This window comes from Vigna unguiculata, chromosome 10, assembly GCF_004118075.2.
Source record: "Vigna unguiculata cultivar IT97K-499-35 chromosome 10, ASM411807v1, whole genome shotgun sequence".
NCBI lineage: Eukaryota > Viridiplantae > Streptophyta > Magnoliopsida > Fabales > Fabaceae > Vigna > Vigna unguiculata.
Window position 1 is genome coordinate 32121941 of NC_040288.1, and position 72089 is coordinate 32194029.

General features: G+C 30.4%; 7 protein-coding genes and 1 pseudogene across 8 annotated transcripts in view; 5 read left to right on the forward strand and 3 right to left on the reverse strand.

The window, feature by feature from the left end:
• The first annotated feature begins 850 nt into the window (after window positions 1-850).
• LOC114167414 (probable carboxylesterase 8) lies at window positions 851-2104 on the forward strand. The gene has a single exon (XM_028052501.1). The coding sequence runs from the start codon at window positions 952-954 to the stop codon at window positions 1951-1953; it is 1002 nt and encodes a 333-aa protein (XP_027908302.1). The 5' UTR covers window positions 851-951; the 3' UTR covers window positions 1954-2104.
• Window positions 2105-8219: 6115 nt separating this feature from the next.
• Window positions 8220-9372, reverse strand: LOC114165842 (probable carboxylesterase 9). The gene is made up of 2 exons (XM_028050440.1): window positions 8842-9372; window positions 8220-8728 (listed from the first exon to the last, which is right to left on the reverse strand). The coding sequence occupies exons 1-2, from the start codon at window positions 9370-9372 to the stop codon at window positions 8300-8302; spliced, it is 960 nt and encodes a 319-aa protein (XP_027906241.1). The 3' UTR covers window positions 8220-8299.
• Window positions 9373-22521: 13149 nt separating this feature from the next.
• LOC114166793 (UTP:RNA uridylyltransferase 1) lies at window positions 22522-28255 on the forward strand. Its single transcript, XM_028051627.1, has 6 exons — window positions 22522-23712; window positions 24003-24374; window positions 26491-26714; window positions 26900-26963; window positions 27422-27618; window positions 27773-28255. Exons 1-6 carry the CDS (start codon window positions 22624-22626, stop codon window positions 27981-27983), a joined length of 2157 nt encoding a protein of 718 aa, XP_027907428.1. The 5' UTR covers window positions 22522-22623; the 3' UTR covers window positions 27984-28255.
• A 5081-nt stretch (window positions 28256-33336) lies between these two features.
• Window positions 33337-38856, forward strand: LOC114166512 (UTP:RNA uridylyltransferase 1-like). Its single transcript, XM_028051254.1, has 5 exons — window positions 33337-35404; window positions 37371-37594; window positions 37725-37788; window positions 38240-38436; window positions 38627-38856. Exons 1-5 carry the CDS (start codon window positions 34040-34042, stop codon window positions 38835-38837), a joined length of 2061 nt encoding a protein of 686 aa, XP_027907055.1. The 5' UTR covers window positions 33337-34039; the 3' UTR covers window positions 38838-38856.
• A 108-nt stretch (window positions 38857-38964) lies between these two features.
• On the reverse strand, window positions 38965-44897 carry LOC114166513 (glyoxylate/hydroxypyruvate reductase HPR3-like). Its single transcript, XM_028051255.1, has 2 exons — window positions 44265-44897; window positions 38965-39607 (listed from the first exon to the last, which is right to left on the reverse strand). Exons 1-2 carry the CDS (start codon window positions 44784-44786, stop codon window positions 39089-39091), a joined length of 1041 nt encoding a protein of 346 aa, XP_027907056.1. The 5' UTR covers window positions 44787-44897; the 3' UTR covers window positions 38965-39088.
• A 5907-nt stretch (window positions 44898-50804) lies between these two features.
• Window positions 50805-54465, forward strand: LOC114167510 (glyoxylate/hydroxypyruvate reductase HPR3-like). 2 transcript variants are annotated; one of them, XR_003600247.1, is made up of 3 exons: window positions 50805-51388; window positions 53369-54058; window positions 54281-54465. XR_003600247.1 is itself a non-coding variant. In XM_028052609.1 (2 exons), the coding sequence occupies exons 1-2, from the start codon at window positions 50909-50911 to the stop codon at window positions 53894-53896; spliced, it is 1008 nt and encodes a 335-aa protein (XP_027908410.1). In that variant the 5' UTR covers window positions 50805-50908; the 3' UTR covers window positions 53897-54241. The 2 variants fall into 2 exon arrangements, 1 of the variants encoding a protein (XP_027908410.1); XM_028052609.1 differs by lacking the exon at window positions 54281-54465 and having other exon boundaries at window positions 53369-54241.
• A 6394-nt stretch (window positions 54466-60859) lies between these two features.
• Window positions 60860-63210, forward strand: LOC114167511 (annotated as a pseudogene).
• Window positions 63211-70711: 7501 nt separating this feature from the next.
• LOC114166040 (gibberellin 20 oxidase 2-like) overlaps window positions 70712-72089 on the reverse strand; it is a 1952-nt gene continuing 574 nt past the window's right edge. Inside the window, exons 1-3 of the mRNA XM_028050694.1 lie at window positions 72033-72089; window positions 71424-71745; window positions 70712-71278 (exon numbers count right to left, since the gene is read on the reverse strand). The exon at window positions 72033-72089 is cut by the window's right edge and continues 574 nt beyond it. Of these exons, the coding sequence (XP_027906495.1) occupies window positions 71015-71278; window positions 71424-71745; window positions 72033-72089 (643 nt within the window). The 3' untranslated portion in view covers window positions 70712-71014. The remainder of the gene's footprint in view (window positions 71279-71423; window positions 71746-72032) is intronic.

A 72089-nucleotide genomic window follows, 5' to 3' on the forward strand; every position in this document is an offset into this window, starting at 1 on the left:
AAAGTTTTAGACAATAACTTATCGATATAGGAGAATGACTTTGAAATTTTTAAAGTCTCTATTAAAATATTTTATTTTTGTTTCTTTTTTATAAATTTTGTATATATTTAACACTATTTTTTTTATGGTTGTACTGTTAATTTAAACTTCTTTATATTTAATTATATTTAATTTTTAAAAATAATAAAACATAATTATTTTATTATTTAATTATTTTTTAACTTTTATTGATGAACGTTAGATAAAATATGAAACATACATGTATAACAATTATGGACATTTCTATCTTTTAAATAAAATAAAATTACATTTATGATGATTAGATCAGATTTAATTTAATATTATATTTATCTATATATTTTTTTATAGAATTCAATTCATATTAATTACTTTAATCAGGCGCCGATTAACGAGACCCAATAAATAAATATCATTTACAAGCCATTAAGAAAAACTGAATTGAGTGGTGGTAAGTGTTTAATTTTTCTCCTTTTATGATATGTGAACAGAACAAACAATGTAGAATGAGTAGGTGGATTTGATCTCTGGTGCCAAAACCTCGTAAAAATTGTTTGTTTTGGTTTCTTTGTGGCAATGGCATGTATGAGATGAATGATATGTTTAGATTTTGGAGTATGTTTGTTGTGTGAAATAAATGAGCGAGAGTGGTCCATGTAGGTGCAGGTGAGATGGTAGAATTTGTAACCATTTGTTAGGTTGCACCGCATGATCATTAATGCAAAACCATATAAAGTGTAGGATAAATAAATGTAAAAATATTACGTTTTATTCATATTTTTTAATTATTTATTATCATGAAGAATGCAATGAATTTACGTGCTAAAAAATATGTACATAACTTTCACTTCACTTCACACTGTCAACACTTAAACTCTTCTTCTTCATCTTCTTTTTCTTTCTCATAGCTTATAAACACATTGTTGGTAAACAATGTCAGAAGCAGCAGCACCTTCAATTTCTTCATCCGCCATGGATCCTTTCGAATTCCTCAAAATCAAACTCAACCCTGACGGTTCTCTCACCAGAAACTACGTCGTTCCCACGGTTCCTCCTTCCCTGACACCCCCCACTTCCGAACCCTCTCTTTCCGTCGACATCCCTCTCAATGCCGCCACCAACACCTCCCTCCGCCTCTTCCTCCCGCACCCTCCGCCCGCCCAAAAACTCCCCCTCATCCTCTACTTCCACGGCGGCGGATTCATCCTCTACCACCCCTCCTCCTTCATCTTCCACCACTCCTGCACCCCTCTCGCCGCCTCCCTCCCAGCCGTCATCGCCTCCGTGGACTACCGCCTCAGCCCCGAACACCGCCTCCCGGCCGCCTACGACGACGCCCTCGACGCCCTCCTCTGGGCCCAGGATCAGGCCCGTGACCCAGCCCAGGCCCATCCCTGGCTCAGCGACCACGTGGACTTCTCCAAGTGCTTCCTTATGGGAAGCAGTGCCGGGGGAAACATCGCCTACTTTGCAGCGCTCCGTGCACTCGACCACGATCTCTCCCCTCTCAAAATCCTCGGAATCGTGATGAACGCTCCCTATTTCAGTGGGTCCCAGCGCTCTGACTCTGAACTCCGTCTCGTTAACGACCGTATCTTGCCGTTACCCGCTAACGACCTCATGTGGTCCCTCTCGCTCCCCGAGGGCGCGGATCGCGACCACGTGTACTGCAATCCGACGGCGGCGGATGCAGCTCACGGCGACAAGATCGGACGGCTGCCCGCGTGTTTCATCAACGGCTACGGTGGAGATCCCTTGGTGGACAAGCAGAAGGAGTTGGCGAGGATTTTGGAGGCGCGTGGCGTGCGCGTGGAGAAACGGTTCGTGGAGGACGGGTACCATGCTGTGGAGATCTTTGATGAAACTAAGGCTATCGCTTTGGCCCAAAATATTAAGAACTTCGTCCTCTCTCTTACTTCTCAATCTTCTATTTGACTCTTTCACCGTTTCTTCTTCTGATTTGTTCTTTTAATGTTTACAGCTTTTTTGAATGTTATGGAGGGGAATGTCAAATTTAGGGTTTGGTGCATGAAAAAAAAGTTTGTAATAAACGGGATGAATCTAATTGAGTAAGTGTGTTTGTACATGTTTAAAAATTAATTTAATAGAAATTTTCTTTTCATTGGTTAAAATATATTTTTAGTCTTAATTTTCGTCAAATTTTGTCAAATAAGTCTTAATTTTGTTGGTGTGCTCAAATATATTCAAATTTCGTCAATTTTGTTCAATTTAATCTTTTTTTGCTAACACCGTTTAAATCATTAAGGATTATGAATAGTGACGGTCACATGTCGTGTTTTTTTTTTAAATGTACACATGTAAATCCGACAACGTGTTAAAGTCAATGTTTTATATTTAATTTCGTCCTTATATTTGTTCAATTTAATCCCAATTTTGTTTAAAATTGACCGATTTTATCCTTGTGGATGATGAGACCAAATTTATTTTTTATATAAAAGTTATAATAATGTGAATTTTAATATATTATATAAAAACATTTAATAAAAAATGTGAATTTTAATATAAAAATTAAATTTGATTTCAATTTGAAAATGAACAAAATTAGTTTATGTTAAAAGAAATTAGAACTAAATTGAACAAAACTAACAAATATAGGGACCAAATTGAATGTTAAACATGGACTCCGATACATGACATACTGGTGGATTGACAGGTGTATATTAAAAATAAATTAAAAATTTAAAAATGTGAGTCACTCTTAATAACGGTTAATGATTTAAACAATGTTAACAAAAAATACCAAATTAAACAAAATTGACAAAAAATATAACCTATTTGAAAAAAATAATTAGGACTTTTTGACAAAATTTGACTAAAATTAGGAAAAAAACGTATTTTAACCTTTTTTATTTGATGAAATTTTGGTAGGTAGGATTGTAAAAAGAAAGAAATGTGACATTGTGTTTGTGAAAACAGGGGATTAGGTTATTTGTAGCTTTAAAGGACAACTTTTCCCTACACAAATTAATGTGAATTAATAGAGACAAGAGAGTAGACAATGTTAGTTGTTTTAATAATTAAGATGGTTGAGAGCATAAGGCTAAATTTAATGCATTTTTTTTCATTTGTCTAGAATCATGAGTTGTATAAAGTATTCTTCACTTATTTAATTGATGAAATAATTTTTACTTTTATCAAGCCTAGTTATAAACTCTTTCGCTAAGCATTTAGAGAAATAAAGATGGTATGATATAATTTAGAATAAAAACGAGAGAAATTATAAATTCAACTCTCGTACTAATAAAAATTTAATAATTAATAATTGTCGATAAAAAATAAAAAACAACAAAATTTAAAAATTGCGCTCGACCGGTTATGCATGCGATCATATGTGTGTACAATTTCTTTTTGTATGCTATCAAAATTTTCCCTACACCCTATTGTTTTGGATTTTTTTCTCTGAAGTTCACTAAATTAATTTTGAAAATATTTTTTTGGAAGACGCTTACTAAACACACACCACTCTTTTTTTGAAAAAATGTTTTTTATTGAATTCTGAAAAATAAAATTCGAAATAATGAAGTACAAGAAGAAATTTGATAGGAGCTAAGAAGAAACTGTCGGGGCTTTAGTTTGTGTACTCCTCAATTTTTGTGAAATAGGGTTTTTGAAATAAAATTTTCAAATTTTTTTTGGAAAAATATGAAATACATTGTAAAAGCTTTGCATAATAAAATTTTAAAAAGAAAATTTCCAAAATCTATACAATGTCTTTTGAAACAAAATTTCTGGAATACCACACATTGAATGCATTCTGATCCGGATCAGAAAATACATTTTGGAAAACGTTTTTCGGAACGAGTTAATGTTTTTCTTTCTATGCAGTATTCTTCCTCTCTTCTTCTTCCTCTGTAACAGTGACAGTGATGGAAGTAAGGACAGTGGTGACAATGTGAAAGATAGTTTAGTTTTTTACTATTAGTGCAGAGATGCAGTTAGTAACTGTGGGGTTGCAGGAAGCAATAGGTCAAACAAGTTGCCTGAGGCCCGAGGTTTGATTTGGTATGCTCTATATTTCATGACCCAAATCTACATTTGTGTTCAGTTTTTGTTTCCGGCACCTGCAAATTACTGTCAGCACTCCCTTAAATTTAAAAACTAGACTTGTATCCTTGATGGTGTATTTCAATTGCGATTTCCGGGGTACCTACTATTCCAAAAGAGAGCAAATATGAGAATTAATAACAAAACATTGAAGATTTGGAGTTGCAATCCAATAACATCTAGAACGATGATTTGTCCAATCTTAAATTATTTTATTTCAATGTTAGTTCAACATTAGGTTAAATTCTAAATTATACATTTGAGTAATGAAAATGAGTAAAAGGACATTCTCCATCATTCCTCATCATTATCCCTTGGACCCATAATCATCACATAGCAAATTGGCAACAATTAGAAAGGAATATCAAATTCCAAACATATTAGAACTTAGAATATTTATAACATAATTGGAAAGGCTTAAATATATATTTGTCTCTATTTTTGTTGTTTTTATTTAATTTGATTTCTATTTTTGTTTTGTATTAAATTAAATCCTCATTTTTGTCAAATTATGGTCAATTTGGACCTTTTCACTAACGGTGTTTAAATAGTTAACGTTTTGAACGGTACATGCCACATGTCAGCTCTTGGTTTTTTTATTTTTTTTTTATTTTTTTAATTTTTTAATTTCAGAAAATTTGTCCACGTGGCAAGTCACAATTGTGTCACATGTCATTTTATAGTAGTATTATTTTTTTTATTAAAATTTAGTCCCTATATTCGTTATTTTTATTCAATTTAGTCCCAATTTTTGTTAAAATAAATCAATTTTGGTCCTTTTAAATTGACACTAAATTTAATATTTTTTATACAAATTATATTAATATTTTTCAAAACTGACATTTAAATTTATTATTTTTTAAATTTAATTATAAATTATTAAATTTAATTAAAAATCGAATAAAATTCTTATATTTAATTGCTAAATAGAATATAATTATTTAAAATATTATAAGAATATAGTTATTAATTTTTTTAATATTTATATTCTAAAATACTTTTAAAATTGATATATACAAATATTTTAAATATTCAAAACATTTTAGAAAAGTAAACTAATATTTGTAAAATTAACATTTAAATATAAAATATTTTAGATTTTAATATCTAAAATGCAATAGAAATATTAAATATTTTTAATTTAAATGTGAATTTTACAAATGTTAATATATATTTTTAAAATTTTAATAATTATATTTTAATAATATTTAAATAATTATATTCTATTTAACAATTGAATCTAAAAATTATATTCAATTTATAATTAAATATTATAATTTATAATAGAATTTAAAAAATAACTAATAGTAATGTCAATTTTGAAAATTAAATGGTTTTATTTTAACAAAATTTGGGACTAAATTAAACAAGAATAACGAATATTGGGACTGAATTGAACAAAAATAACGAATATCGGATCTAAATTGAACAAAAAGAAATAATACAACAACAAACTGACACGTGACACAATTGTGATTTAACATGTGGACATATTTTTTGAAATTAAAAAAAAATTAAAAAATTAAAAAAAAAAATTGGAGCTGACACGTGATATGTACTATTCAAAAATGTTAACTATTTAAACATCATTAGTGAAAAGGACCAAATTGACAACAATTTGACGAAAATGAAGACCTAATTAAACATAAAACAAAAATAAAGACTAAATTGAATAAAAACAATAAAAATAGGGACCAAATGTATATTTAAGCCTAATGAAAACTCTATCATCCATCATCACTACCCATTATCATCACAGCAATTGGCAACAGTTAGAAAGGGACTAGAGTATATATATATATATATATATATATATATATATATATATATATATATATATATATATATATATATATATAAAAGAGTTAATCAATCAACCTGGTAGTGCAAAATCAGTCCTTTATTCCGAAATGTAGAGTAGATTTTCAGATTAAAACTTTTATAAAATTCAAACATTTTCAAAAGTTAAGAAAATTAATTCTAAATTAGTCAATTTTAAAGTTTTCAATTCAAAATATTGAACAATACTAAAAATAAATAATTCAAAAAAATAAAATAGAAATTATGAGAATGCATGAAAAACCCACACATGACTAGTGGGTGCCGATGGCCCAAGTTGCTGGAGGTTTGAACTCCTTTCCTTGTCTTCTTTATAAAGTTAAATGGAAAATATAACCACTAAGATATGATTAGTTGATACTTGCATGAATAATATGAAATTGGTAATTATTTCATATATAAAGTATTTTATAATAACATACCTCAAATGTAAAACATTTATCAATAAAATTAAAAGAATAATTCTTTTAATTTCTTTTTTCCATGTATATATTGAGTCAATAGGGTATTAGTTGATTTCAAAGTAGATTCTCTTAGGTATCATTATGAATTTTCACATCTCAAGATATATGTTAACATCTCAAAACCTATCAGTCATTTGTGATCACATGAAAATTTATTAAAAAAAAAAAGATAAAGTAAAATAATATAGAGCATGGAAGGACCAAACCAAATCCATCATAAAAACTATAATTTACGAAATATAGGCATGTTATACATATTATGAAATAAATATAAATAAACAAATGTAGGTAAAACATTAAACAACTTTATTGCTTTCTTATGAATGAAAGCTAAATTAGTTAACTTATTAACACAACAATGATTTTCTTTAAAAAAAAACATGAGAAATTTTGAACTGCATATGCATACAAAAATGCAAGCATAAACGTTATCTCCCTTTAAAACACTAAGAAATCACTTGTTGATCCAAAAAATACATAACATGATAAAGAAGAATCACTTTCCAACCAAAACCTCAAAAAGCTTTCCCTCCCAGTATTCTCCAAAGTATAAATGTCCCCTATAGACTCATCATAAATATAACTTTGCACCCCTAAAAAAACTGAAAAAGTATTCACATATTCACCCCGACTTCCTTTAAAAATACCATCATATGAAGTCAAACCAGGAACCTTTAGTTAACCATCAATATTTATTTTAAGTCAATTAGCAAATACAATTTGCCATATAGTCAATTCAACTATTAACTCATTAATATAATAAGTTAGCTTTCATAAAATTATTAAAACAAAAAATCAAAGTTGGGGTCTTTGTTAGTTTTAGGCTAAATGAAATTTTTTTTTTCAAAACATTCTACAAGTAAACCACGGCAAATATGATAACATAATAACTAGGCTGAATTAGTCGGATGATCCTCACTTTGGTGGGGATGGTCTCCACTTTTAAAAACATTTCAATTGTATCCCAACTTTTGAAAAGTGTCAATTAAATCATTTAAAAAAAATTATTAATAGCATTAACGACGTGCCACATGTAAATATGTGATTTTTTTAATTTTTTAATTTTTTAATATTTAAATTTAAATTCTTAAGTTTTTATTTTTTAAAAAGGAAAATTGTCACCTATTATGTTTGTGGTGTGACATGTGGCACTATCAGTGCCACGTGACAAGATAATGACACGTGGAAGTGTCACTCTCAAGTGTTATTATCTTAATTTCAATTTAGTTCCTGCATACGTGTCTTTGTTTTAATTTAGTTTTCACATATGTTTTTTTAATTCAATTTAGTTTCAATTTTCTTTTTCAAAATAGAGCAACATATTCTCTTTTAATTTTGAGACCAATTTAACGATCAATTATAATTTTTTATTCATAATAGTAACAGTTTAATAACCAATAATTTTTTATTTTGTAAATTGGTATCTAAATTTGTCGATATAACAACTTTTGATTATTAAAATTGATTATTAATAAGATATTTTATTTTAGTGATATATAAGTAGTTTTATTATTATGCCTAAAGGGAGCGAAAGAGAGGCAAAGACTTAATTTTAGTTTTACTCTTCAACTTTCATATAGTCCATCTATTGAGTTACTTGATTCTGGAAATGATTTTGCAAAGTACCAATATTCATAGAAGTTAGAAATTTGGTAATTAAATTCTAGTGTTTTTTTAAGCCAATTATTCAACGTCTTTATAAACATCTACTCGTAAGTTTTAGACCATTTAATGGACAGTAAAAAGAACAATTCACGAATGATGTTAAAAGAAAAGTCCAATGTAACTCATAACGTTAACTTATAACCATACACACGATGACATAGTTACAGAACCTCAGAATTACCACAAAACCTTTCTTAAAGTTTTCAGAATCATGAAACTTAACCCAAAGAAGCTACAAAAGGGGTAACTCAACCAAGAATAAAGTCCTTGGCAATATTTACAACAGCACTAGCCCTAGCAGGATCCACCATGTCAATATCATGGAACCCCACTTGGTCAAAACGTGCTTCCACTTGCACCCCACATTTGACCAACATGGTCACAAAATCTTGTTGTCGGTCCACCATGATGTCCCCATTGAACCCTATAACAAGACACTTCACCACCTTCCTAACGTTATCAAGGTGCGGTCCCTTCACCATAGGGTTGCAATACCTATGGTCACGATCTGTGCCTTTGGGCAAAGCCATACTCCACATCAAGTCCAACACCGGCAAAGGTAATACTTGGTCTGCTGCAAACTTCAGCTCTGATCCTGTTCTCTTCTCCCCTCCAAACATGGGTTGGTTCAGAACCAAACCACGAATCCTTAATGGCTTCAAATCTGTGTCAGCAGTCTACACGAAAACATTTCATGAATATTACACGAAAAGCAGAATTTGTTTATTGAAATGAAAAAGAAAGATTTGTGAAACTACATTATGAGAAGTGGATATGCATAGAAAAAAACCTGCATGGAAACGTTGAAAGCTATATTGGCACCACAGTCAGAGCCATAAAGGTAGCATCTAGAAGGGTCCCCATAATCTTTTAACCATTTCTCTCCATTGGGGTTGTTTAATTGGTTCTTCACCCACAAAACGGCGTCGAATGCGTCCTGGTACTGTGTCGGGAGACGATGCTCCGGCGCGAGGCGGAAAGAGGCGGAGACAACGATGGAGGGGACGTCATCGGCGATGAGCGAGCACTTCTTATGGCTGTCGATGCTGCTAGGGGTGAAGAGCACAAAGCCACCGTTGTGGAGGTAAATGACGATGGGCAAACGCGCCACCGTGTTGTCGTTGGAAGGGAGCTTGGTGGGTCGAAAGATTCGGACCCACGTTTTCTTTTCGGCGTCGATGGTTACATCTTTTGAAACGACGGTGATTCCGGGTGAAGGGTCAGGGTTGGCCTCCACGGTTGGGGACTTGGATAAACGTGTGATGGTGCCGTCGGGGTTCTTGATGAAGCCAAGGTGAGCGTAAGGGTCGAATGCAGACATTTTTGTTGTCTTTTGGTTTGTTTAAGGAGATGATGATGCAGTATTTAATCGTAGGTTGTTGGATGAGTGCATGCACGTAACCTCGTAAGGGAGTGAGAATTTTTCTTACTAGATATGATAGCTTGGCCTAACATGTGTAAGGTTTTGCACCGAGTGAATTGGTAAAATGCAGTGTGTTTTTGGAAACTTCAGAATTTGAGGTTGAGGTCTACATTTTAGGTTACTATATTAATATTATTATTTTTTAATTCAAATATATTCAATTACGATAAGAAGATATGGAGTTTGTTTGGAGAGAAAAGGTAGATAATGAGAACAAGAAAAAGGAGGAACTGAAAAAAAAAGGTGAAAAAATATGAATTAAGTAGTTTTCAACATAATATGGTAGCATGAGAAGCTAAAATTTGTTTCCCGTCCGACAAAATGTATCTATAACTATATATATATATAATCAGTGACGGATCTTGACCAAAAGTTTTGGAGTGACCAAAATAATATAATTTTTTGATCATTTGATTGGACCATTAGTATAACACTTTAAAAAATGATTCTTTCTATAAAATAATTGGATCCTTAGATTGGATTATTAGTATAATGCTTTAAATATTTTAAAAGATGTGAAGAAATATAATTTAACTTGTTTTTATCTTCATGTGTAGCTTCTTCCCTTCTACTACTTCTACAAAATAAATTTATTATTCTATTCTTCTTCAATATGTTTTTTTTTTAAATATATTAAAAAATAATTTATCATAATCTAATAAAATATTGAGAGACATAAGTATTAGAAGAAAAATATATTATAATCAAGTCACAATTAAAAATCGGTTATAAAAAAACACATAATACATTATTTTTTTTCTTCTATAATCATAAAAAGTAAGTATACAAAAGGCTCATGAGATAAAAAATAATTTTAATAACTATTAAAGTAATATTTCATCATCAAGTAAGACAAGAGAGAGTTACATTTTTTTTTCTTCGAGAAATGAAGGAAACATATGAGAAATGACAGCAAACATAATGATAGTGAGAGATGAGTACAATTTTGTCAAAATTTAAAAAGGCAATGACAGAAGAAAATAAAAAATATTTTAATAAATATTTGGTTTAATTACTCTTTTGGTTATTGTTTCCAAATATGTAAGTTGATCTTCCAGTTCTTTTAGTTTCAATTTAGTGGCAATTTGATATTTTTAGATGAAAACAGATACTAGAAGACTAATTAAACCTAAATATTTTTTTATTTTTTATTATTTTGGATTTTATGTTTTATTATTTATTAACATTAAATGTTGTATTTTATAAAAGAAATAAAGAGACACAATTTAATTATCATCAATTTCTAAAATATACTATTTAAAATTTTCAAAATTTTTAAAAATTAAAAAAATGGATATATAATTTTGAAAAAAATCAAAAATATTGGGGGGGCCTAGGCCCCTCCCTGCTCCTATGATGCTCCGTCCCTGTATTTAATATATGTATTAATATCAGGTTTAATAATGTCTTTGGTCCCATTTTCGTAGCAAAATCTCAATTTGGTCTCTCTATTTTTTTTTCATCTCAATTTGGTTCCTATTTTGGGAAATTTGATCTCAATTTAGTCATTTCCGTGAGTGGTATAGTAACATCGTTAAATGTGGTGTCCCGTGTCAGTTCTTGGATTTTTTGATTCTTTTTTATTTTTGTTTTTTTATTTTCTTAAAAAAATAAAAAATTTGTCACGTGTCAAGCTGTGTTGTCGTGTCACGTGGCAGTGACAATGCCACGTGTCAGTATTATGCCAGGTGTCATTTTCTCATTCCCAATTTGGTTCTTGTATTCTAATTTTTGTCTCAATTTAGTCCATATTTTTGTAAAAATATTGCAATTTCGTCTCTCTCCAAATTGAAACAAAAAATAATTTTTATATAAATGTTATACAAATATTTTTATTAAATTTAATATATTTATTCAAACTGATATTTTTATTATATATTTTTAACATGACTAAGTTTATTTAAATTTGTGTTTCACATTCAACTTTACTTGAAATTGTTTTCAAATTTCAAATTTATATGTTTTTTATTGTTACATGAACTAGTTAAAATTATTTTAAAATTTTTTATAATTGTTACTTTTACACCAATTCAAACATTTGTGTACAAATGATTGAACTTTACACATTTTAAAAATATACAATTATTTAAATATAAATTCAAATAAAAAACAATATTAAAGTACGATGTAATAAAATATCAATATAATTTATGATTTTTTTCTATTAACATTATTTTCTATTAACAACTTTAAAACAATTTTAAATAAAGTTCAATGTAAAATATTAATTAAATAAACTTAATTTTGTTAAAAATGTTTACTTGAAATATCAATTTTATTATAAATATTTGTGTACATTTATATAGAAATTAAATTTGATTTCAATTTGGAGAGGGATAAGATTACTCAATTTTTACAAAAATTGGGACTAAATTGAGACAAAAATTAAAATAAATGGACTAAATTAAGTAAGTGAAAATGACACCTGACATATAAGTGACACATGTCATTGTCACTGCCACATCACTCTATCACTACCACGTGACACGATGACAACTTGACACGTGACATTTTTTTTAAAATTCAAAAATAAAAAATAAAGTCAAAAATTTCAGGAACTAACATGCGACACCCCATTAATGGTTTATTGTACCACCAAGAGAAGGGACCAAATTGAAACGAAAAAAAATAGAGGGACCAAATTGAGATTTTGCTATGAAAATGGAGACCATGAACATGATTAGATCTTAATATTAGTATTATTTTTTGAATTAATATTATTATTTGTGTTTGTAGTATTTGTAGTAGATGTATAAGTATTAGTATTGTTATTACTATTATTACTAGTGAAACATACGTGCTATTTGTGTTTATTTTTTTTTAATTTTAAAAATAACAATGAAGAATTTTTTAAATTTTGATATAAATATTTTTTTATTTAGTTTCATTTATTCAATTTTTTTAAATTAATCATTTGTTAAAATATTTAATTCATTTGTAAAAACTACTTATTTTAGTTTAAAAATATTAATTTAAAAAGAAAAATTAAGTGAATGAAACAGTTAAATATAACAAAGTAGTTATTTGAAATGTAAAAATGATAAATTAGTTATTTTAATTTAAAAAAAAATATTTATTGAAGGGTAAAATAGAATAAAAGTGTAGATACTAAAATGGGTATACTTATATATAGGTGTATATTATTATTATTATTATTATTATTATTATTATTATTATTATTATTATTATTATTATTATCAAAAACATGTGTGTTCGCATTTTTTAATTTTTATAAGAATTTGAGTTAAGATCAATAAAAAAATATAATTAATTTTTTAAATAGTTGTTTAATATAAAAATAAAATAATAAAATGTGGAATTTTAAAAATTAAAGACAAAAAACGTTTTAGAAGAACTCGTAAAGGTAGGGGTGACAAAATGGGTTGGGCCCAACGAGCCAGCCCGTCAGCCTGTGCTAAAAGGAACGACCTGAGTTGAAGATTTCAACCCGTCAACCCGTTCTGGCCCGTCCCGTCCAGCCCGTCAACTTGACGGGCCAAAGTACGGGCTGGCCTGTTCTGGCCCGTTCTGGCCCGTTGGCCCGTTTTAAAAAAATAAAATACAATAAAAATAATTAAAAAAATTAATTTTTTAGATTATATATTTTAAATGTAGAAATATATAATAGTATTGTAATTTAAATCATTAACACCTACAAATTAAGTTTGAATTATTAGTTATAATTGAATAATTTAATATGTAAATTTAATAATTATTTTAACTTATCTAATTAAAAACATTAACTAATCAATTAAAAGTTAAAATAATATTTTATTTGATTAAATATGACTTTAATAATAATTTATATGTATATATAAACAAATTAAAAAAATAAAACAAATTAAAAAATTTGAAAACTAATTAAAAAAATTAAAAAAAACTAGACGGGCCAGCCCGGCCCGGCCCGTTAGCCCGTCCTATACGGGACGAGTTGTGAATATTGGCCCGTTTCTGTTTGACGGGTCAGCCCGTCCCGGCCCGTTTTTTGACGGGCCACATACGGGCCGGGCCAAAACGGGTCGGGCTGGCCCGTTTGCCACCCCTACGTAAAGGTAAACTATATTTATAAAATAATTAATTTTTAAAATAATATTATGGGTAAAACTGGAATAACGAAATATAGACACAAAAAGGGTATCTCTTTATATATTATTATTATTATTATTATTATTATTATTATTATTATTATTATTAGCAAAAACACAAACGTGAGGTTATCATGTCTGTGTGTTCGCATTTTTTAATTTATATAAAAAATTGAGTTAAGATCAATAAAAAAATGTAACTAATTTTTTAAATAATTGTTCAATATAAAATTAAAAGAGTAAAATCTGAGAAGTTTTTAAAATTAAAGACAAAAAAAGTTTTAGAAGGACAGTTAAAGGTAAATTATATTTATAAAATAATTAATTTTTAAAATAATATTAAGGGTAAAATTGGAATAAAGAAATATGAACAAAAAGAAGGTATCATATTTATATATTGTTATAGATATATTATTATAGATTATTGTTATTACTCGTTATTCATAATAATTCTACAATAGAGGAAAATTGTAACACCTCATTTAGTTAATAAAGCTAAATAAAGGATATGTCACACAATATAATATAAGAAGCGAGGATAAAAGAGTATAATGTCACTCCTACAGATATTTCAATTGCTTACAGGACGAATAAAAGAGATACACCACGATGCCAGGTACAAAGTAAAGTAATAGAGTGAAAAAGACTTAAACAAATTTTCGGAGAAAACAATACATGGGTCTTAGCCCTAAATGAAGAGCCCAAAGGTAGAAGTCAACCCAAAGGCTAAGCAGCAGAACTATCACCTCCCTGTTGACCACGGGTGTTCCTCGCATCTGCTCACATCAACAAGTTGATGATCATCGCAAAAGAGAGTACCACACAGCAGGACACACAACAAAAACAAAAAGGGTAAGCTAGAGCCAAAAGTGGTTTTATCATGCAATCTGATATGCTTTCACAGTCAATTATACATACATTACCCAAGCATGTTATGACATTCCAAAACAATACACTAAGACTCGACTCATCCGGATACATATAACCGAGTCGGATTCAGCAGATGCTTGCACTTGTGGTGGATACCTCTGCTCACCCCCGAGCTATGTGTTACAAGTGTTACAATGAATCAATTTCCCTCACACACAAGGTTAGCCCTTAATGAGTTTCAGGCCTTATGCTACTCTCACCACAAGAGCCAGTCCGCTCTAAGTGAGACTAACTGACTCCTTAGAGTGTCAAGATGCGATCCTTACATTGAATCCTTACCAAGTTATATAGATGTGACACCACCATGGACACCCACTAACAGGGGCCATGGAATTACGTTCTGACCACTGAAGCACGACCCTGAAGTCCCACCTAGAGACTTCAAGGAATTACGTACTGACCACACGACAAACATACACAAATAGCCAAGTAACAGATACATATATCATACATAGGAACCTCATCCCCTCATTCGTAACCAATCCTTATTTATCATACGTTGAATCAATACCAATTCGTCATTCCCAACCATGAGTAAAGAGTTTCTCCTCATACCAAAGCCATGCCACTGGATTACCAACCATCATGTCCATTGTTGCTCATGTCAAACTCATGACCACATATATACATATATTCAACCTCTCGAGTATAATTCATATAAAGATTATGTCAAACTCATGATTTACACATAAAACCCTCTCCCAATCATGCATAAATATTCCCATTAAGCCATCATACAATAACTCATACAAGTACCAACTAAACATTCAAGCACAGAGGTAACCCAATTCAGTATGCATTCTCACCCAGCTCGTCGCTCAGGTTGGAGGATCTCGCTCAAGCGAGAAGGACTCTCGCTCAGACGAGCTCCCTCCGCCTAGGCGAGAGCTCGACACACACACCACAACAGCCTCTGCGCATTCTTGCTTAGGCGAGACTCCTCTCGCCTGAGCGAGACACTCACTCGCTTAAAACTGAGTTGGTCGCCTAAGCGACCCCTCGCATAAAAAGTCTGGGCGAGCCTCTGCTCATCTCGTCTGGGCGAGATTATCAGGTCTCGCCACTGTTTTCCTGCGACAGCCATTCATACCAAGCCAAGAATAACACACTAAAGCATGTCACGCATCCAGGACGTCATATCAACCACAGAATTGTAGTACAACAACCAAACAGTGAAAAGGACGAATACAAGATTAGGTTCTAGCTTCCCTTACCTGGAATGAGCTAGTGCAAGGCCTCAACACCAACAGCGGAGCACCATAGCTCAAGGAACAAACTTAGAAGGTGGGGTCGAAAGAGCTTGAGCATCCTTGACGAAGGCTAAGGATCAAACCCTAGTAGAGCTTTCGTTGAGAACGAAGGGGTTTGAGGACAAATATTTTCTGAAAGTGAGATGGGAGTGAGAGTGTTAGGCTGGTTTAATGTCTTTGGCTCCTCATGGGCCAGCCCTTAGGCCCAATTAGATCTGAGACAACTCTTAAACATAAGAGCAGAAATATTGGGTCTTACAAAAATATAAATTAAAATAGTAAAAGAAATTTTGTCTATAATTATGTAGTCTATGTATGAAATCTGAAATGAGATATTTATTAATTGAAACAATATTAAAACTATTGTTGAATTTACTTAAAAATAATATATATATATATATATATATATAATATCTCATAAATTTCACATTAAACAACTTGATAAAAAAATTTTTATATCCATTTAAAATTCTATCCATAACGTTAAAAAAGTTCTAGACGAAGTCATTGATTACTTCTAATCATCTTTTTTGGAAGATAAATGTTTGCTCGTAGTTACAAATGAGATCATAGATGAAATGAAAAGGAAAAAAATGTGTTATCCTTAAGGTAGACTACAAGAAAGCTTATGATTCTATTAGATGGCAGTTCCTATTAGGGCTGAGCAACGGTCGGGTTGGACCGAATTCAGGTTCAATATGCCCAATCCGACACAACCCAAATTTATTTTTTCAAATCCAAACCTGACCATTTAACAATTCGAATTAGACGGTTTCGGATAAATTCGGATCGGTTTATTACGGATGGATCTACGGGTTACCCGAATTACTAATCAAAGAGAAGAAAGTATCTTCGTCACATCAACGCAACACACACCAGAAGCTCGTCAACGGCATTCCATAAACATCACCACCACCGTCAACGCTTTGGTCCTTCCCCCTTCTTTAAACGCCCTCACGGCCTATAAACTAGCTGCTGTCGCCGCCACTTATGAACTTAGTTGCTGCTGCCGCCACTTATGAACTTAGTTGCTGCTGCTGCCGCTTATGAACTTAGTTGTTGTTGCCGCGACCTCTTCCTCTTCCTCTCTCCCAGTCAAAGACAAGCAACAAGTTATGAATGACGTCACAACGGACTTCAAAAGCAACACGGTGAGAACTACAAATGGAAGATGAACAACAAAGGAGAAATCTCGACACAACCACTGTGAGTACACAGATCTGCATCGCGAACGCAAGCCAGTCCACCTCGCTAGAAAAAGTGTGACTACGCAGATCTGCATCGCGAACGCAAGCCAGTTCACCTCGCCGGAAAAAGACAGTAGCTTTATATGAAAGGAAAGTTCAGTATCTTCCAATGAGCACGAAGTGTGAGTGAATTCAAAGAAAAAAGGGAAGTTGCAAAAGAAAGGTCGTGAATTCAAAAAAAAAAGGAAAGTTGCAGAAGAAAGGGTAAGAGATTGCAGGAGAAGGAGGAGAGGAAAGGGGCTGCGGCTAGGGTTTAGATGATAAAAAATTATACTGATAAAACTTTAACAGGTCGGGTCGGGTATTTGGGGATTTTATTTTTCTGCTCCATATCCGACCGTATATATCCGTTTTACCCGAAAATTTTTATCCATTCAAATCCGAATTCGTATAAAACCGACCCGCATTTTATTTTTTGATTCGGATGAATCGGTTTCGGTCGGTCTCGCTTTTTTTGCTCACGCCTAGTTCCTATATTATATGATGCAAAGGATGAGGTTTAGTAACATTTGGATTAATTGGATAAAAAGAATGTTTGGAGTCTTCCATGATCTTAGAGCTTGTAAATGGTAGCCCAACAAAATAATTCAACCCATCAAAAGGTGTTGGGCAAAGAGACCCTTTAGCTCCTTTTTTGCTCCTAATAGTGGCAGAAGGGTTTGTTGGAATGGTTAGGATGACAACAAGAAAACAATTGCTACAAGGGGTTAAGGTAGGAGAGAGAGATATTCTAGTGAATATGCTGCAATTTGTAGATGACACTTTATTTCTAAGTCAAGCAAACACACAAAATATTATGATTATTAAGAGCTTTTTGAAATGTTTTGAGCTTGGTTTAGGATTAAAGGTGGACTTTTCGAAAACAAAATTAGGTGGTGTGAGAATAGAAGTAAATATGGTTTTGAGATATGTAGAAATATTGAATTGTAAGATTATGAATTTACCCTTTACATACTTTGGAATGAGGATATGAGGTAATCCTATAAGTTATAGCATATGAAAAAGAATGGTTGAGAATGTTAAGAAACAATTGGTTAGATGGAAAGAAAAATATCTTTCGTTTGCAGGAAGAACATGCCTATTAAAATCGATGTTAATAACATTAACTTTATTTTACATATCTTTCTTTAAAATTCTCACACAAGTGGAAAGGAACATTAAGAAAATCCAGAGACAATTTCTTTAAGGTTGGGTAGTAAAGGTAAAAAGTTAGCATGGGTAAAATGGGATAACAATTGTAAGCCAAAAGAAGAGGGTGGATTAGGTACTATAGATATAAAGATGTTCAACGTTGCATTACTAGGGAAATGGAATTGGAGGTTAGCAATGGGAGAGGAAAGACTATGAAAAGAAATTATGGAATCAAAGTATGGAAAATGGAAAAACTCCTCCAACAATAAATGCCAGAAGAGCCAGAAATCTGTGTGGTGGAGGGATATTAAGAAAGTTGTAAATGAACGAGAATGAGAGAATTGGTTTGTAAATAATGTTGAGTGAAAAGTGGGAAAGGGGAATGAGATTAAATTTTGGGAAGATAGCTAGATTCCAGAACAACCTTTAAGCGTATAGCTTATCCAAGATTATACGCCAATTCTTTAAACAAGACTAGAGTAATAAAAGAGTTTAAAGTATGGATGAACCATGGTTGAGTATGGGATTTTAAATGGAGAAGACATTTGTTTGAATGGTAAGTTCCTCTAGTATCAAAATCTATGGAAGAACTCACACATATACCATTATCCAAGGATAGGGATGATACATTACAGTTGAAAGACGAAGAGGGTGACAACTATATAGTCAAATCTGCCTATAAAAAGTTACTTGGCACAAACCAAGGGGAGCAAAACGAAATATTTAAAATATTTTGGAAGGCTAGAGCTCTCCCCACAACACAACACTTTGCATGGAAAGTTATACTCAATAGAGTGGGGACTAAGCTTAATTTGAGGAGGAAGGGCATAATTACAGGTTCTACACTATGTGTAATGTACGGTAATGCAGAGGAAAGCAATAGTCACTTGTTCTTTACATGTAAAATAGCAAAGTGTGTGTGGAAGCAATGCCATATATGGGTAGGAAATACTAGTGTGAGTCACAATGACCCACAATACCACTTTTGTCAGTTTGAACTTTTAAAATTGAGCAACAAATATAACATAATTTGGGGTAGCATATGGATGGCTATTTTGTGGCTTCTATGGGGTCAAAGAAATAAAACCATTTTTAGGAATGGGTTAACATATGCTTCAAAGGTATTTACTCTAGCCTATAACATATTTAGATTGGTGTTTAAACCCTATAACATGCTTAAATTTTTTATGATAAATGGACAAATGATTGGGTTATTGGGTAGTAATTAGATAAGGGTAATAAGTAATTTCCAGACTGGGAGCAAAGGAAAAGGTTTTTATTGTAAGGATGGACTGATTCTCATAGCTTTTTCATGTTGTTAGCCAGGATACATACAAAATGTTCTTTTGCAGATTTGAACTTATACCTAACTAAAGTGAAGGATGATAACATAGTACGATCAACAAAAATTTACAATGAGATTGAACTAGTGTAATGAAGATGATGGTGCTATCACATAATGCTAAACAAAATAATGAAGAAATGACAATGATAACAATTAAATGGCAATGAAGACCTCTTATTAGAGGCAAAGATGCAATACTTAAACAAGTTGATTTACTATGTTAGTAAAATATATACCTAGATGGTGGACACTTAATGACAAAGATTGATAAGTATAAATAAGATTAAATTGATACATGCATCACATGGGGCTCCCCACTACTAAGTGTTACCACATAGTAGTGAAAAATATATTCTAGTTTGTAATTTTAGATTTTAAGGAATATCTTTTGGATTGGTAAGGAAAAGTAACATTGGAAATATTTTTTTGTAAAAGAGTTAGACTATTCCAAGTGTTCTACTATTAATATCTTTTTTGTCGATAAAAAATGTCCACTGAAAATATTTGATGTCCACTATGTTATCTTGGGTAAATTTTTACCTATGCCATATAGGTTTATGGTTTTAATTATAGGCAAAACCATTTCAAATTCATCAACCAACAACATGTAATAGTCATAAATTGATAACAATCTCAAACCTCACATCAAACAAATGCAAGGAAAACAACACGAACACATGAGTAAATGGTAACAACACAAGGCCTTACAATTTTGTAACTTAGCATTACAACTCCAAAATAATGAATGCCTTGAGACAATACAAAAAAGGCACTAAGTGACTTAATACTTTGAGAACAACATCAAGTTAAGGCGAGAATCCTACTAGACGAGATTCAAACATTGGTAAAAAGTTGAATAGAAAAACACACCAATCATAACTCAATTGTCACCTCAATGGTGATATTTCATATTCTTAGGATGAACTCAATCTCAATCAAAACATATTAACACTTGACTTCATGTCCACATTGGTAACAAATGATCATCCCCATCAAAACAATGAATATACAAAGCAAAACACAATTATTTCTATCACTGGATACAAAGCTCAAATGTTGATCGACACTTGCACATTCTATACATCTTCTAATAGCTAGCAAGTCATCAAACTAATGTTCTTTCATAGTGATACATGGTTACACTAATCATGATGAGAATATATTGATATGTTTATCTCATGTGAAAATCTACTTTAAAATCAATACAATTATTTGTCGAATGTTCTTTATGAAACTCAATGGAGTAATACTAATATTTGACCTTACTAAAAAATTCCATTGTAGACATCTCATAAATTCAAAGCGTAGTTTGCAACCAACCGACCTCATTCAACCACACAAGTAACATCAAGAAAGAGGATAATGAATCTATTTGCAACTTTGTAAAGAAATTTATAGATTCATCCCTCGAGATTTGCAACCTCTACCCAAACATTGCAATAATACAATGATGATTGGATTACAATTTTATTTTTTGAAAGTTTGTACATCAACTTTCAATAAATATGGATGAGTTGAAAGCACTAGTAGTAGTCAAGAGAATTCAACTCAAGAAATTCAATTCAAGTTGTTATACTTGTATGCCTCCAAATTAGAGAGGTAATAATTCAAGCAAACTTCAACTTTAAATTAATTAATTTACTATTTCTTTCCATTCTCCTAGTGATAATAATTATGTAAAACATTTTTATCCATGTTGAATGTCTTTACAAATGAAAAATAAACAAAGTTAGAGTTAGATCATGAATCTAAGATATAATATGATTTGTAAAATATACTTTTTAACCTAAGTTAAAAAGAGGAAAAATAAAAAGGTAAAAAAAAAGTCAATAATGTCATTGCTAAAGTAGAAAATACGATAACTATCGATATCAACAATTTCAATATCTTATTTTAGATAGGAACAAGCTTTAATTAGTTTTTTTCAAAACACTTTTATTTATTAAAAAAATTAATTTGAACATATATTTTAAAAAAATATTATTTAATGCTATATTCTTAATTCACCAACTATAATAAAAAAATATAAAAATATATGATTCTTTAATTAATTAAAAATATTTAGCGAAATTTGTTAGATGTTTATTAATTAGGACTGTTAGACAATTCTATATCAAATACCAAAGAAACAAGATGAGAATTAGAGAAAAGAAAAATATATAAAAAGTAAAATTACTCCACAGTCTTCCGATCCAAACTTTCCACATGACAACTTTATAATAAAGTAAGTCTTACCCACTTACATCACCAAACTTCTTCACTAAGTTCATCCTCTCTCATTCACACAAACCTTATAATATAATATAATATTTTTTATTTTTAATAATTGATTTAAATAAGTAACTTTCATATGGTTTTTCCCAGTAATAGAGCAAAATAAATAGAGAAATGAAAAAAAATATTAACATTCCTTAAGTCATGTCACACCAAAACATTTTACTTATTTACAGAATAATACTGCTCTATTTTTGTTAATTTTATAGACATATTTTTAACCTTCTTTCTTGGAATATACATTTTATTAAATTGGAAAAAGATAAATTATTTTTATTATTTAAAGATTAAAAGTAAAACTTTCTTGTTGATTGATGACATGATAATTTTACGGGTTTAATAATTATATATTGTGAGAGTAACTTTTAATCTGTAACTAATAATGATTACAACTAATGTAAAGTTTACAATGTTGTTAGATAATACCTTATCTTTCTTATTATATTTGTTTAGAAAAACCACGCATACCGTTTTTTTTTTCTTAAAAATCATATGAACAATGATTTTTAACTAATATCAAGAATTTAGATTGGTCATGCATGATATTTTTAATAATATTCGTTACATGTTGATACTGTATACATAAAAAAAAAGTAGCATGTTAGATATTGATTAATTATTTACTGTATTTAAAAAAACTTCTTAGAGTATAATTTATCTCCTTTATTATCGAATACCAAGAAGATAAGATAAAAGATTAGCAATAATTTTGAAAATAATAACAAACGAAAATCACATTAATCAAAACATTTTTGCTTTATATATAAAGTTAAAAGTCACACACTCCCATTCCTACACTTCTCCTCTAAGTTTCTCTCTCAACGCTCTCTCTTCCCTCGCAATCTCACAACTGCCACGTCACCCTCTCTCCGCCGCCACCCGCCTCCATGAACGGCGGTGGAGGTGACTTGCCACTGCCGCCGACGCCCTCTAACGGCGGTGAGTTCCTCCTCTCACTCATCCAACGCCCCCACCAACACCACTCACACCCGCGGCAACAGTCTCCGGCGATAGATCCCGCCGTCGCCGTCGTCGGTCCAACGATCCCCGTTGGCTCGCCGCAGTGGCAAATCGCCGGCGCCGATCACCAACACCCCCTTCCTCTCCCTCATCATCTTCCTCCTTGGTCCCACACTCTCTCTTCTCCGCTTTACCCTCCGAACTTTTTCGGGTTGCCCCATAACCCGTTTCCCCCTCCTCGGACCCACTTCCCCGTCAACCCGAACTCCGTCACTAACGGTGTCAACGTTAACGCTGGCCTCACCCACGATCTGCGAAAACTAGGGTTTCCCATCGAAGAAAAGAACAGCAAGGTCGATGGTTTCGTCCAGCAGCAAGAACTGAAACTGCAGTTCGGGTCTTTGCCCACGGTTGCGTACTCTGCATCTGAAGTTTCTCCCAATGTGGACTCGTTGCTCAATTTGAACTTCAACAGAGGGTACAACGGGTTCGACAGGAACTTGCATGTCGATCACCCCAGTTCTAATTCCAGTGGGAATGTGGTTCTTCAGGGTAATCATGATGTTGTGGACAGGGAAAGAAGAGGACTTGAGGGTTATACGGCTAGTGGGTCGTTGTCTCATGAGGCTAGTAGGGTTCCACCAGGGTTTGGGAACAGGAATAGAGGGAAGGGTTTGGAGGGTAGGAAAGATGGTAGGGTGGGGGGTGGGGAAATGGGTGGTGGTGGTGGTGGTAGGATTGAGAATTTGTATGGTAAGAGGGAAGGTGTGAGAATGGTTTCTGGTGAAAGGAGCAATGTTAGAGGCAATGTAGTTCGTGGAATGGGGCTTGTTGATCAGCTTGATCGCCCTGGGCCACCTGCTGGGAGTAACTTGCATTCCAGTGTTGTGAATGAGACTGGTGGAAGTGGGGCTCATGTTGATGTCCTTGGGGAGCAGTTGGCTGATTCATTGTTGATAGAGGATGACTCTGATGACAGGACCAACTCAAGGCAACGACGCGCCACTCGAGAGAAGGTCCGTGGTTATATTTGTTGATAATATTGCTGGTAGCTAACTTGTTATGTGTTGTAAATCATTACTAAGCTAAATTTTAAACTAAATTCCATCAAGTATTTTGAGTAGCCATTAATTGTTTATAATACAGTGATATTTTTAATTTTGAATTTGTTTGAAGGACCTTTATTTTAATGCCTAGATAGGTTGTTGAGTTTTACAGTTATCTACTGGTGATCAAATTATGAGGGTCATGTGTCTTTTTTTGGTAAAGTATGAATGTTATTTACACTTGTATCATTTGTTATCAGGATGCCAGATCATCGGATTCAAGAGGGCAGCAGATCCTAAGCCAGCGGGCAAGAATGTACAAAAGGCAGTTAGTTTGTCGAAGGGACATTGATGTTCTTAATGTTCCTTTCCTTGCAATATATGAGTCTCTAATACCTCCTGAAGAAGAAAAGCAGAAGCAAAGGCAATTAGTAGCATTGTTGGAGAAATTAGTTAGCAAAGAATGGCCAGCAGCTAAGCTTTATCTCTATGGATCATGTGCTAATTCGTTTGGTGTCTCTAAAAGTGACATCGATGTTTGCCTTGCTATCGACGAAGCAGACATGGACAAAGCTAAGATTATAATGAAATTGGCGGATATTTTGCAATCAGATAATCTGCAGAATGTGCAGGTGAGAAAACTTTCGTCTTTTTTTTTTTTTGCATTTCCATTTTTATCTTGATGGTTTGTATTCACATTTAAAGAAATGCGCAATAACTTTAAGAAGCAAAGGTACTTATATAAGCTTGCTAAGAAATTTCCACAAAGGAGGTTTAATGAATTTGGTTTTGAATGGAAAAAAATTGAAATATGCTGTAGCTGGTTTGTCCTTGAATTTTTTTCTTAGATAATAAAAAATAGCTGTTCACCGAATACTTCCCAATGGACTAAAAAGGCATGTGCCACTTAATATCTTTGGGAAGGTAATGAGAGAATATATGTGCATAATTATACCGGTTTTAGATTTTGGTTAATTGTCTTCCTACTTGTGGCGTATAACTTCCCAAGTTTGTAATCAAACTTCATTGCTGTCCAAAGTTAATGAAAATTTGGATTGTTGGTTAAGATTGAAGTTCGAAGGGGAGGGTTTTTATTTATCCCCAGATATAAGATGAGACTTATTTTAGAAATTTATGACATACAAACTAGGATTTGGGAGACATGGCCAGATAAGATTGTCTGTGTAAAAAGGTTGTCAGATGAAGTACTACGGTGTGAATTGACTATGGTTGTTGCTACTGCTGCACATACTAAACAGCCTCAAAATCAAATTCATATTTCATCATCTTCTTCTCCAAGATCTACATCACTCAAGTCATCTTCATCTTTTTCCCCTTCTTCAGTGTCTTCAATTTCTTCCTTGTCTCCTACTAGGAATTTTTCATTTTTATTGGTTTTGGCATTATTAACTATTAACAAATCTTTTCAAATAGGAGACCCTTTCCTCATGATAAGGAGGCTTTAAACCTTTACCATACTATCCAACAACCTTTAACATTTGGATAAAAGGAGGACTTCTTACAAGGTTAAATGGCAATGCATTAACATAATTGCATTGCAAACTTCCTGTGAATTACATCTCTATTTACATAAGATGCATTAATTGTCATTTGTTGGAGAGGATTCTTTCCTTTTGCTACTTCTTTTGTAACTTCTGCCCAATCAAGGTTGTTCTCCTTTTCATTTTTTTGTGTACTTTTCAGCAGCTTCACAAGTGTTTCCATTACTTCATCTGGGACACTAGGACAAGGAATAACATCTTTGTTTTTTTCCAGGAAGATGATGTTTCATCCTTCCCATCAACCCCAACAAGCATTAGAATAAAATTTACATTTTACTTGTAGTTTATTTGTAGGAAGACTTTCAAAATATTCCTAGTAATATTGGGCTCGCCTCTTTATCAAATAAAGGAACCCCTCTAACTCTAGTGTAGCCATTACCTGAGCACTTGATTGCTATTTATTATATAATAGAATGTAGGAATTTTGATGCCATTTTAGGATATGGGTTTAAGCTTAAATTAACCCTATAAAATTGGTTTATAAAGTGCGATTTAAATGTAATTTATACACTTATATATTCTATTTTTTTTCTATACCACTGGTCAATGTGGGATTAAATTCCTTATCCACGATGTTGCAACAAAGGCATGCTTCTAAGAGGCCATATATAAGACTGAGTGACTGCAAATAAGGCGACTTTCCTACTTTATATTGTGTTTTTGCATGGATGTAGGACATTATGTGGTGTTTTTGCTGTCTTGGTTTGATACTTTCAAATTTATGGATCCCATATAAAGGGGCCCTTATATGGCTGGATAAGCATAGATGCTATTGTCTTCACTGGTCAATGCTAGTGCCTAGACTTTAACATATTCTGTCTGTTATTCTTTGCTTCCTGTGTCTGAGTCTTTTCATCCCCCTTTTTTTCTTCCACAGCATCTCTAATCTGTTTTTTCTGTTTGATTTTTATTGGATATGTTTGGAGAAAATGCTATGGTTAAAAGAGTTGTATGATAAGTATAACATGATGGCCAATCTTTTTGAAACTTAAGAAAAAATGTAGGTAAAAATAAAGAAGGAAAAGGAAGTGGATTAGGTGGGGAATATGACAGAAATTACTGGTAACTGACTGACTCAATTTTTCTTCAAAAGAATGCATTTGCTGCTGGTTTACTGCCCTTGGAAATTGAAGTAATTAAATTAAAACAAAAATTTGTTCATTTCTTAATTTGAATTTGTTTGTAGGCATTGACACGTGCACGGGTTCCCATAGTAAAGCTCATGGATCCAGTAACAGGAATCTCTTGTGACATATGCATTAACAATCTTCTTGCTGTTGTGAATACAAAGCTTCTTCGGGATTATGCGCTCATAGATCCAAGGTTACGGCAGCTAGCCTTCATTATCAAACATTGGGCTAAGTCAAGAAGAGTCAATGAAACTTACCATGGAACTCTGTCTAGCTATGCGTAAGTTAACCTCTGATGCTACTGTAATTCAAAAAGTTTTTTTTGTTGTCTTTATTATAATTAGGCAAGGTACTGTGCTAATATAGCAAAACAAAATCAAAGTAGACAGGATCAAAACAATTGAAGTTCATTTAAATATGATGACTAGATAGTATTGCCTAAAAACAATTTAATTTTAATTTCAGGTATGTTTTGATGTGCATTCATTATTTGCAAATGAGAAGACCTGCCATCCTTCCATGCTTGCAGGTGTGTACTTCAGACTTCATTCTTCTATTCCTCTGTCAGATATTTCTGTATTTTGCCTTTTAAGAGGTGTAGAATGTCACTGTTTTCGCTATTAATGTTTCAGAAGAACCCTTTATTTTCATCTAAACATAATGGTCTGTGTTTCCATATTCCACAGAATAAAAAAATTAATTAACTAAGAGTTCTAGGTTTCTTTTCATTTTCATTTTCCATACAATTGGCTGGAAAACCACTTCAAATTTTTATGCTGTGGCAAAGCCTTGTAGTTGTTAATGGCAAATCACTTTTTACTCTGAGAAAACCACTTTAGCAATTGCGTGGCTAGTGTCAATGGAATAACTTTTTGCAGTATTCAAATCAAAGATGTTCAGTTAACTTTGTCAAGTTTGTACCTCATTAAACATTACATCATATGAATAATTTTGTAATTTAATGATTGAATACTATTTTGTATACAGGAGATGGAGACAACGTATTCTGTGACTGTCGATGATATTAGTTGTGCTTTCTTTGATGAAGTTGAAAAACTTGGTGATTTTGGTCGCCACAACAAGGAAACAATTGCTCAGCTTGTGCGGGGATTTTTCCACTATTGGGCATATTGTCATGATTATGCAAATTCTGTTATATCTGTGCGCACAGGAAGCATAATCAGGTATGAGAACTCGTTATCTCTGAATATTTCTCATACCCTTTATGTTCCATTCCGTTGTTAACAAAGTCATAGGAACTGGGTAATGCTTTGTTGATTTAAATCTGCGTTGTTTTCATTCTTATTTATCTGAATGTGATACTGTATTTTGGTGTAGCAAACGAGAGAAGGACTGGACTAGAAGGATTGGCAATGATCGGCATTTGATATGTATAGAGGATCCTTTTGAAACATCTCATGATCTTGGGCGAGTGGTAGATAAATATAGCATCAAAGTTCTGAGGGAAGAGTTCGAACGTGCTGCTGAAATTATGCAGAATGATCCAAATCCGTGTATTAAACTTTTTGAGCCTTATGTTCCCATTTGATCTTCTGTTTTGTTTTGTTTTGGATATAGATTTTATAGGTGAGGTAATGGACACTCAGCTTGTAAAGCTTCTTTTACCACATCTCTCGTATATTTTTAACCTAGTCTCATGTTTATAAGTGTATTTATTAGTTAGGGTTTTAAATGCCATCCTCAATGTAAAGAACTTTTTGGCCTTCTTAATCTTTTATTTAAAAGGCAAGAATTCAGTGTTACGTTGAACCACCTTCCAACACATGCATATTCTATCAATATTAATTCTTGTCCCATTCAGTTCATTTTGTTTTACTATGTCATTGCTTTCATTTTAAATTCAGCTTAGTTCATTGTACTGCAGTAATTTAAATGTGAATTATATTACTGACTTTAAGGTATTGACTTTAAGCTTTTACTTTCCAAATGATTGTTCCATAGGCGATTAGAGGGAGATGGTGGAGATGTTTGAAGTTATGCATATAAATTGGCTAGTTTAGGATTGGCTAAAGGGGAACCTTTAACTTGGTATCCTAGATATGCTTCCTAGTATATGATGGACTTTTTTTATAATCAAATACCAATTATCTATGTATTCCTTTAGTACTTTTATTATTTTTAATAATATTTTTTGTGTGATGACAAATAATAGATATTTCATAGATATTTCTTGAAGTATCAATGTATATAATGATGTCGTTTTGAATAAAAAAGATTGAGAGAACACATTGACAGCCAAAAATTGAAATTTCAACTATGACTAAAATTGAAACTGTAAAACTTACTAAACTATAAAATTGCAATTACACTAAAATGAAATTAAGAATTGAATTGGAATTGCAATGATTAAAAGTAGAAAGGGAGAAAACGGTGTACATAATGTAAGTGGTGTAAATTAAGATGTACTCAATGCAAAATGTAAAGAAGTTAAAAACAATCCACAGAAGTGCATGGAAACTGAGAATCAAAGCCAACAAGAACAAAGAAGAATGAAAGTAGAGCAGAACTCTGGAAATTAGGGTATAGAGATTAAGGGAATGAGACGAAACAACCATAGTTTATTGCATTGCAAAGAAAACTTGAAAGTGACTATCCATGGAGCTCCAATTGTTACATAACAACCCAAAAGTAGAGAAAAACAGAAAATCTCGTCCATACATTGAAGGAGCACTCGGAATCTAGAATTGGAGGCGTAATAACATGTATATTAGAAGTAGAAATTAATCTAATTTTGTCTTTTGAGAATTTAAATAACATGTTTTTTGAAAATAATTAATATAATAAAATATAGAAATACAAAAAGATTTAAAATGAAATAACAGAAAAAGAATAAATCAAAAGAATAATTTGTTATCCGTCTTCGTAAGTAGCATTAATATTCATAAATAACATTATTATAAATTTCTTTATATAAGAAAAAAATAATAATAATGTTATTATGTTTCTTTATATGAGAAATAATAAATACTATCGCTATAATTAATAAATACTAAAAGTAGTTATGTTTTGGGTTTATACAAAATTATGACTATAAACTTGAAAAATTATAATTGTATTAAATTTTAATTGCAGAGTATTTTGATGTGTTCGAGCTTGATTTTAATTATAATAACTTTTTATTGAGAAATTAATTTTAATTACATTAATATTTAATTTAATTAGGTAAAGTGTGGTTGTGTGATTGACAACACATATAACGATTTAAAATTAATTTTAATTATTCATCAAAGAATATAAATAGGTAGTGCAACAGAAATTTCGAAAAAGAAAACAATGATTTACACGATCTTAGGATTTTGTTTGTTGATAATTGTCTTATGTGTGTAAGATTTACTCGTAGAATCTTACAATTTTACAATTTAAATATCGATTTGACTACCTTATCTGCAATATAGAAACACGACAAGGAGATCCTTGATGATTACTGATAAACTTTAGTAACAAAAAATAATTAGTTAGTATAATGACCAATTTAAGTAGCGATTTATAAACTAAAAGTTATTGGTAAGTACAATACTTTTAAAAAATTATAATCGATCTTTAAATTGGTAACTAAAATAGTTTCTATTATGAATTTGTCTCTAAATTGGTCACTACCATTAGCTACTTAGGTTTTAGCTACCAAAATAATTGATCTTTATATTAGTCTCTAATTACAAAATTGATTTATAAATTGCTCTCTAAAGGTATTTTTTGTCATAAAATTAGTCATTATTTGATGATTTTTTTAGCCGTGAAAACAATACTAAATAAATGATTTTTATGTTTAGCAAAAATTATTGGCTGAATAAACAGACAATAATAATATATTAATATCACAAGTTTTAAAATCATATAATATATTAATAAGACAAGGAAATATTTTGTAGATGGGTTAAATTATTTTTTCATTCGATTAGTTATTTTCTTTTTATAACAAAGATAGAATTAACCATTCTTTATATCAAAATTACCTTTAATTTAAGCAGCCCATCTTACTAAATTAGGTTACCTACCAACCACAGGTAAAATAAAAAGAGTTCTTATTAAAGTTTAAACAGTTTATTCAATTAAGGTTTTAGTTTCTAATGTTTTAGATAAATCTAGCTTTGATTTTGTAAATTAAAAAAAAAGTGTTTTAAATTAAAAAAAAAAAAACGGTTTTGATCTTTTGAATTTATTATTCAGAAAATGAAAAAAAAGGCGATTTAAAGAAATAATTTATCCTTTAAATTTAGTATTTAGAAATCAACATATATTTTTCAATTTAAAGACTAAAATTAAATTTAACCCAAATTTTAAGAACTAGGTAACATGATTGAATGTTAACAAATTTATTACCATCTCTCCATAGTAGGACAAAACGAAAAGGTAGGGACTGTGATTTGATTTGATTGAAATTAAATTACTATTATCGATATTATGGAAAAAAAAATTACAATAATTCATGTGTTTCTTCCGTTTGAAGTCATTCCACTTTCAATAAGCCGAAACTTACCTTTTCATACTTTAATAATCTCATATCATATCATATATATATATATATATATATATATATATATATATATATATATATATATATATATATATATATATATATATACCACTTAATTAAGTTAAATCATATAATAAAAATCATTAAACCTATATCTAACACCCACAATCATCACTCAATCCAACTCAAATAAAGGTATCATTGAAAGACTTTTATCGAACGCCAGCTAGATGACACCTAACACAATTCTTTGATGTCTAGCGAGTCCAGTATGCGCCTAACAAAAACATCTCTAGAGCTTTCAAGTCCTCAAGTCCGATATAAACTAAAGATAAGACAATTTCATTATATATAAGTAGTGTGCAAACCTCAATTTACAAATTAGTTTTATGGAACTGAGTTAAACTTAAAATCTACTTATTAATAAAATTCTTGACAAATTGGCTTGTCTAACGACAACAAAAACCAATACATTTCACACATAACTTCATTCTTAAATATCAATTGAATCAAACTCACTTTTTATCATTTAGAACAAATCACTCCAAACAAATCATATATTTATCAGAATCAATTCAATTCAAACAAATTCATAATATGACAATTATAAACACTAGCATGTTTTCAATTTAGTCCTCATATTATTTTGATTCAATTTAGTCCTTTTTTTTTTATAAAATGAATTAATTTGGTACCTCTTCAATTTGAGATTAAATCAATAATTAAATTTAATTACGACTTATATATTTTTTTTACTTTTTTTAAATATTTTATACAGGAAAAAAAGTCCACCAAAATATTTAAATTATTTTTTTTACATTTTTACATAAAAAATTCCAATTTAAACTTATAATATTTAAAAAATATTAAAAATATAAATATAAAGTGACACATGTGACATTAAAAGTATTTGTCACATTAAACATTCAAAAATTATAGGTATTATTTTACATTTATATTTTTAATATTTTAATAAAAGTATAAGTTTAAATAAGTACTTTTGTATGTAAAAATGTATAAAATAATAACTTGAATATTTAGGTGGAGTGATTGATATATACAATTTTTAAAAATATTTTATCATGTACATAATATAAGTTGTAATTAAATTTAATTACTAATTTGATTTCAAATTAGAGAGGGACCAAATTACTTCATTTTATTTAAAAAAAAATACTAAATTGAATCAAAATTATAAATATGAAGACAAAATTGAAAACGAGCATTATCATGTGACATGTGACAGTAACATGACAAGTGGCATACTGCCACGTGACACAATCATGATCTAACATGTAAGCATTTTTAAATTTTTTTAAAAATTTAAAAAATTAAAAGTTTCACCAATTGACACATGATATGTACCAATGCGACGTAAGTTTAACATAAATAACCAAATATAAAATCTTTTAAAAAATTGGAGGACTACATTGGTCAAATAAAAAACTTGGAGTCTTTTTAAAAATTTGGATAAAATTAGAGGATTAAATTAAATATTAAACTTTAAAAATAATTAATTTTTATATTTAAAAAAATAGATAAAAAGTAGGTGTACCAAAATGAGTTAGAGGTTGACTTTTTTTTATAAAAAATGGATTGAGTTAGATTGATTCGATATTAAAACACATGTCAGAATTTACAATTTACCTAGAAGAGGTTAGATGGTTATTCTTGTTACTTTTGTTTTTTAATTTTTAATTTTTAAAATTTGTTTATATATACTTATAAATTTATAAATAAATATTAAAAGTATATAAATATTTTTAAAAATTTTGAATTAATTAAATAATACTTTGAATTAAATAAATTAAAACATTTGTTATATATTAGATTATTTTATCATAATTATTAATTAAATTTTAATTTTTAAATGTTAATGATTTTAATTATAATAATATTGTATATTTATATTTTTGAAATATATAATAATAAAAAAAATGAATTAGCATGTCGGAGTTGAATGGACCAAAAGACAAAACGTACATGAAGAAAATGGAATAATGGATTAAAAATTTCAACTGATCTGTGGTATTGTGATAGGCTGAACCACAGGCCACAATTCGTTTTATAACCTAATTAAAAGGTAAAATAATAAATATATAGTGTACGTAAAAGTTGGTTAAATGTCAAAATAATATTACTTTTTTATTTATAAAAGATATTATTACTTTCACATCAACGAAGTTTTAAATAAACTTGACAGCATCAATTGTTTTACTTTTTAATTCTTTTTATGAATAGAAAAATTATTTTTTATTATTAAAAATTTATAATTATATTATCAACATTTTTAATTTCTTTTTTCATACAATTTTGTTAACATAAATTTTATTATTAATTTAGTGATATAAAATTTGAACTTCCCGGTGACCAACTTCCTATATCAGCGAATACAAAATCACGAACGTTGGAAGCAAGCGTAATAGCTCGGGAATCATCGTGTCGTTTTCTCAAACTTCGATTTGCTGCGAAAATCTGCATGGCCACGTCGATCAACAAAGCCACCCCGAAATCGGCGACGTCCTCGGAAAACAAATTTCCGGCGCCTGCAACCTGAGTTCCGCGGCGGCGGAACTCGTCCAGGTCGACGTGATAGGTACCGGCACTGGCGGTGACAACGAGGCGGAGCGACGGGAGGAGGCTAAGCATGTCGACGGTGAGGGGGTAGCCCTCGTGACAGTGGACGGCGGCCACGGTGGCGCAGTGGTGGGGGTGGGTGACCGCAAACTGAAAAAGGGGAAGCGAAGAGTGGTTTAAAAGATGGAACTTTTTGGGAATAGAGTGGTTGAAGAACAAAGGAATGTTTGAGGAGATTAGGGTTTTGCAATTGTTGGTCACTAGTTGTACACTGGTTTTAGTATTCCATTGATGGTGGTTGTGAAGTGTTGTGAAGTGTTGTGAGGGAGGTTTTGGTCTTCCATTAATGGTGGTTGTGAAGTGTGGTGTGGGAGTGAGTGCATGATAAAGTTCTTGCCTTTTTTTTTACCTGTTTTATGTGATATTGGCACCCCTTCGTGTCACTTTCATGTGATAACTCGAAAACATCAACCATTAGAAAGAGAACCTCCTAGAGAATTACAAGAGGAGCTAGCTTGAGTTGAAAAAGAGAAATGCGGTTGAAAGAAGAAAACGCTAAGATGAAGAGGAAGCTTGACGAAGTAGGTCAGAACGGTTCCAAGCGTCCGCATACTGCTCTCAGTGGATGGAGGCATCCATTCACTGATGATATCACCAAGGTGCTTCTGCCCAGTAATTGGGAATGGTTCCCTATTGATCGGTACGACGGTACCACGGATCCTGATGACCATGTTTTCGTGTACGTTACTCATGTAAGCCTGTACACTACGGAGGATGCGATTTTCTGTCGAGTCTTTCCAACTACCCTAAAAGATGCAGCCCTTAGCTGGTTTAAAGAGCTCCCTCCCATGTCAATCGATTGTTTTTCCACATTGGTAGCTCGGTTTGGCACCCGGTTTGTGCTCAGTCGCCGACATCATTTGACCGCGTTTGCTCTGGTTAATATTCGGCAGGAGGAAGGAGAGGCGCTTAGGACCTTCATTCAACGGTTCGAAAAGGTGGCGTTGAGGATCAAGGATCTTAGTCCTGAAGTAGCATGGCTTCACATGATAATGGGGTTAAGACCTGGTCCCTTTGCAGACAACTTAGCCATGAAGCCGACGACCAGCCTCGACGAGCTGAGACAGAGGGCGGCGGAATATATACAGTACGAGGAGCTTGAGGAGCTTAGGGAGCTTAGAGAAGAAATGGGTGCTGAGAATAGCCCAACTGACAATAAAGCCTGTGACCGATATAGTCATCACAAATCTTCACTTCGGCCTGAGGAGGTAAGGCAACCTCGTTTCAATCAATACACGCAGTTGAACGTAGCAAGATCGCGCGCCTTGGAAGAGGCTCTTAATGCGGATCTTATACAACTGCCAAGGAAAAAAGCCACATCGTGGAATGCAGACATGTCTCGGCATTGTCGGTATCATGGAAAATATGGACATGAAACGGAAGAGTGTACATCGTTGAAGGACAAAATAGAAGAACTTATACAAGCAGGACACCTTAGACAGTTTGTCCAAAGAGGGGGGCGTGGTCGTGTGGAATCAAGAGGTAGGATTGAGAATTTGTATGACAAGAGGGAAGGTGTGAGAATGGTTTCTGGTGAAAGGAGCAATGTAAGCGGCAATGTTCTTAATGCTCCTTTCCTTGCAATATATGAGTCTCTTATACCTCCTGAAGAAGAAAAGCTGAAGCAAAAGCAATTAGTGGCATTATTGGAGAGATTGGTTAGGAAAGAATGGCCAGCAGCTAAGCTCCATCTCTATGGATCATGTGCTAATTCGTTTGGTGCTTCTAAAAGTGTCATTGATGTTTGCCTTGCTATCGAGGAAGCAGACATGGACAAAGCTAAGGTTATAATGAAATTGGCGGATATTTTGCAATCAGGTAATCTGCAGAATGTGCAGGTGAGAAAATTTTCGTCTTTCTTTTGCATTTCCATTTTTATCTTGATGGTTTGTGAGACATATAAAGAAATGTGCAATAACTTGTGAGAAGCGAAGGTACTTATATAAGCTTGCTAAGAAGTTTTCACAAAGGAGATTTAATGACTTTGGTTTTGAATGGAAAAAAATTGAAATTTGCTATAGCTGGTTTGTCCTTGAATTTTGTCTTCGATAATAAAAAATAGTTACTGCGCACCGAATACTTCCCAACACTTGATATCTTTTCGAAGGTAATTAGAGAATATATGTGCATATTATACTGGTTGTAGATTTTAGTTAATTGTCTTCCTACTTGTGGCGTATAACTTCCTAAGTCTGTAATCAACTTCATTGCTGTTCAAATTTAATGAAAATTTGGATTGTTGGTGAAGATTGAAGTTGGCAAGGGAGGGTTTTATTTCTCCCCATATATAAGATGAGTTTTATTTTAGAAATTTATGACATACAAACAAGGATTTGGGAAACATGGCCAGATAAGATTGATAGTGTAAAAAGGTTGTCCGATGAAATACGATGTAAGTTGACTATGGTTGTTGCTACTGCTACACATACTAAACGGGCCCCAAAATCATATTCATATTTCATCCTGTTCCTCACCAAGATCTACATCACCGAAGTCATCTTCATCTTTTCCCCCTTCTTCAATGTCTCCAACTTCTTCTTTGTTTGCTACTATGAATTTTCCATTTTTGTTGGTTTTGGCACTGTTAACAACTCTTTTCAAATAGGAGACCCTTTTCTTATGATAAGGAGGCTTTAAACTTTTACCATACTATCCAACAGCCTTTAACATTTGGATAAAAAGAGGAGTCCTTACAAGGTTAAATGGCAATGCACTAACATAATTGCATTCCAAACTTTCTGAATTACATCTCTATTTATATAAGATGCATTGATTGTCATTTGTTGGAGAGCATTATTTCCTTTTGCTACTTCTTTTGTAACTTATGCCCAATCAAGGTTGTTCTCCTTTTCATTTTTTTCTTTAATTTTCAGCAGCTTCCCAAGTGTTTCCTTTTACTTTGTCTGGAACACTAGGACAAGGAATAAGAGTTTTTTGTTCCAAGAAGATGATGTTTCATCCTTCCTATGCCACCCCAACAAGCTTTATAACAAAATTTACATTTTACTTGTAGTCTATTTGTAGGAAGACTAACTCTAGTCTGGTCCTTACCTGAGCCTTGCAAACCTAAGAAGGTCACTTGATTAAAATTTCTTATTGAAAAGTTACAGCAAACACACATCCTTCAAAATTCTGCTATTACTCTCTTCTGTAGAGGATTATTAAAGAGAATCTGACTTTATTATATAATAGAATGTTGGAATTTTGATGCCATTTTAGGATATGGGTTTAAGCTTAACTTAACCCGATAAAACTGGTGCGACTTAGATGTAATTTATATACTTATATATTCTATTTTTTTCTATACCACCTGTCAATGTGGGACTAAATTCCTTATCCACGATGTTGCAAAAAAGGCATACTTCTAAGAGGCCATATTTAAGGCTGAGTGACTGCAAATAAGGAGACTTTCCTAATTTATATTGTGTTTCTGTATGGATGTAGGACATAATGTGGTGTTTTTGCTGTCTTTTATTTGATACTTTCAAATTTATGGATCACTTATAAAGGGGCCCTTATATGGGTGGATAAGTTTGGAGAAAATGCTGTGGTTAAAAGAGTTGTATGATAAGTAAAACATGATGGCCAATTTTTTGAAACTTAGAAATAAATGTAGTTAATAATAAAGAAGGAAAAGGAAGTGGATTAGGTGGGGAATATGACAGAAATTACTGGTAACTGACTGACTCAATTTTCTTCAAAAGAATGCATTTGCTGCTGGTTTACTGCCCTTGGAAACATTCATTTGTAGTAATTAAATTAAAACAAAAATTTCTTCAGTTCTTAATTTGAGTTTGTTTGTAGGCATTGACATGTGCACGGGTTCCCATAGTAAAGCTCGTGGATCCAGTGACAGGAATCTCTTGTAACATATGCATTAACAAACTTCTAGCTGTTGTGAATACAAAGCTTCTTCGGGATTATGCGCACATAGATCCAAGGTTACGGCAGCTAGCCTTCATTATCAAACATTGGGCTAAGTCAAGAAGAGTCAATGAAACTTACCATGGAACTCTGTCTAGCTATGCGTAAGTTAACCTCTGATCCTATTCTTATTGAAAAATGTTTTCCTTGTCTTCATTATAATTAGCCAAGGTACTGTGCTAATGTTGAAAAATCAAAGTAGACAGGATCAAAACAATTTAATTTTAATTTCAGGTATGTTTTGATGTGCATTCATTATTTACAAATGAGAAGACCTGCTATCCTTCCCTGCTTGCAGGTGTGTACTTCAGACTTCATTCTTCTATTCCTCTATGTCAGATATTTATTTATTTAGCCTTTTAAGAAGTAGAATGTCACTGTTTCCGCTATTATTGTTTCAAATGTAACCCTCTATTTTTATCTAAAGATAATGTTCTGTGTTTCCATTTTCCACAGAATAAAAAAATTAATTAACTAAGGTCTAGTTTTCTTTTCATTTTCCACACAACTGTCTGGAAAACCACTTCAAATTTTTATGCTGTGGCAAAGCCTTGTAGTTGTTAATGGCAAATCAGTTTTTACTCTGAGAAAACCACTTTAGCAATTGCGTGGCCAGTGTCAATGGAATAACTTTTTGCAGTATGCAACTCAAAGATGTTCAGTTAACTTTGTCAAGTTTGTACCTCATTAAACATTACATCATATGAATAATTTTGTAATTTAATGATTGAATACTATTTTGTATACAGGAGATGGAGACAACGTATTCTGTGACTGTGGATGATATTAGTTGTGCTTTCTTTGATGAAGTTGAAGACCTTGGTGATTTTGGTCGCCACAACAAGGAAACAATTGCTGAGCTTGTGCAGGGATTTTTCCACTATTGGGCATATTGTCATGATTATGCAAATTCTGTTATATCTGTGCGCACAGGAGGCATAATCAGGTATGAGAACTCGTTATCTCTGAATATTTCTCATACCCTTTATGTTCCATTCCGGTGTTAACAAAGTCATAGGAACTGGGTAATGCTTTGTTCATTTAAATCTGTTGTGCTGAGGTTATAACAGGGGGTAAAACATGAACTGTTTTTTACTTTTATTTGACTGAATATATGATACTGTATTTTGGTGTAGCAAACGAGAGAAGGACTGGACTAGAGGGATTGGCAATGATCGTCATTTGATATGTATAGAGGATCCTTTTGAAACATCTCATGATCTTGGGCGAGTGGTAGATAAATGTAGCATCAAAGTTCTGAGGGATGAGTTCGAACGTGCTGCTGAAATTATGCAGAATGATCCAAATCCGTGTATTAAACTTTTTAAGCCCTATATTCGCAGTTGATCTTCTGTTTTGTTTTGTTTTGGATATAGATTTTATCGGTTAAAGAACTTTTTTGAAAGGCAAGAATTCAGTGTTATGTTGAACCACTTTCCAACACATGCATATTCTATCAATGTTCATTCTTGTCCAATTTTGTTTTACAATGTTATATTACTCATTATATTAAATACACGATAAAGCCAAATAGAAAATGGTGGAACCATTACATGATATTTGTGTTCTCAAGAGGAAACAAGTAAAACTGAAAGAAGCTAAATGACAGGAGTAATGAGAGGGTTATCAGAGAAAAAAGCTTCCAAATTACGTCCCAGAAGTTGGCAAATAGCAACATAAGACTCTAACGTGGAAAAACCTGCGTGTGGTGAGAGAACTACATTATCCAAGGAAAAGAAGTGTTCATCAACAAGAGGCTCATTCTCAAACACATCCAAACCAGCACCTTCAATTTCCCCTTCCATCAAACACTTCAACAGTTCTTTTTCATGAATCAAAGCTCCTCTTCCCACATTCACAATAACTCCTCCTTTTCCCAGTGCCACCATGACTTCTCTGTTGATGATGTGCCTTGTTTGGTCATTCAGAGCACAACACAGAACAAGCACGTTGGTGTTAGTGGCAAGATCAACAACATTGGAATAGAAAGGGTATGGAACAAAGGGTTTCTGCTTCCTGGAGTTGTATGATACCTTGCAATTTAAGGCCTCAAGCCTATGTGCCACTTCCAACCCTATTCTTCCCAAACCTACTATTCCAACTCTCTTTCCTGTTACCTGACACAACCATCGTTGTTATCGTTATCATGCATGCTTCAAACAAAGTAAACCAAACTAGTATCATAATCTTGTTTTTCAACAAAAAAGAAAAAACAATTACCACTGCTTATTTCTCACATTTTTATTTCATATACTTTTCATGTAGATGTGTGAATGAAAATAGATTTAAAGATTACTCCAATATATTTTTTTGTGTAAGTTTAGATAAACTCTTTTAAATTTAAGGTTTAATTAAGTTTAAATAAAATTTGAAAATTTGTTATATTGAGAAAATTTTATTGCTTCAATTAGAATATCATTACTTTTGTTTGGTATTGTCATTATTTATGTCTATCAACAAGAAAAACAAATCTTAATTAAGTTTTAAATTTTCCATAAATTTGAGTAATTTTATTACATTTTTTTTTCTGTTGAGTATCCAAAATATGGATATCTTTTAATTGAGTTCTTATTGTCGAGTGGAGTTCTTATGTAACCCTATACTTCTTTATCAAGTAACATTGTTTCGTATTTAATTTATATAATGAAACAATGTGGTTTTTTACAAAGATAGTTAAGGTTAAAAATTTCATTCTTATTATTGTTATTTTATTTGGATTTACGTTACTCTAATTGAGAGCATATACTCAATTAAAAAATAAAAAAATTTTGAACAATCAATAACAATTTCTTTTATAAAAACTCAACCGAAAATATTTTAATAAAAATTTAAGTAAATTAAACTTTTACTTATGTAAAAGTACTAAGTTGTATTAACAATGCAAAGTAACACTTACATTTTAGTTAACGACAAAATCAAACCGTGTGGATTCAATTAAAAACCATAAAATAATGAACATTCATATAACAAATTTGTTTTTAATGAAAATAATCAAATTTACAATATATTTAAATTTAAATTTTGTTACTTCTTTTTTATTTTGTTTAAAACGACATTAAAAGTTAAATAGAAAGAAAATTGAGTTCGAAATCAAGTTTAACTAAAACAAAGCGTGAAACTTTCTTAATTTGACTATCTGAAGGGATAATTGTTGTTACGATGTTATAAAATATTTATATTAAGTTAATTGATAATTAATCTGTTCAAAAGTTAATTAGTTATGTTAATTGGAGTTGTTTTTAACCCCAAGACTCAAAATCAAAATTTTATTTAAAAACCCATTCTCAATTCTACTAAAAAACAATGCAATATTAATAGAATCGTTGCGTTTTAATTAATGTTGAAATTTCTAAATCAAATCAGGTCAATTTGAATCTTCTCTTCAATCAATTATGGACAAAATTTATCTTCTTTTATTTTTATGGACAACGTTGAATTTTTTATTTTATAGATAAAATTGATTTTTTAATGTTCAGATTTTTATGTTCATCCCAAATATCATCTTTTTTCGTAAACCTTATCTCCTGCAACTATCGAAAACAATACGAAAAAGAAAAACGTAATTCTTATATTAACCAATCATGATTGGCTAGATAAACATTTTGTCAGTGCTTTCACGCTCCAGACAATAATAAATGATAAAAATTAAAAACAAAAAACAAAAAATTAAATACTTTTAACATATGATATATGACAGAACTTTAACGCACTTTAATAATTAAATAATTAAACTTAATTAAAAAAAAACTTACTTAATTAAAATTAATTTTTTTAAATATATAATATTATAATAATAGATGATGGTATTATAATATTTTTAAATTAATATATAAAATAATTTTATATTTATTAAAAATGTAATAAAATAAACAGAAAAAAATAGAGTAATTGTTAATGAATGACAAAAAATAATTGTTAGAATAATTTTGTAAAAAACATATAAAAGTAACTATTAATTTTTAAAAAATAAATAAATAATTATATTATAAAAGATAAATTAAAAATAAGTAATGGTGAAAAAAAAAACCTTTTATATATAAAATTATAGATTAAAATTTTTCAATTAAAATTGAAATCAAATAACTCATTAAATTAATAATATATTGTATATTAGTATCAAAATTTCAAAATCATGTAATATCAACAAGATAAGGAAATATTTTGCGGATGAATTAAAATACTTTTTCTTATAAAAGAAATAGAACTAATCATTCTTTATATAAAAATTACCTTTAAGTAATAAATATTGACACTGCTGCATTACATATTTTTTAAATATATATATATATATATATATATATATATTAATAGGTAATAATATTATAATATTATTAAGTTAGTATTCTAAATAATTTATAGTTATTAAAATAAAATGAAATAATAAAATAAAAAGAAAAAAAACTGTTAAAATAATTGTATAGAAAATATATAAAAATAACTATTAATCTTTAAAAATAAATAAATAAATAAATAATTATATTATCAAGAATAAATTAAAAATAAATAATTATGGAAAAAAAATCATATATATATATATATATATATATATATATATAATCTTACTAAGTTTGCTTTTTTTAGTTTCTAATTTTTTTACATAAATTTAGTTTTGATTTTGTAAGACTAAAAAAATTAAAATTCAAGTGTTTTAAATTAAAAAAATAAGGTTTTAAGCTTTTTAATTCAGAAAATAAAGAAACGACTTAAAAATAATTTATCCTTTAAATTTCGTATTTGGAAGTTAAAATATATATTTTTAATTTAAATAGTAAAATTAAATTTACCCCAAATTTTAAGAACTAAATCCATAATTGAATGTTAATATATTATATTAACATCTCTCCCATAGTTGGACAAAAAGAGAATGTTTGGACTGTCTTTGTTCGCATAGACTTCATTCGATTGAAATTAAATTTTAAAAAATTATAATAATTCATGTTAACATGTATTGATTTTTTTTGACTGATAAAATTCCTATTAATGTAACTAACGTGATTTATGTTCAATAAAATTTGATGAAATTCGTATTATTAATTAAATATTCGTTGAAAATAAGAACAAAAAATAATTAATTTAATAATATACTTCCATACAACTTTTGTTCTTTGGTCCCAGGCATTGAGTGCTAATATACCTAATCCCTATATTTTATGCTCCATTCATCAAATCCTTCTTGTCTTGTCTCTTAACTTTTTTTTCTTACAACTTTTTCATAGTGCGAAAGAGTAATTTGCTTAAGTAGAAAAAACAAAATCCAAAAATATTTTCATACACCATTTTCTTAAAATCATACCATATTTATTTTCTTAGGATTTTCGTACAGAAAAATATTAAAAAAATTCAACACCACAATTTGGTCAATATGATAAATCACAACTCTTAATATTACTATTGATTTTTTCTTATGAAAAATACTAAACAAATTTTACATCAATGATAAGATATATTAAAAATCATCACATTCTTTCTAATTTAAAATCTTAAAATTAAATGTTTATTTTTGTTTTATATATTTCTTAATTTTTTTAACTTTACTTTCAATCAATTATGAAATTCCTAATACGTGTATAAAATAATTTCATACGTGTAGTATTAGAGTGCTGACTAAATTGAAAAACTAAAATGATATTGCTTTTAAAAATAGTTTCGTACTTTATATTCATAATCTCAAAGTAAAGTTAATTTATTCCAATTAATTTATCTCAAAGTAAACTTTTGTCTTATTATTTGAATTTAATATTTCTAGTGTGAAATAAATATTTTGTAAAAATTAAAACAGATAGTATTAACATTTTCAGAACTCCGAATACATATTTGTCTTTTTCCCCACATTCGTTTAAGTATGAGTTTATATAACGTGTCCTTTGTATTATATTGAATTTTATAATTGATTACACTTTTTATGTTGAAATTCAAAATAAAATACAATTCCTTTTGGAATTTGAGTTTCGGAGTGAGAATAACAAATAATAATTCCTTGAATAAATCAATTTAAAAAAGAAGAAGATACTCCACGGCTTAAACGTTATTTTATAAAGATAGATTTTTTTAGGTAAATATAAATTAAAGAATATATTTAAATTTTTAGGTAAAATCACTTAACTTATTTAAATAATTAATATGAAAAAAATTATTTATTTTAAATAAAAACTTAATAATCTATTCCAAATGTATAGAAAAGTTGTCTGGAAAAAACCTATTATCGTCTATGTCATTTTTTATAATTAAATTATCAACATTAAGTATTATTAAACGTATCTATTTTTATTTTAACTTTTAGTATAATTTTATTAACATAAAATAATAAAATTTATTATTAATTAATCGGATAATATTTATATGTCATCTTGGTGACTTTTAAAGATGTTAATCGCATTTCAACTTTAAAAAAATTCTCAATTTGTTAACTTTAAAAAGAAAAAAATATTAACCTAATTAACTTTGTTAATGACTTTTATTTATAAATTTTAATAAATATTAATATAAGATCAAATATTAACATAATTAACTTTGTTAATGATTTTTATCAATAAGTTTTGATAAATATTAATACTTATTTTATAAATTATTTTAAATATTAACACCTTAATAGCTTTAATAATTTTTTCTAAGAAAAATCTAATTAAATCACCTGTTCAAAACTCAATTAACACCTTACTAAAATGGGATATCAGACAAACACATTCAAACAAAATTAAATAATATCTGACTAATTAAACAAAAATTTAAACTTCTTGGTGACGAACTTTCTACGAATAATACAAAATCACGTACCTTGGAAGCATACGTAATAGCTCGTGAATCAACGTGTCGTTTTCTCAAACTCCGATCCGCTGCTGATATCTTCATCACCACGTCGATCAACAAAGCCACCGCCAAATCGGCGACGTCCTCGGAAAACAAATTTCCGGCACCGGCAACCTGAATTCCGCGGCGGCGGCACTCGTCCAGGTCGACGTGATCAGTGCCTGCACTGGCGGTGACAACGAGGCGGAGCGACGGGAGGAGACTAAGCATGTCGACGGTGAGGGGGTAGCCCCCATCACAGAGGACGGCAGCCACGGTGGCGCAGTGGTGGGGGTGGGTGGCCGCAAATTGGTGAAGGGGAAGCGATGAGTGGTTTAAAAGATGGAACTTTTCGGAATAGGGTGGTTGGAGAACAGAGGAAAAACCTGGGGGACCGTGAAGAAGAACTTTGGGGAGATTAAGGTTTTGCAATTGTTGGTCACTTGTTTTACACTGGTTTTGGTCTTCCATTGATGGTGGTTGTGAAGTGTGGTGTGGGAGTGAGTGCATGATAAAGTTCTTGCTTCTTTTACCTGTGTTTATGTGATAATGGCACCTCTTCTTGTCACTTTCATGTGATAACTAGAAAACATCAACCATTTCAATGAGAACCTCCTAGAGATTTTCTTAAAATAAATTTAGCTACATAACATGTTATTCATCGTACTTACATAGTAGTTTTCCACACAATTCTAGCACAACTTTTCAATTTTCTTTAAAAAAATTTGAAACAATGAAAATTTTGAACTTTTTTAATTTATTTATTTAACATATATTATATAATTTATTAAATTAATTAATATTAAGTTTCAATTTTTTCGTAAATTTATATATTTCTAATTGAGTTTTATTAAATTATTTTCTAATTTATATATTTATACACTCATCGCCTCCTCGTTCCAATGGTCATTGTGTTCTCTTCGTTTTGCTAATTGTCGCTAGCATGGCGCTCTCGTTCTCACTCTCACTTTCACAACTCTCTCATTTGGTAAATGAGTGTTTTCCTCTCATTTAGATTTTTTTTTCATTCCTATTGAGATCATTGAAGGTGTAATAATGTGTTCCTTGTGTTTGCAATGTCGGCACCAGAGTCCCAAACCTCTTTCACGAAGATGTGATGAGAGTGGTATTAGAGGCCATGGAAGGGGCGATGAGAAGGCATACCTCACAGATGTGAATGAAGAAAGGCAGAGGAAGCGGAGTAAGGAGTGAATGACAATGACAATGAGAAAAAGAAACTATTACTACTTGGTCTTGAGCTTTAGAATTTTGTGGAGCGAGAAGAGTCAGAGAAAGTAAGACTTTCTATGCCAGTTGTGACAATAATCGACATAAAAAATGAAAACGATCTATGTTGGTTGTATCTATGTCGGTTTCAGAATCGATACAAAAAATCTTTTTTAAATCATAATGCCTTTGTTGCTCTAGTGTAGCATGCCTAGTGTAACATGCTTGTTGAATTAAGATGAAGATGGATATCTAGCTCTAAATCATAATGAAAGAAAAAGTTTGATGACGATGATGTATGAAGAAAAAGATCAAGTCTTTAAGAATACTTGGATGTATAAACAATCAGGAAGACTTGTAAAAATTGTGTTGAAGTCATAGGAATGAAATTTCTATGTTAAACTAGAGTAAGAAAAAGTTTAAATGGTAAGTGAAAGACAATTGTAGCGCAATTTCATCATTATCACCTCGAAAACTCTTGAGATTCTCGTAAAATTATTTTCTCTATTTAAGAATCGATTATTACTTTTAACAATCAATTAATTTTTTTTCTTGGACTAAGATAATTGATTATCTCTAAAATAACCGATTATCCCAGTAAAAATTTGTTTTCAAATTCACTTTGGAATAATCAATTATCATAAACAATAATAGATAATTCTGGCCTATTTTTGAAATGGATCTTTTCTAATATGGGCTAAAATGCGATTTTCTTCTATAAATTAACCATAACTTTATGTTTTCAAAATACAGACGTAAGAGTGTGAAATTGCTTTGTAATAATCTTTGGTTTAACCTAGTTTTAAAAAGAATGACTTTTAAGTTCTACAAGAGTGTTCTTGTGTGATAACGTTGTTGCTGCTAGGGCTTGAAGCTTAGTTCGCCCCTTAATGTTTGTTAAGGAAAGTGTTCTTTTGTCTTGTATTTTCAAGAGAGGTGTTTATCATTGCTTGTGTTTTATCAAGAAAAGTTTTTTCATCTCTTGTGTTTCAAGAGTGTCTTCTCATCCTTTGTAGGTTTTGAAAATGAGGCGTCTTCCATCATCTTAATCGTGATTTTGCATGTTTAACTTTGTATTAGTGGCTGTAATATGAATTTATTAAGATAGTAATTTGTAATCACTCTCTTTGATTAACCACTGAATGTAGGATATAAAAATTTTGTGTTTGACTTTCTCAATTCCTTATTCACTTTATTCTACTTTTGCATTGCAAGATTAAATTTTTATAAACTTTCCAAAGGTCTAATACTTTGATATTTGCAATCAAATCTTGGAATAAACTTAACTTAAGATTTATGATAAACAAGTTTTAAATAGCCAAAAAATTTTAAAAATAAAATCTTTAACATCAAACCAATTCACTCTTTCTTATTAAAAAAGAAGCTTCTAGATGTAACTTTATATTATAAAGAAGAAAAAACTTTATCACACTTCTTTTAAGTACTATGTTTCTTATAAGAATGTCAAAGTGGTTGTGCCTACCCGTCAGTTTTCCCTTCCATCAAAATAGAATGGGTTGGATTGAAATTTTTAGCCACTTATTCTATTTTGACTCGATTTACCTAACCTGGCAAATTGATGGGTCAAAAGTAGACTAGTCACCCCCTAACTTATTGTTTTATTTTATAAATTAAAAATTAAAATGAAAATAATAAAAAAAATTTAAAATTTAAATTAATTTTTTGTAAATATATAAACATATTATTATAATTTAAATCATTAACATTTACAAATTAAGTTCAACTATTATTAGTTATAATAATAATAATTATTTTAATTTATCTAATTAAAAATATTAATTAATAATTAATAACTTAAAAATGATTAAATATACTATATATATATATATAAATTTCAAAATTTCAAAATAAAAATAAAGAAAAAAAATGACGGACCAATTTATCAATCCCTCGTGTAGGTGAGCGGGTTACCTATTTTTCTTTAATTTTGTTCTTTAAAATATTAGTCCTATTCCAATTTTAAAGAAAAAAACGACACAGACAGAAATAAGTGAGAGGCTGACACACCCTTACATCCTTCCACCGACCCATCTTTCCTTTGGTTTTATTTTTAAATATATGAAACTTGCTTATTCACTCTTAAATTATTACTGTTGATATTCTTATAGACATTAAAGATTTATTTATTTCGAAATGATACAAAATTAAAATTAGTTCTCATAAAAATAATAGGCTTAAATAGCTTATTGGTTCTCATTTTGACAGAATGTTTAAGATGGTCCTCATGTTTACATTTTCGCAATTCGTATTTTATTTTGTATAACGCCGTTTAAATCATTAACGGAACATTGTATAGGTGGCACGGTTTGTATTAGGGTGTGTTACGTGTATGGTACATATGACTAATTAACGTTAATTTTTTCATTTATGGGAAATTTTGCAATTAAGGAAATTTCTTCATCTTCGTCTTTCTTGAGCTCGGATTTGCAGAGGAAGCAGCTAATACTTGCCATTTCATCATTGGATTGCAGTTGCAGCTTAGGATGAAATTACAGATTAGGATGAAATTGCAGAGGAACCATTTCAGCAGTTTAGAATGAAATTACAGATTATGAGGAGGCCATGATAGCAGCTACAAACGTCTCAGTTATTTTTTTTTGGAATTTTTGATGTAGAATTCATTATTGATGTATTGCATTTTGACTTTCCTTAAACTTCGTTCAATTTCACTTTTGCCAAACATTAATGTAGTGCATTTTGATGAGGATGAATTAATGTTATGAATTTAACTTCTTCCAGACTTAGATCAATTTAATTTTTTCCAAGCTTAGATCAATATCACTTACTTCAAGGCTCAGATTAAGATGTCATTTTGAACATGTTGGGATTAATATCAACATAATCAAACTAATTCATTTCTTCATTTAACAAATTTAACAATAGTACAAATTGGACTTTAAAAGATTACACACAATAACAGTACGAATAATACAATAACAACACAAGTGAACCTTATTACTAATTGCAGCCTCTTCTTAGTAACCTTCGATGACTTCTCCAAATCATTAATCTGCCTCAATGACTTCTCCAAATCATTAATCTGCCTCATTTGTGTCATGATGATGACATCCTTTTCATCAACACCACCATTTGAAAAAGTTGCAGCCCACATTATTGGAACCACCACTTTGTAAATCAATAAACCAAAAATTAAAACCAATTTATTATTAACACAAATAAAAACAGATTGTACCCAAAATTTTCTATCAATATTCTTTGGAGTTCTTGCCATCCTCAAAGCTGTCATATCTCCGCAGCTACAAATCGGGATTAATCCATTTCTCGTTGAATCACTAACAGTGCACAAAGTGATACAACACGGTTGCCTCCAACGATTACAACCAAAGGTAAAGGAAGAAGATTGGGACCATAACATACCTATATAATGGGATTGCAGGAAGAAGAAGATTACAACAACACCAATTGGGAATGGAGGAACAAGATTGTCAAAACTCACCAACTGCCTAAACATTCCTTACTAAAACCCTAGCTCACTTATTTATCCCCAAATATCTAATTACCACACATGTACAGTACAAGTAATACACCCTAATACAAATTGTGCCACCTGTACAATGTTTCGTTAATAATTTAAACGGCATTACAGAAAAGGACAAAATAAAACACGAATTGCAAAAATGAGGACCATTTTAAACATTCGGTATAAATGAGGATCATTTTAAACATTCTGTCAAAAAATGATGATTATCCACAATAAATACTACGAGAATGAAGACCAGAAAGGTATTTAACCCAAAATAATAAAATTAAGAAGAAGTCATGGGTAATCAATTATATGACAATATTTTATTAACGTAGACAATATAAAAAAATATTGGGCTATGATATTAATATAATTGATTGTATCATTAATTTTTATTACTATTTACATTCTTTTATTATAATAAAATACACAATTAAATAATATTTCTAAAATAAATAATAAATAACAACAAATTAATATATTTAATTCATCACTATATTTAAATAATTTTACTTTTTTTCTTTTCTTTTTTTACTCCTCAGTTTTCATCCTTTAATTCAAATAAAATATAAAATTATTCTAATTACCTTTACATTATTAATGAACACACATTCTCGCTCAATTTTTTATGGTAATAAAATAAAATTATTATTATTATAATTATAGAATTAAGTTAAACAATTTTTTTAATTTTATTATTTATTTTGCAGGTAACTCTATAATTAGAAAATAGTTAAATTTAAAAAACTTCAAATTAAAGAAAAAAATGGTTAAATTAAAAAATAAGATTACTTAAAAATTATATCAATAAAATAATTATTTTAATTTTAAAAATTTTCAATTAAAACAAAATTAAAAAATAAATATAGACACCGAGAATGAGAATCGTGTATAGATATTTACTTATTTATTCTCATATTCTTATAATGTATATCCGGACATCAAGTTTATTTTTTGTCATATAATCAAAATGAAATAAAACATGTGTATTCAATTTTAAAAAATGATATAAAGGAGATAAGTTTGTCTTTTAAATGAATTTTAAGTATTTTTTTAATATCAATTATATTTGGTTTTAGAAGAAATATGCATATATATATATATATATATATATATATATATATATATATATATATATATTTATATATTTTAAATCTATATAACATTAATTTAGTTGCTTGGTTCCTTTTCTATATGATTGATGAAACTTTTGAAAATGTGATGTTTTATCTACTTAAAATATCTGTCCTCGTATTTGACAGGTCATCATGACAGCATCATTGGAAAATAATAATAGAGTCTGTGTCTCGTGATAAATAATTTAATGAGAAAGAAAGGTAAAATTAAAATCAAGATCAACACATTAAAAAAATGTAACTTTTCTATGATTTTTAATTCTATACACGTTTTCTTTATATATTTTGATACAATTGAGTCTACATCTAACATAATTATTAAGTTGTTACAATAGATAATTCAAAAATGAAAAATTGAAACTTAGATTACAATGTTTATTTTCGAAAATATCAGAACTACTGTCACGGAAACAAACTACTAATTTTTATATATTTATTTATTTATTTAGGGATTTAATTGTATAAATAATGTCAATTAATTATTATTATCTGTTTTAATAAGAAAACAATACAGTATCATTTGTTTTTTTCTCACAAATACTTTCGTTTCTTTTATAAAATGATAATATTACGTTAAAAATAAATTTGATTTAAAATTAAAAATATTTATATAAGAAGGATAATTTATATTTTGAGATACATTAATAAATATTAATTTTCTGCATATTCAGTGGGTTTTGTCTTGGTTTTGGTTGTGGTGTAAGATTATCGTTTGAGCATTTGGGTTTGAAAGCGAAGCATCTTCAATCCAGAGAGCTCCTTGAATGGCAGAAGAAGCATACAATAGCAGCAGTGACATGAAAGGTCTTCCCAAAGTGCTGGTTCTGGGTCCTCCATTGTCCTTCTCATCACTTCAACCTCTCTACTCTCACAAATTCCATTTTCTCAAACCTCACCTCTCAGATCTCTCGCTTCAACACTTCCTTCAAATCCACCACCCTCCCTCTATTGCCGCTATTCTCTGCTCCCCCAACTACTCCGTCACCGCTGAAGTCCTCCGCCTCCTCCCGTCGCTCCGCCTCCTCGTCACTACCAGCATCGGAACAGATCACATCGACCTCCGTGAGTGTCGCCGCCGCGGAATCCAGGTCACCAGCGCCGGAGCTATTTTCTCGGAGGATGTGGCAGATATGGCCGTGGCTCTGCTCATCGACGGAATGAGGAAAATCTCGGCGGCAGATCGGTGGTTAAGAACGCAGAATCGCCACAATACGCCCTGGCATTTATTCCCGTTAGGGTCCAAGGTTTGCATTATTAGTATATATATCTTTTCTTATTCTTTTATGATTTTTACTATACGAATCCCTATTTTATACAAATTAGAAATATAAGCTAAGACTAATTATTACCTTATAATATTGTTTTTACTTTATTCAATTTGATTTTATTATTAATAAAAAATCCAATTAAGTCTATTACACACTTACGATTTTAATTTACGCATAATCTGGTTTATATACAATTCAACGCAAAATCTATAATATATATAGGAGATTCTTTTTTTAGTTTATATTTTAAAATATCAATTTTATCTTTTAAATATAATAATTTATTAAATTTTTTAAAATTCAGCGTTACTTTTACAAATTTTTATAAATTTGACTGTTTTTGCTTCGTCTTTGCATCTTCTTTTTTTCTTTATTGTCAATGTTTATTTTTTCATCTGATATATTTCATTTTATTTTTAATAAATATAATTTTAGTTTATATAACAACTTAATAATATTACAATATTATCACCTACTAATATAATATCACGTATATTTAAAAAATACATACACACATACGCCATACAAGCTACAAACGCGACAGCCGAGCCTATGTTTATACTAGTATGATATAAGGAAAATAAACATTTACAGCGTTGTTTTGATGGATTGTTATTGTATTTGTCAAAATTGAAGGATTTGATTAAAGCTTTTAAAAGTTATATCGTTACCTTTTGTGAATTAAAGATAATTGCTTTTACTAATAGAAGATCAAATTAACAAAATACACGTATGATAGAATCAAAAGTAATTAAGCTTATCATTTAATTTTAATCTCTTTAAGAAATTATTATATATATATGTAGAGATCATATTAAAAATGTGCTCTATAAATAAAAATCAAACAAAAAAAGCTTTAAATATAAGATAAAATGTATGAAAGCAATTTAATAAATTTTTGTTCATCGAGATTAAATTAAGAATTCATTAAATGCATAAAAATGAAAATAAGATTAAATAGAAAATGTCTTACAAATTAAATAAAAATGGGAAAGGTTATAGTAGATAATTTTAGTGGATAATTTTAAAAATACTTAAAAAGAATAAAATAATAGATGATATTTATATAACCTATGTTAAAGAATAGATGTATACTAATAAACATTCTAAAAAATAAATTATTATTATTATTTTATTATTTATTAATTTTTTGAATTAATACACTTAAGGTGTGTAAAACATGTGAGAATTCAACTTCTCTATTTATAAACACCCTCTGAAGTACAAAGTCTTAAATCCCAAAAATTCAGGTTCATCAGAAGTAGGTCAGCAATAAATACAAACGTGTACTAACCCAGTGTTGGTTTAACACAGTAATCAGCCATAGAGTTAGATGCTCTGAATCAATAATACACTTTCACTATCGATTAATATTTGTCGAAAATTACAAAATCTCAATATAAAAAGTGTGAATGACAATTTTTTGTGTGATTTATGATATACTTTAAATAATAACAAAGAATATGTTCAAAAGAATGTATCAAGAGTTTTCTTTAGCAGTTTTTGTGATATTAAGTATTTTTATTAATTTTTTTTAATGCTTCAACTACTATTGTGGAAATGCTGAGAAGAATTTTGGAAAAACGAAAAGGAAAATAGTGCCTTATGAGTAAATTTGAGATTTGATATTCACACAATTATGAAGGCACACTTCAACTATATTTGTAACTTGTATGAGTAATTTTGTCTTCAGTATTATGTTGCAGTACTTTGTCTGAAATTCAAATGTTTTTCGTATCTGATTTGACCTTGTTATTGCTAATTTTAAAGGGATTTTATATTAGAGCTTAGTTGATAAATTTCCGTGGAATCAAGTAAAGTGACAATTGGGAAAGTACATGTGTTGGTGCTTGTTCTTCTTACTTCAAACTGTAGTCATATAGATCATTCTTACATTATATGCATGTATAGTGCACTAAAGAATCAAAAGAATAAAAGCATTGGTGTTACTTTCAGTTATCAGGGAAGCAAGTTGGGATTGTTGGATTGGGAAGGATTGGCATGGAAGTGGCGAAAAGGCTTGAGCCTTTTGGTTGCATAATCTCATACAACTCTAAGCATAAAAAAACTACAGTTTCATATCCTTTCTATCCCACTGTTGTTGAGCTTGCAACTAATTGCGGCGTTCTTGTGCTCTGTTGTGAACTAAATGAGCAAACAAAACACATAATTAACAGGGAAGTGATGTTGGCATTAGGAAAAGGAGGATTTATTGTGAATATTGGAAGAGGGGGTCTTATTGATGAAAAGGAATTGGTAAAGTGTTTGATGGAAGGTGAAATTGGAGGTGCTGGTTTGGATGTGTTTGAGAACGAGCCTCGTGTTCCTCAAGAGCTCTTTGAAATGAATAATGTGGTTTTGTCTCCACATGCTGCTGCTATTACTGAGGAATCTTTCATGAATATGTGTGAAGTTGCTGGAGGGAATTTAGAGGCATTTTTCTCAAATAAGCCCCTAATCTCTCCAGTTACGTTGCCTGAATAACTTGTTCTTTTGACAACATAATATCGTCCTGTAGAATTTGATTTCATTCCTTCAATGATTCTTGAGTCGGAAATGGCATAGTTCTATTTCCAGAACCATACCAGTGAAGTGCCTTTCATACTTTCTGCATTAAAGGAAGGAGGTGAACAAAACTCTATTTGGGTAAGTTTATGAAGTCCATTTTTATAGCAGAGTACATGCTTTTGTTAATTATTTTTTAGTGTTTTCTTTAGATTCTTCTGCTACATGATTTAATAAAAGTAGGGTGCTTCAAGATGCATGAAAAACTACTAGTCTAGCTTATATTGTTTCTCTCAAGATCGTACACTGTGTTTCGTTTTAATATTGTACATTTATCTTATATATTTCTTTGTTTTCAAATAGGTTTTTTAACAATGGGGCAACCTTGCTCGTTATTTATAAAAATGGGATTGTTGACTAATATATCACATCACAGGGCAAGTCCACTTCTAAATTAAAGTCACAGTGAATGAGGACGATTTCTTCATTAAATTCAAAAAAGGTGAAGTCGTCATTTATACAACTTCAATTTTATTTATTTTGTTTTAGTTTTTGATTATTTTTTAAATATAGCAAAATGTGGATTAATTTTAAACTTAGGTGGTGTTAGAAATATGAACATCTGGATTTAAAATAATAATAATAATAATAGAGTCTTTAAGAATAAATATTACATAAAACATAGAATTCATCTATATGTGACCTTTAATGTCACATGGATGTCTTCTTCTTAGTCTTCTAGATCATCTTTGTGATTGTTGTTCGTGTGGTTTGTTGTCTTCATCAATCTGTTCATTTTGAGGAAAGTGAGGATGGTGAACAATTTGTGATGTTTGAAAAGGCACCGGTGGAGAATAAAATGGCATTGATGAAATCCTTGATTGCATACGAGGAAGGAACTTGTTGGAAGGGTGTGTATGATGGGTTGTCGAGCTGAGGGTAGGAATATCTAATCATTTTACCGTAATCCATAAATGAATTACCAAAAGCTTAATGTGGATCGGGTAGAAAATCTTCAGAAGACCCGACATGGACAGTGTAGGATTATGAAGGACGATGAGGAGGTTCTTATGGCATATCATACTATAATATAAACAATAAGGTTATTGACATGGATAAAATAAATGATAAAAAAAATATTGTATTAAAGGTAAGTTCACCTCGTTGTTGGAAGATTGTAAAGATTGAGATATGTAGTGGATAGTGTGGATAACATGTATGGTATACTGTCACGCAAATGGTTGTTTTCGGTGAATGATGTTCCTTGAATGACACAATTTTGTTGGTCATTCCAAATTACGATCCATTGCTCATTATGCGCTAGTTAATTTTTGTCATTTCTTCCTCTCAAATCATCCTTGTGAGCTTGATCGAGGTTAACTGGGTCAAAAGGGATATTTTGTCAGAACTCAATTTGTTGCATCACCTGATCCGCTTGATGGAATTCAACTGTGACAAAGCAAATTATAAGAACAATTGCCCTCGAGATACAAGAGATGTCAATAACAATCAATCGATTTATTTCATCATGTTTATAGGGGTTCCATAAAAACTAAAACCTAATGGATTATATTATATGTAAATCATAAAGTTGGTGAAAATGAAAATAACATTGGATATTAGTGTTATGGAAGTAGAGCTATCAAAACGGTCCGCCCGGCTTTGCCCACCACAGGTTGGCCCACTTAGTGAACCAACCTAACCTGACTCACTTATTAACGAGCCAAAAAAGTAAGAACCTAGTCTGGCTTACAACTGGTAAACAGGTTAACTCACTGACTCACTTAATTAAAAAAAATGCAATTTTTTTTTTGTCTCGAAAAAACTAAATTATAATTGTGATTAAAATATAAATAAACTTCACTACAATCCAAAATAATGTTCAACCCAAAATACAAACCAAACTCACAAAAATATTAGATTTGAGTTTGTCAACTCAATATGCTGGCTAAAAAAAACATGATGCAAATACAAAAAAAAAAAATTGTGACCCTTTATCTACGGGTGGGTTGATGAGCCAATCCTATAACATCTTGGTCGAATATTACTAATTAAAATGAAATAAAATAGAAATAAACACAAACTCGCATTTATTATAACTTATCTTCCCAAAACGTAGGACAATTTAAAACCTTTATTAACTCCTCTAGATATAAAATTCAAACTCCAATACCAATATTACAATTCAAAAACCAATAAAACATTGTTCTCAAATACATAAGTGTAAAATCAGTAAATGCCATAAAAATAATTCTCTTAAGATAGCCCCTCTCAGCTCTATGTCTCATCAGCACCACATGCAACATCATCTGCTCCCATGTAACGTATTACACGATCATCGTCAACCACAAGCAGATAGGGTAAGTTAACACGATCATAGGACACATATTTCAAAAATTGGAAACACTAGTGGAACTTTCATGTTTTAAAAATCCACATTCTTCGCATAACAAATTACTACTTTCTTTTTCTTTTTGTCTGAGATTTTCTTAATTATTCTAAAATACTTACGTGCATAATTAATGAACTAGTTACACATATACACTTGTCTTGAATCTAGATCACAAAATTTAAACCCTTACTTCTTATATTTAAAGAATATATATTTCTACGTATGTAAAATCATTTGTAGATGGCTAAGGAAAAATTATGGACCCACAAATAACCTCTTGTAACTACTCACAGAAAAAAATTATAAACATTAATGAACGATTGAATTTCATTTGGTTGCAATTTCAAAATTGAATTATGCCAAAGGTTGGTGAATACCATATACTTATACGCTAAAAAGCAAGTAGAGGAAAATGTGATAGGATGCGCCATTAATTTTGGAAGTATGACTATATGGGACACTCGAGAGTGTTCATTAGGATCAGATTACATAAATATGACTTGAACTTGATTCACGTAAAGATTTCACTTTCAACCCAAAATTTTTGAGGCAATAGATTTATGGTTCTTCTTTCTTATATTGTGTTTAACTTTGTTATTTCTATCTATTGATACTTACCCACTCATGAATTACTCTCAACATTTTCATTATACATTGTTATGATTGTGTTTACTTTGATGCACAAATATTTCACAACCAAGAGGGGGGTGAATTGGTTTTTCAAACTTTTGATTTATTCTTACACTTGAAAAACAGTTTTTATGGAATCTTTAACCAATTGACAAAAAGGAGTTTAAGAATGCATATTGTTCAACCTTTATACCTAGCAAAAATTAAAAGAGAATGAAAAAGAGCACAAGAGACAACAAGATTTATATTGGTTCGATTCAAATGAATCTACATCCAATCTCTAGTTTTTCTCACTAGAAATTTCACTATGTCAACAAGAGAAGGAATACAAGAAACACCTATGCAATTTCTAAACTCTAAAATCACACTTTCTTGAAAACACCCCTTCAAGAAATGTGCAAACTGTAATGCTCCAAGCAATTACACACAATTATCACAATCACTATGATAACACTCAGAATTTTAGATTCATGAAACTACAAGAAACTAATACAAAAACAGTGATAGTAATGGAACAATAACACCTGATTTAGTACACAGCTTTGGTGTTAATATTACACCCTCTTCATTTGATCTTGATGAACACTTAAGCCCTTACTGCAAAATTTGCTTTAAGAAGATTTTCAGCACTCTTTTCACTTTCTTTTTGGTTGAAAACGTTGCTTTCAGAAGGTGCGGTGATATGTTTTTATCTTATCAGCTGCTGTCAGAACGAATCTAGTCGAGTAGATTAGTTTGCTAGTTGACTACATTATGACAGGGTCCAAATCCAAGTTCCAGAACTAACCTAGTTAACTAGATTAGTAGCCTAGTCGACTATCAAGACAACAAATTAACATTTTCAGATTATCACATACATACATTTATGTCTTGTTCTAATTCCAATCATTCTCATGTTATTATGGACATCATCAAAAACATTACAAATACACGTAATCAGCAACAGATTGCTCTTCACTCAATGTGGATGTATTTTTATTTGTTTTCTCCATTATTTTCATTGGTTTCAACTTCATCTTTATTTGTTTTGGATATTGTATTTGCTCCTCAGTTATCATCATTGGAATTCAAGTTAGCAAAAGAATCTTCAACATGAGTTGTACCCCAATCTCAATTATTTTCTTCTTCAAACACTACATATCTACTTATTATCATCATGTGAGAAATATGATCATACAACTTATATGTGCTTGGCTCCTCTCTAACACTAAGTGTACCGTCCTAGTCATCCGGAGCCCAACCCGATACTTGAAGATGGATGAGACATCCAAAAGTCGACCTATAATTTATGGACCTAGAAATTGGGCCTAAGTCCATCTTGTGACCAATTGAGATTTTATCAACAAATATTATTGTATATGGGAGATTGGGTATTTGGTTATTATTTTGGGTAATTGAAGTATTCTCTTTTAAACTACATATTCGACATTCCAGCTTGGCTGGGAGCATGCCATAACCTGACTAAATAAAACTACAAATTCGACATTTCAGCTCGATTGGGAGCAGATTGTAACCTGACTAAAGAAAATTACATATTCGACATTCCAGTTTGGCTAACAGATGAATCAACAAGGGATAAAAAATTCATACGACTCACAAACAAGTTGTTTATTTTGAAGGTAAAGTAAATCATAAATTATTAAGCGGCTAGAGACAGACGCCAAATTTAACAAAAAGAAAGAAACTTACCTAGAAATGACGTGAGAAAATCAAGGCTAGGGGTTATGTACCGTCCTAGTCATCCAAGGCTCGACCCAATACTCGAAGATAGATGAGACATCCAAAAGTCAACCTATAAGTTATGGGCCTAGGAATTGTACTACGTCTGTCTTGTGAGTAGTTGAGATTTGATTAACAAATATTATTGTATAGGAAAGATTGAATATTCGGTTATTATTTTAGATAACTGACATATTCTCTTATTTTTCAGAGAATAAACAATTGGTAACTAATTTGCTTATAAATAAAACGTTAACTTTCATGACTAATGGATAGAATTATTTTGGTCTTAGTGTTCTCTGTTCACTTTAAGTAAAGAGAGTTCTTATTTTCTTATAAAGACCGAAAGACACTAAATTTTTTGTCGGAACATCAAGAAAAATACATTATTTTTTTACTTTTGTATCCACTCAAAGCCTCTTCTATGACTTTGTTCTTTACTACAAATGTTGGACTCGATTAAGAAGAACTATCCAGTTTACAACTTCAGGCCGAAAAGTATGTTGAATTGTTTTTAGAATTTATTGTCCAAATACTATTCTCTAAACCATAATTATGATTGTCTAATTTTTTTTATCCTGTTATACCATTCTGTTAAGGAGTATAGAGGATTATCAGTTGCCTTCAAATACCATTCTAACTATAAAAAATGTGTGAATTCAAGTAATGTAAACTCATTCTCACGATTTATACGAAATTCTTTATTACTAAATTTTTTAAAGTTAAAAGAAATTTAATTTTTTCAACAAAAAGTAGACTCATGTTTTTTACTAAGTCATCAATGAAATTGATGTTGTACCTTTTGCCACTATTGGATATTGGATTGATTAATCCATAAGTATGAGTATGACCAATTCAAGAATCTCCACATGGCTGCATGTGGAAATAGATTTGTTTATTCCTTCTCCCTGATATTTGTTTTTGAAGGTTTCATCTAGATCAATAAAAAGATTACTAGATTCAAGTTACTCTGCTTATGGAGCTACTCTGTCTTCAATCAAACTTCAACATTCCTTTGATCGCAAAAGTTTTTCCATGAGCATACTTCAATCATATCATAATAATACCACTAACCTTTAAAATTGTTGAATAATAAAAAGAACGACTACACACATGTTACATGTATGACACTAAGAGAGAAACCATGAGACAACTACCTAAATGCTAAAATATTAGAATTATTTAAGTCAATACCAATCAATCAAGAAATAACTTTGTGTTTGGATAAAACATTTTAATAATTCTAAGAAATTGAAATATATTGCATTTGAATTTTTTGGAATTGAATTTTCTTCATTTTCTAAATAGTTTGGTTGGATAGAGTAATTCAAATATCTCACATTTCAATTTCTTATTTGGATAAAATAATTGAATTTCTCCTGTGAGATAAAGTGTCATTATAACAATATTTATTTTAATAAATAAAAATTTGAAATTAAATTTAAAAAATATATTAGTCAAATTAAAATATTTAAATTCGATCAAATTTCAATTGGGTTAACTCGACTGAATTCAGCCAAATTTTTGTTGGCATAAACTCAGTCCAATTTGACCAAATTTAGTTCGAGATCGACTCGGCCAAATTCGGTCGGGGTCAACTCAGTTAAATGTGGTCCAATTTTGGACGAGAACAACTTGACTGAATTTCGATCAGATCAACTCGGCCAAATTTGATCGAATTTCGGCCAAGTCGGCCCCAACCAAAAATTGACTATACTCAGCCAAGACGGCCCCGACTGAATTTGATCGAGTTAGTCCCGACCAATTTTCAATCGAGTCGACTCTCACCAGATAAGATTAAGTTGGCTCTAGATAAAGATTTAGTCGAACTCGGCCAAGTCGACCCCAACCGAAATTTGGCCGAATTCGATCAAGTCAATTCAGATAGAATTTCAGCCAAGTCGTCACTGAGCGAAATATAACTGAATTCGGCTGAGTCATTCGGATAATTGTGGGTCGAGTAATCTTCGATCATCTTTTATCCTAATCAATGAGAAATTCCATAAAATTTCAATTTCTTTTTTTTAATGAATTTGAAATTCTATTGTTTAGTTATTTGAAATATCTTCTTAAAATTTCTTAATTTTAATTTTCTTTTAATTTCTTCGTCCAAACAAATTATTTTAGATTAAGAAAATTTAAATTTTCTAAATAAATAAATAAATTATTCTCTTGTGCCTGAAAAAGTTATCCGGATATTTTGTTTTGTTGTTGTGAATTATTGGTACTGTATGAATCGAATCAAATTTTCATCCCAAAGATTCCCCACAGCACATGATGGAGTTGGGCTACCAAAGTCAAAACTTAATCACTCTACTTCTCTGACTTGCTTTCTCAGCTGATCTCTTCTGGTAAGCAAATTAATTCGGTTTGGTTTAGATGCAGCTTTTGTGTATAAGCACGTTACATTCATGAGCATTTACTTGTTCTATGCGGGTGTAGTGTTTGATAAATTTTCCAGCTGGGAACTTCTGCATTGTTTGGATTTAGTTTTCCACTTTTAAGCTCTTCTACATGTTTCCACAAGGTTTTGAATTTTATTCCACTTTCTGCCAACCCCTTCATGGAATGTGAATGAGTATTACATATATACATGGTGTGTTCAAGTTTGAAAACAGAAAATGGAAAACATCATGAAGAAATGGAGCATTTTGATCACCAATTGGTGATCAAAATAAAGGGCACTCCTATTCTTATGTTTTGTGGTTATTGTGGCTGAATGTGCACTGCATATAGGATGCAATAGTACCATTCCTCTTTTAGTTCTGTCCTTGTTAGTTTGACAGTGTTCTAGATTTTAGAATAAGATTGAAAGTAAGAATAAATATTTCTATAGTTTGACAATACCACTTTCCAGGAGCTCAACCATCAATGGCAATGGAAGACAAACACAACCTAAAAGATAATAAGGAGCTTCAACCACTCCTAGTGTTTGGTCCTCCAACAATCTTTCCAATTTTTGAAGCCCAAAACTCTCACAACTACCGTTTCATCAAAGCTTTCTCCTCACAAGTCTCTCTCCACCAATTCCTCACTCAGCAAAAGGTTGACCCCTCATCCATTCAAGCCATATTGTGCAACCCTGTACAGAAGGTCACAGCAGATGCCATCCGTCTCCTCCCATCACTCCGCATCATTGTGACCAGCAGTGCTGGAACCGACCACATAGACTTGGTAGAATGCAGCCGTCATAGTATTCAGGTAGTCTCTGCTGCTGGAGATCATGCCGGTGATGTTGCTGATATGGCTGTGGGGTTGTTGCTTGATGTAGTGTGCAAAATTTCTGCCGCTGATCGACATGTTCGGAAATGGGGTCCTTCTATGCCCTTCAATCTTTCTTTTGGTTCCAAGGTACTACTACTCATTCTTCTACTTCTTCTATCTATGCATGTGCTTTTCAAACATGGTGTATCTGTTTCGTGCAAATGTTTCCGATCTCCTATTTCTACTTGAATGACGATTTTCAATGAGTGGAGTACTGGCAAAATATTCTCCATCACTGTTTTTCTATAACTTTATACTATTAGTAAATATCTATTTGAAAGAACCAAATCTTGAATGGAGATAATTAAATATGGAGTAAAACCTACACAATTGTTATTGCTAAAAATCCAGTCAAAACATGTCTTTTTTAACAATATCAACTCTAATAAAGTGCTTGTTGGAAGTCTTACATCAACTAAAAGATAAGGTAAATTCTTGGTATATAAGTGAGTGTAAATCTCATCTTATAAGTCGATTTTGTAGAATTGAGTTAAACTGAAATTTCACTTTCTATGTCTGGAGAAGGTAGTCAGTGTTGTTTTGCTTTTAGTACTCATTAGAATAGACAAATAAAACATGAATTTTTCGAGCATGAATGGTAACTAGCACTCAGCTTTGTGTTTCAGCTAAAAGGCAAGCGAGTAGGGATTGTTGGATTGGGAAAAATTGGCACAGCAGTTGCTGAAAGGCTTGAGGCCTTTGGTTTACAAAATGATGTACAATTCAAGAAACGAGAAGCCATTTGTCTCATACCCCTTTTATTCTAATGTTGTTGAGCTTGCTGGTGATAGTGATGTCCTTGTGCTTTGTTGCTCGTTAAATGAAGAAACAAGGCACATGGTGAATAGGGAAGTGATGTTGGCGTTGGGAAAAAATGGATTTATTGTGAATGTTGGGCGTGGAGCTCTGATTGATGAAAAGGAATTGGTGCAGTGTTTGATGGAAGGGGAGATAGGGGGTGCTGGCTTGGATGTCTTTGAGAATGAGCCTATTGTTCCCAATGATCTCTTTGCTTTGGATAATGTGGTCCTCTCCCCACATGCTTCTTCATTTACTTCAAATGGTTTCAATGAATGTTGTAAACTTGCAGCAGAAGCTCTGCAAGTTTTCTTTTCAAGTAACTGACCTGGTACTCAATTCTTGCATGAACCCTAAGAGTTGCTTTTGTAGACCTTAAGAAAGCACACATTTGCTCTATAGGTATTAAACTACTTATCTTGCATGAGAAGCACTTTATTTTAATTTAAAAAAAAAACACTAAGTGATAAAAAAAAAAGAAAAATCATCAGAATGGAAAACATCTCAGTTCTAACAGAAGTATGACTTTCAAAAGTAAACTCAATTGTTGTGTGTGATACTAGAAGCTCTGGTCCTACTTTTCTTGCTTTAAAGAAACTGAGATGTTTCTGTAGCATTCAGCTCATCTAGTGAAATATGTTATATATGTAGTTATAAGATTAACTTGGAGGTAAGATGAAAACAAAGGAAAAAAAAGAGAGTAAAGATGATATAAGCAATTGATTTGAATCTCTTATAACAAAAAACAGTATATTAACAACTAATATTTGATAAAAGAAAAAAAAAAGGTTGAAAATGTTATATAAGATTGTAAGGCCTTGGCTTAGATCTCTCAATGTTCTGATAAAACCTTTGTGTTTTACTGTAACTATTTCCACTATCAAATAAGCTACATCTATTTTAGTTTTTTTCTGTTCAACTTCACATTGTTGTGCTGTTATGTAATGGTCAAGAGTTTAAATTTCTCAAACCCCATTTTATGGGAGCTTCACCTTCTTCGAAGTGCTTGTCATTGATGATGAGAAACATAATGACAATGTATTGGCTGTGGGGAAGGATGAATTCATATAGAAGTGAAACAATGAGCAGAGATTTTGCCTTGGTAAGTACCCAGGTGGTGAATGTGTTCAATTTTTCACATGAAACACTATGTTCTTGATTATGCAAACTTTTAAGTGGTTACTTAATCACACATTTAAATACATTTCAATAAATTTCTTTATCAAACATTTGTAGAAATAGAAAATAAACAAATATACTGCATTTGAGATGTTTACTTTAGAGTATTTTTTAGTCAGAAACTCCAATCACAGTTTTATTTTTAAATTGTGTATTATAAAGTTAAAAAGAAAGTACATTTAAATTGTCATTAACCTTATTAAGAGATATGAAAGATGTATTAAAAAAATAATTAATTAAATTTTAAAAAAATATATGTTCTTTTTTTCCTCTGTAATTGTGCATTTTAACTTCTAAAACTTAATATGCATAAATTGATTTTTAATTTATAGACAAAAAATATTATTTTATAAATATTTATGAAGAAATTAATCTAAATAAATTTGGGTTTATTTGATAACTTTTATATAAAAAGTACATATATTAAAAAAATTCTTGGCAAAATTAGAATGGTTGGAGATTATTTTGGAAAGTTTAGTGACTTACATTTTTTTTTCTTTTTTTGAGGAGGGTAATTGGAAGAATATCACAGCACTCTTTAATGACACCACATTCATATAGTAATACTTTGTTTCTTCATTAAGAATGAAATAAAAGAGAACAAATAGAAATGACAGACATAAAGGGAAAAAGCACGAAAATAATACAATAAGAGAGTGAAAGAAATCATTTATCCAAAAAAAAAAAATCCCAAACAATAAACTTTTTTCCCAATTTATTACAGAAAAATATTTTTCATAAAATCTTCGTTTTTTAAAACTTAAAACATAAATAAAAAAAATATTACAACTATTTCCATCCAATTTCAATGGTTTTGATAGATCTCACCTGTGCAAACTTTTCCTGTATCTTTTATCAACCCATCCAAACAATAACCCTTTTTTTTTTCTTTTATTTCTCGTTTCTCTAATTTCATCATCTCTGATTAAGCTCAGAAAAAAGAAAATCCTTGGACTACATTATTCAAAACTTAAAATTTCTGAAAAAAAAATAGTTATTTCCAATTTAAATTATTAAGTGATGAGCTTTATTGTGTATATATATTATTTGTTACTATTCTCATTGACAACCATGCAAAATCTACAGATATGCTTATGAAATGTTGTTAATCATTAGTCATATTACCATATGGATCACGATCTGCAGAATTTGGCCCAAATGAATTGCGTATCTAAAGGTTCAAGCTTAATTTGATAGAGCTTTTACTTCCTGCACCTCCATTATTACTAAATGCATCTAATACTAACAGAAAAAGATTAAAACACCTCTTTTGCTACTGCTGCACTATAATCACTGTACATTCATTCTCCACTGTACTTTGAGAGAAAGAAAAAAAAAAAAAAAAGAGGGAGAGAACTTGTTCCAAAAGAAATTTTGTTTTGAAAAATTCATTGTAGAAGTTATTATTTATATTTCAGAAAGCATTTTTAAAAAAATTCTGTTATGAAAATCATATCTAAAAACTCGTTCCAGAAAATTCGTTATGAAAGAAATGTATATGTAAAGGCAAAAAGTATATTTAAAAAAGTTATTCTTGAAAACGTATTTTAGAAAGCATTTAATATATTTCGAGAAAATTGTTCCAAAAATCATGGTCCAAAAATTATATTATAAAAATTATAAAAATTTTATTTTTCAAAAAATTTGGTTTAATCACTTTTATAATTTTATTAGGGCAAAAAATGTCAAGTTCATCCTCTAATTTTTTTTTTATCTTAATTTGATTCCAATTTTGTAAAATTGATGAAATTTAATCTTTTTTTCTTAATTTCTTGAAACAGAATAAGAATTTTTCATTAAAATTTACACTAAGATTATGTTAATTACACCAACAAAATAAATTATTTTTATTAAAAATTTTAATTTTGATGAAATATCATTTCGTTTCAAAAAATTTAACAAAAATAACTAAATTGTAATTTTTTTAAAATCGAAACAAAATTGAAACTAAAAAACTGAAGGCCAATTTAATATTTTTTGATAACAGAAACCATAAGTAATTAAATCAAAAATTTTAAAATAAATTATCCAGAAATCAAGGTAAAACGGTTATTTAAAAAATTACGAGGGTTGGGTAAGAAAAAAACACCGTAGATAGAAAACATAGTAGGTCCGAATCACTTTACAAATTATTTGACATGTTTGATGAATATGACATTTGTTTGTTATGGTAAGTGCTAAAACAACTCATTTCTTAATAACTCCTTAGAATCTCAAACATATTTTGTACCATTGCCCAATTCATTGGATTAGTTTCTACTTTTTCTACATCAACAAAACAAAACATCATATCATAACATAACATGTTTGTGATAATCTTTAAGGTATACCCCTCTCACTAACTTTATAACTTCCTACAGTTTTCTTTGCAACTTAACCATTAAAGTTAGTCACCTTCTCTATTTATTCAAAAGAGGAATCAAATGTAAATAGGTCCAATTCAATCAATTGGATTCTAGACTCTCAACAATTTATTAATAATAATAGTTATTATTATTATTATTATTATTATTATTATTATTATTATTATTATTATTATTATTATATAATATATGAATATAAATATTGTCGAACTTCCAACACATTTCTTCATATCGAGATATATACATCGCATTTATGAGACTAGATATAAATAGGTGGTCCGATAACAGTCCGGTAAAAGGTGGAATAACATGTCCAACAAACAACAAATTTCTTCATAACAAGTGATACAATTGACTCTCATATCATATTAACAAGTAGACTTTAAGTCTAACTCAACCTCATAACACCTGCTTGTAAAGTAAAGTTTGCACCCACTTTTATATACTATAAAATTGTTTTATCTTTAGTCAATGTGTGACTTTCAAAAATAATGGAATCAATATATAAATTTAGGGTTTATATTTAACATTAAATCTTATCATAATTGTAGCTTAGAAAAATTAGAAGTGCAAGTGTACATCTTTGTCTTCAAATGCAAGTGTACAATAATGACTTAATATTTTTAATTAGTTTTGTTTTTATAATTTTTTGTCTTTTTTTTACTATTTCTTGCATTTATAATTACTTTAATATATTTTTAGTCTCTTATCTTTTAGTCTTTAAAAGTATATGAAAAAAATGTGTCCTAAGAAATACAATTATTTTTTTAGTAATCTAAATATGTGTAAAAATTAGGGTGTGTTTGGTACAGCGTTGGAAAATTGATTCCAATGCTGAAGTAAGAATTAGTTATTTCTTATTCTACGTAAATTTTTTACCCTTTAATTGATCTTGAAAACTAAACATATCCTGATTCTACATTAGAACATCGATTCTAATTAATTCTACATCAATTCGACCCATAACTAAACACACATTTAGTATGAAAAATAGGTTGATCTCTTTCCGTCGGTCCATTAGGATTGTTACATATTTTACAAACGAATGACAAATTACCAAATATTACATGTAATAAATGAATTTATTATAAAATAAAACGTGTATAATTGGGCATGTCAATTTTTTTTATTTGTCTTTTAAATTTTTTTTAATAAAACCTTAATGATTGACTAGAAAAGTATTACATATTTGAATAATGAAATGAGTTGAATAAGTAAGAGAGTGCATATATAATCATCTATATTGACTGAATTGTATGTTATGGATTTTTTTTTCTTCTCTAACTCAATGAGATTGCTTTGATGAGTAGGAAGGACACAAATCATTTTAATTTAAGAATTAAAAAAGTAACTATATGAAATTAAGAGACTTAAGTTAATATTTTACTTAAATATTAGCAGTAATTTTTTTTTTATTGGGAAGTATTTCTGTAGGTGTAACACTTACATGATCACATTTAGTGTTTAATAAATATGACATATGAAGATGGAGGATGAACTAAAATTGCATAAATAAAATAGAAAATAAATTTTAAAAATACATAAAAAGTGAAATTACGCGTGTGTCACTAAATTTTGTTTTATAACACTGATATAATAATGAAAACCGTTTTTTTTTTCTCATGCAATTTTATATTTATTTAGTCTGATAAATTAATACTTGTAATTTTAATTACTATAAATTGTGACTCGAAGTCTTTTCACTCTTTCATGCACTTGGTATGAGTTTTTAATACCAAGTGTTATTTTTCATTATATGTTAGCAAAAAAACATATACAAGCTAAAGATAAAAATTGCTCAAAGATTTAAATTTAAACATATTGTTTTAAAGTTGAAATATTAATTAAAAGGTTCAAATGTTAATTAAAAATTAAAATTTTTTAACTTGGCCAATTATAGATATTTAGTAAAAATTGTCTAAAATGAATTACAAGTATTCATTTCTAATAATTAGTATGCATGAAAAAAATCTGAAAAAACATCATCAGTTTTTTTTACATATATAGGCAAAAAACATGATCAGTTGCATCAGAACATGATATTGAGACCTCTAAAGTTTGAGTGAAAGAAAAAACAATTTATAAAATCGCATTTGAATTTTACTAACAATTTAAAACCTATTATACCTCTACACCAAGGATGAAACCTTAGCATGTTCATTCAGAAAGTCTTTAACAAATAATATAAAAATAAGGTTTAAATCCATAAATGATTTTATTATTAATATATCTATAATAATAAACTTGAGTTGATAATCAATCAATTCAATTCATCATGCACTATCTTTTAGGGAACAATAATGAGATTTAAATAATTTCGAGCTTATCCCTAATCATTGTTAAAACCTTTTGCTAAACATGTTTTTGAGTAATTAGGATGGCTAGTCGTTTCTGCTGTGCTTTTGTTAAAGGAGTTAAACAACTTTACGCATATAAACGAAGATTAATGCTTAAAGAATAGAGTAATCCAATATCTATTGTTGATGTGACACTAATTCCACAAAATTAAAGTTCCATCAAGTGGAATAATCATACATTATTATATTAATAATGGCACGCTAAAACATGTATGTTCTGTGGTTTTTCTTGTGAAGTGTGATGAATGAAACAACCATTGGACCGTGTTGCATTGCTAGAAACAAAGTTTGCTGCTAAGGTTATAATGACTTGGTTGCATGCAGTGTTATTAAAGTGACATTTTGTCGTGTTGGATATAAAAGCACCAATTGAGTCCAACCTCAGTCGGTGAAGTTTCAAATTGTGTGCCACCATTTTCACATAACATATTCTTCTTATTGTGTGGTCCTTATCATCTCACACACACAAAAGAAAAATAAATAATAATAATAATATTCATTAAATCATTTCATCATACCATGTTTCACAGGTTTGAAATAGCGTGCATGAGTTTCGTTTCAGCTTTTTGAATGCAGAAAGAAGAAACTAGTGTTTCACGTTTGATGGAGATGTAGTCAACACTTCAAACTAGATAACTCCATGAATTTCGTAAAAATCTAAATTAAAATGTGAAAAATTCTCATTAAAATAAATCAGCCTCGTCTGAAATCACAAATGAAACACTGTTTGTTTTGCATGCAGAAGAGAAAAAATCATAATGAACAAGCTAACACCATTTTTTTTCTTTTGAGACAACAAACATGTCATACACATGGTTATGATTGCCATGAATCAAATTTAAGGTCACTGTTAAAAACTTTTATTTTACATAAATTACAATTTTCTGTTAAAAAACTATGTTTTCTTGCTATTTTTTTTAAGAATTTCAATTGAAGATAATTTCTTCGTGAGTAATTATTTTCTACAAAATTATAAAATTGGTAAGTATTTTTTAATAAAATTTGTTGTGAGAAGTGTTTTATAAAAAATATTTTACAAAAAATTTGGTGATAATTTCTTGTAATTTTCTTCATAACAAAATTTATAAGTATTTTTTTAAAAAAATTCAAAATAAAATTGACATAAAATATGAATTTTTATAATAGTGAGTGATTTTTCTTATTGATCGATAAAACAGTTTTCCTAATATCAAAGTTCATGTTTGATAGAAGGAAGATAATATGAGGATTAATTTAATTTTCTCTTAATATTTAGACTCTCTAATTTAAGTTAAAATAAGGTATATCTTGATTAATTTTAAATGTGAGATTATGTCTCATGTTAATTGGAAATAAGAAAATTAAACATCTTATAAATTATGTCAATTTTATATATATATATTTGACTCATATTTCATGATTGTTGTGTCTTTTATAAATGTAAATATATTTAAAGAGAATTGAGTTTATGATTAACTTTGTTATTTTATACAAATAACTATATCTTATAACCCTCTCTAGTTGTATTTTTTTTACAAGGATCAGATCTCTTATATTTTTTTATGTTGACAACAACAAAAAGAATTATATGTCTAGATAAAGCTTAAGGATGGATCACATCATCAAAATTGTAAGTGCATGTTTTCATGATTTATTAATGAGTGGTTGCATAGGTAATGTTTGATGAGTGATCAGAAGAACAGAACACTCTATTTTCTATTTTAATACTTCGATTTTACTATTGAATAAACTAATTAACATGTCTTTTGAGTATTATAATTAATTACTTTGTTCAGTTTTTTTCTACTAACAACAGGTAAACACCTTAATCTTCAACCAGTTATGTAAAAGGGAAAAATATATATTAAATTTTCTTTGATATTAACAATTTATTTATCGAAAAAAACTTAAATTATTTTGAAAATTAAAATTGGTGAGTCCCAAAAAGATGGCGACAGCATTATCCATATCACGAGTGTTGAGTTAGAGTCGCAATTAAACTAAGCACTGAAGATTTTGGAGATTTCGCATAAAACATCGTGATGTGATGACACAAATGCAAAGCAATTTATTGAATAATTAAAAGTTGGACATCATATGCATAAGACGAAACTAGAACAAAGCTTAAGACAAGTAGTAATGCATTAGTAGTGACAACATGGAATAACTTCACTACACAAAACAAACTCTTTATTCCTACAAAATGGTCTTAGTTCTTCCATTTGCACTTATTCTCCCAACACTAACAACATTTATTCATGTTTATTTTATGTTTTTTCTCCAGAACCAGCCCACCAAAAACACTCTCTTTTTCACTTCTTCACATGATGTCATCGTCCTCACAGAAAACAGAAACAAGTTAAAGCTTAGTTTAGAGAGTGTTGTTGGCCATGGAACACTGGTGGGGTCCACCTGTTCACTTGTTTTCCTCCAGCAACCATTTCGAGAAGGCATCAAGTGTTTCCTCGTCAGACCTGTAATGTTTCTGTGTGAATTCAAGAAGAGTTCGCCATGTGAAGTCTGGATATTTCTTTGGATTCTCGGCGGTAACTAGTTCCTTCGGAGTACTCACCACTTTGTCTTTATTCGGACAAAGGAAGAAAGCCAGAGATTTTCTCACAACCTGGTTGTTCACAACAGCTCTATGCAAGCAACTCTTGAATATCCCATTGGAAAGAGCCTGAAAAGAAAAAAAGATTAAACTTAATCATTGTGGTAATTGAATCGAGTTCATTGTTTTTAAGGACAGTTATGGACCTACAAGACATAGTGTCCATTATGATGCAAAAAGCAACATGTCAACCTTGTAATTATACGATCCTTACCATAAATGTGTCGCCAATGTTGACAACGAACGCATCTTCTTTTGGGGCGACAGAGTACCATCTTCCATCGACAAAGACTTGGAGGCCCTCGACTTGATCTTGGTGGAGAACGGTTAGGGAAGTGGGGTCGCAATGAGGCCCAGTTCCTAAAGCTAGCTCTGGTTTTAGGCATGGTGGGTAGTAGTTCAACCTCATAACAGACTCATTGTCTTCGAAGAAATCTCTGAAACATTCTCTGCTTACTCCCAGACTCATTCCCAGAAGCTCCATGATCTCGAGAGACAGCTTGCTCATCACCTCACAGTACTCTTGAAACATACTCCTGTTGCACATCAAAACAAGAGTATTCAGATATGTGTGTGTGCATGCATGTGTTGTTGTAGAGAAAGACAACAAAAGGAAACTCAGAAAAGATTCTTAACAGAAAAGGATTTTACCTTATCTGTGTAAAACAGAAAGGGTGTGTGTGTGTGTGTGTTTTTTTATTTTGAACTTTCATAGCAATTCAAATGATTTAGTTAAAGAACAGACAGATTTTTTGTCTTTTAGGGGGTAAAAAGTAAGCATATTTACATGAAAGAAAAAACTGCATTGAGTAAAAAATCTTACCCAAACTCTCTGTAATCTTCACCCATGGAAGTTAGAAAATAGTCCTCAACAGTTCTG

Excerpts from the sequence above, each read along its gene's own strand:
- LOC114165842 (XM_028050440.1), bottom strand. The coding sequence starts at position 9,372 with ATGTCTGCATTCGACCCTTACGCTCACCTTGGCTTCATCAAGAACCCC. Across the intron at positions 8,729-8,841 it reads CTTTCAACGTTTCCATGCAG|ACTGCTGACACAGATTTGAA; the intron begins GTTTTTTTCTAT and ends GTTTTCGTGTAG.
- LOC114166793 (XM_028051627.1), top strand. The coding sequence starts at position 22,624 with ATGAACGGCGGTGGAGGTGACTTGCCACTGCCGCCGACGCCCTCTAAC. Across the intron at positions 23,713-24,002 it reads GACGCGCCACTCGAGAGAAG|GATGCCAGATCATCGGATTC; the intron begins GTCCGTGGTTAT and ends ATTTGTTATCAG. Across the intron at positions 26,964-27,421 it reads CCATCCTTCCATGCTTGCAG|GAGATGGAGACAACGTATTC; the intron begins GTGTGTACTTCA and ends TTTTGTATACAG.
- LOC114167414 (XM_028052501.1), top strand. The coding sequence starts at position 952 with ATGTCAGAAGCAGCAGCACCTTCAATTTCTTCATCCGCCATGGATCCT.
- LOC114166513 (XM_028051255.1), bottom strand. The coding sequence starts at position 44,786 with ATGCACTCACTCCCACACCACACTTCACAACCACCATCAATGGAAGAC. Across the intron at positions 39,608-44,264 it reads CTATTACGTATGCTTCCAAG|GTAACAGGAAAGAGAGTTGG; the intron begins GTACGTGATTTT and ends TGGTTGTGTCAG.
- LOC114167510 (XM_028052609.1), top strand. The coding sequence starts at position 50,909 with ATGGCAGAAGAAGCATACAATAGCAGCAGTGACATGAAAGGTCTTCCC. Across the intron at positions 51,389-53,368 it reads TATTCCCGTTAGGGTCCAAG|TTATCAGGGAAGCAAGTTGG; the intron begins GTTTGCATTATT and ends TGTTACTTTCAG.
- LOC114166512 (XM_028051254.1), top strand. The coding sequence starts at position 34,040 with ATGCGGTTGAAAGAAGAAAACGCTAAGATGAAGAGGAAGCTTGACGAA. Across the intron at positions 37,595-37,724 it reads GGAACTCTGTCTAGCTATGC|GTATGTTTTGATGTGCATTC; the intron begins GTAAGTTAACCT and ends TTTTAATTTCAG. Across the intron at positions 38,437-38,626 it reads CGCACAGGAGGCATAATCAG|CAAACGAGAGAAGGACTGGA; the intron begins GTATGAGAACTC and ends ATTTTGGTGTAG.